Source organism: Diospyros lotus, chromosome 8, assembly GCF_014633365.1.
Source record: "Diospyros lotus cultivar Yz01 chromosome 8, ASM1463336v1, whole genome shotgun sequence".
Taxonomy (NCBI): Eukaryota; Viridiplantae; Streptophyta; class Magnoliopsida; order Ericales; family Ebenaceae; genus Diospyros; species Diospyros lotus.
The window spans coordinates 20,450,448-20,522,536 of NC_068345.1; the positions used below are offsets into that span (position 1 = coordinate 20,450,448).

Sequence of the window (72,089 nt, forward strand, 5' to 3'; positions counted from 1 at the left end):
ATAACACTTCAAGCATACACAATATCAAACTTCATACATATCATCGCATACATCAGGCTTCCCATAGCTAAAGCACAAGGTTCCTTGTCCATACACTACAAAAAAATTGATTTTTCGCGGAGATTTTTTTGTGGTGGTTTATAAAACTGTCGCAAAATATGGTGTTTTACGACCGCTACCAAATACGTTTTTTGCAACGATTTCTTTAACATTTAACAGCGGTTTTAAAAATCGCCGCAAAATTCATTAAAAACTTAATTTTATGGCGATTTTTAAAAAGTCGCCACTAAATCGAGAAAATAAATAAATAATTAAAAAATAAAATTGAATTTTGAGCTAATTTTTGAAAATTGTGGCTAAATTCAAATAAAATTAAATAATTAAATAAAATTTAATTAATATTTGCGGTGATTTTTCAAAACCATCGCAAATATTTAAAAACCGTCGCTAAATTTTAAAAATTATTAAATAAAAATTAAATTAATATTTGTGGCGATTTTTAAAAATTATCGTAAAATATAATTTTTTAATCAATTTAGCGACAATTTTTAGAAATCGCCACAAATTCAAAAATAATTAAATAATTACAAATAAAAATTCATGAAAAAATTTAATTTTAAAAAAAATAAAAAAACAAGCAGCAAAATTTTAATAATTTTAAAATGAAATTTTAAAAAATTATATAATATCTTCATTTTATTTTTTACTTAATTAATTTTTTTAATTTAATCTAATTAATTTATTTAAAATTTATTCCATTATCCTTTTAAAAAATAATCCATTAATTTATGTTTTTCAATTTATTTTTAATTTATATTAAAAAAATAAAATATAATTCTGGAGAGTGAGATTGGTTTAATATATAATTTATATGAGCGAATAATTAATAAGGAGGCTTCACATATCAGCTTGTCTCACGTGCACACACCCGTACACGCGGGTACGGGAGGTTGCGAGTTCGAATCTAGGGAAATGAGAGGCTGAAAAATTAAATTTCTAGCATGGCCACGTGGCGCACGAGTGGGCTAGGCGTAGGCGTTTGGGCTCGAGCCTGCGAGCTGCTGGGCGCTTGGGCTTTCTTATGCATTGGTGCGTCAAATAGCGACGCTTGGGCTTTCTTATTCCAATAGTTGTTGAAAATCACCGCTAAATGCTTCGCGATGCCTGATATAGCGTCAGTTTTCAAAATCGCTGCTAAATTACGTTAACCACCGCAAAATACGAAAAAATCGTCGCAAAATGCAAAAAAGACCGCCGCTAAATGCTGATTTTTTTGTAGTGATACGATTTGTTTCTTCAGGTGTCTTAAAGAGATTCCCTTAAAACGATGAATTACATGTTTGATAGGCCAAAAAACCTTTTGTGGAATTCTTCATATTAAATTTCTTTAGTATATTTTCTATGTATTGGTTCTTGGAAAGACTAATTAATCTTTTCATTCTATCTCTATAGATGCGAATCCCGATGATATAGGTCACTTCTCTCATATCTTTCATAGAGAATTTTATGGACAACCAAACTTTTGTAGACATCATCATGCCCACATCATTAAGATAATGAGAATATCATCCACATACAAGATGAGGAATGTTATTGCACTCCCATTGACTTTCTTGTATATGCAAGGTTCATATGGATTTCTCATGAAACAAAAATCTTTAATCTCATGATCAAACTGAATGTTCCAACTTCTAGAATCTTGCTTAACATCCATTCAGAAATGTGGTTTTAACATCCATTCGGGAATGCAATTTTAACATCCATTTGTCAAATCTTGTAATCATAATGGGTGAAAATGGCTATCATAATCTTGATGGACTTGAGTAATACAATTGGGGAAAACTCATAGCCAACATCTTGCCTTTTATGAAAACCTTTTGCAACCTACCTTGCTTTAAAGGTTGTACCTGTCCATCAGATCCAATCTTTCTCTTGAAGATGCATCTACACCCTATTGGTATTATACCTTCAAGTTGATCTACCAAGCTCCTGACTTGGTTAGAATACATGGATCCTATTTTTGATTTCATAACCTTATTCCACTTCTTGGAATCGATATCTGATATTGCTTCCTCATAACAAGTAGGATCAATCGCATGATCACTCTCTCTATACAGAAATAATAACTGGATCTTTTCCACAATAAATCCATATCATTATGGAGGGTGAGGTACTCACTATAAAAAACAAAAAATCAATTTTAAAGACAGAAAAAATTTCGTCTCTAACCATGTAAAATTTTGTCTCAAAAGGTTTAGAGATGGAATTAGAGATTAAATTTTTTTCATCTCTAAAAGGCCCATCGCTAACCAATTAGAGATGGAATTTTTGTTTTGTCTCTAATTAGGAACGAAATTTGTTTCGTTTAAAAAAAAAAATGTCTCTAATTCGGTTGTGTAATTGGTCTCATAATAGATCAAATTTTACATTTAAAGATGGACTTTTTTTTCTCTAAAATTAGAGCAAAATTTTGTTCAACTCTAAATCGGATTAGACACAAATTTTCATCCCTAAGCTAATGTATGGACTAAAGAAAATATAGAGACAAAATTAATCATCTATGGAGGAAAAAAGTTAATTTCTATTTTTGCCATTGGTCACTAACCACCATCCATGATAGATTCTAAAAATCAAAATCAATTATCAGAATTCCTTGGTCTGGTGATAAACATATCCAAAAACCAAAACGATCCAACAGTCAGATCTCAATAGATCTAAAAATTATTTTTTTGGAAAAAGGCTACCTATTTTCGGAAGGGCATTGCTGCCTACCGTCCATGGTAGATTTTGATGATCAGAACCAATCATTGGAATGGTCTTGGTTTGGTGACCAACAAGACCAAAAACCAGAATGATACAACAGTTGGATCTAAATAGATCTAAAAATTAGTTTGTTGAAAAAATGCTACCCATTTCTGGAAGGGCATCGTTGGCCTTCCATGGTAGATTTCAAAGATCGAAACAAACATCAGAATGACCTTGGTTTAGGGTTATGTGTAAAAACCAAAATGATCCAACGGTTGGATCTCAATAGATCTAAAAATTAAGTTTTCGAAAAAAAGCTACTCATTTTTGGAAAGGCATTGCTGACTGCCATCCATGGTAGATTTTGACGATTGGAATCAATTATCAAAATGGCCTTTCTTTGATGATCAACATACCCAAAAACCAAAATGATCCAACAGTCGGATCTCAATAGATCTATAAATTATTTTTTTGAAAAAATGCTACCTGTTTCTAGAAGAGCATTGTCAACCTTTGTCCATGTTGGATTCCAATGATTAGAATCGATCATTGGAATTCCCTTGGTTTGATGGCCAACATACCTAAAAACCAAAATGATCTAACGGTTAGATCTCACTAGATTTAAAAATTAAAATCGAAAAACTTTAAGTTCTTATCTTAAATCGAAGAAACTCCGATCGCCGGGTTCTAGGATAACAGTTAGTGATCGAATGAGAGAGAAAGGACTATTGAGTGAGAGGAAGAGAAGGCAAGCTGACGACCAATGGCTATTGGCTAGTGAAGAAAAGGAAAATGAGGCACATGCGAGAGCGAGAGGAATAGGCGAAGGTGAAAAAGAAAAATGGAGGATGGGAAACAGGCATATATAAAGATGTAGCAACGAAATTTAGAGATAGAAAATTTCATCTCTAATTCTATCTATTCAATTTAGAGAAGGAATTTATGTCTCTAAATTAGAGATGAAAAATTATGTCTCTTATTTATGTCTCTGTTCAAATTAGAGAGAAATTTTCTATATGTAATTCCGTCTTTGATGAAAAAATTGAGACAAATTTTTTTTGGTTTTTGAGAGTAGGAAAAATTTAGAGACGGAACTTTTTTCTCCTTTGAGCCCATTTCTATCTCTAATTTTATCTCTGATGAAAAAAATTAAGATACAATTTTTTTTTTTTTTGGTCTTTGAGAGCATACAAAATTTAGAGATGGAAAAATTCCATCTCTAATTTTGAAAAAACCTTCAGAGACAAATATTTTGTCTCTAATTCCATCTCTGACGAAAACAACTTTTAGAGATGGAATTTTTTCTGTCTTTGATATCAGAGATAGAAAATTCCATCCCTGATTCTGAAAACATTCAGAGATGACATTCTTTTCGTCTCTAAAATATGTCTATGTTATAGAGAAAAATAAATTTCTTCTCTAAATTATGTAGCTAAAAACATTTTTTTTTTGTACTGTCCCTACCATATATGGGGGGACCTTGTGTGATGACATCATCTAAACTGGTTTTACTGGACTCAGGTATCTAATCTAGATAGACTTTTGGTTCAAAGGATTGTTCCTCTAACTCTATTGCTTTCCAACATGACCTTTTTGGATAAACTTTTTTTCTAGAAAAATAGTATTTTTACTGATCAATACTCTTTGATCTTCTAGAAAATAGAAATAATACTCCAAACTATCTTTATGATATCCAACAAATCATCATTTATCAGATTTAGGTTCCAACCTTTTTATTTCAACCTTTTGATAAATGTAGGATAACCCCAAATCTTAACATGCTTTAGACTCAGTTGTCTCCCAACCCATATCTTATATGGTGTTATTTTAATAACTTTAGTTAGCACCCAGTTTAAAAGATATGTGTGATAGCATGGAAGACATAACTCCACAACAAAAAAGGCAAGTTCGTGTAACTAATCACATATCGCACCATGTCCAACAAAGTATGATTCCTACATTCAACTACTCCATTAAGTTGTGGTGTATTAGGCAGAATGAGTTGTGATATTGCCCCATAAGATCTGAGATAAAGAACAAACTCAGTACTCAAGTATTTATCTCCCTAATTTGATTGTAGGATTTTAATACTTTTTCTTAATTATTTTTTTTATTTCAATCTTAAACTCTTTACACTTTTCAAAAGCTTTAGGCTTATCTAGTTTCTATCAAATTTGATTTCACATCCAATTGATTTTTGTGGAAAAATATATGCTCGATTTGATAAAAATTATGCAATGTTACTTGATCAAACTAGTTGACTTTGAGTCAAATTTGGGAAGCTACAACCTTAATAAAAACAAATGAGTTTTTGATAAGTTGTAGCCCATTGAGCAAGTCTTTATAATAGTGTATGGGTGGCATGAAAAGGTGGAGATTTGGTCAGTTAAATACCTAAGATATAGAAGTGTGTCACAACATGAGTAAAATTGTGAACAACCAACTTTATATAATTTTTTGAAAGGTCAATAGATGTGCTTTGAAAAAGGAGGTGTGTAAACACCACCGCCCGGATATCTCAACCACCCGGACTACCCGAGCTGGAGCGCTTACGGAAGGAGAAAGAATGAAACACAAGACAAGAACTACCCTAGCATGCATACACAAGAATTAAAACAGTAAAAGCTAAGCTATACACATGCATGCACTATGGGTACTCCGGTAACACAGCGGTTACAAGATAAATAAATACATTCAAACTCCTGTGTCGACATACATGAGACACGAGGAATGACCTGGCATAGTAAAAAAGAATAGAGAAGATCCCTCTCATACATCAAAGTTAATGGGGACTAACGGAATTGCCTATACACCATACCGACTCTGCCACTAGATGCTATCTCCCTTGCCCTTGACCCATGCTGCCACTACCTGGAATGATGGAAAGCGAAGTGAGTCGAGAAACTCAGCAAGCATAAAGAAAGAGAGGCTACAGGCTAAACATATCCGGTAAACTCTCGCCAGAACACCAACCCCCATGCACACACAAGTCATGAAATGCCCAACACAGTATAAAAGCATAAATAAAAGAACGTATCAGTCCTTGGGGCCCAAGTCGCATACCAACTTATCCCTGCCCTGAAAGGCAACATATATCTCTAACAAACCTGTACGCGCCGTTCCGGGTCGGTGCTCCCGACACCTGAATGCTTATGTCGATCCTCCCGACACCCAAGCTGTAGAATAGCCGAGCCATAAGCTCCCTCGGAATAGTCCTCTCGTCTGAGACCTGTGAACTATCGGTAACCATTCAATGCACATAAAAATGCAATGGCGTAGTGAGCATCAACGTTATACACTGGCGCTCATACATCCAGGCATCGGGTCATGCTCCGCCTATATAGTAAACCACACGTAATGCATATGCCCGTGCCAGATGCAATCTAACCACGCTAGAATGTTCGTGTCCAAGCATACTTAATAAATGAATACCCCAACATGCATCTCGAACACATGTGCATATCAAACCATGAACGGCAACACAACATATCAAATTATGCAGTAAAACACATAATGGCAGAGCTAGTCAGTAATATCCGGCACCGGTCAACGATCAGTGACTAGGAGTGTCCGCCCGACAGTCCACTTCAGGGTCGTACAATAGTCTATTCCAACGTCACCAAACAACCGACCCCTGCCCCATTGCTCAATAGTTCTAGCCGACCCACACCCGAGAAATCCATAAAATAACCCGCACATCTAGGAACCTAATCCCCAAGTTGGGTTCAACATCATTCCGAAAGAAATGGGGTGGTACACAATACCCCGTAGGCACACAACAATTAAAACCCCAACGAATCTCATATTTAATTTAAATTAATTAGCTAATAAAATCCCTGATTCGTATAATTAATACGCGAAATCAAAACGGATTAAGGAAAGGCGTGGGGTTCAAAAAATGGAAGGAGTTCACAAAGGTAGAAGAGAGCTTGCCTCAATTTAGCAGATTACAACATTTTTACGCTTGTACGGCACTAAATTAATACACGTTGTAAATTAACATAAACTCCCAAAATTAACAAAATCAGTCCCAAAATTAAATTCCAACTGTATAGAATGATTAATACATATTTCTCTACTCACCTGGCTAATTAAATCTCGATTAAACCGCATTGAATCTTCAGTTTCTTCTCCAATTTTTTGCTTCTGTGCACTGCTCTTTCTTCCCCGAATTTCCTTGTTGTTTGCTGCTCAAAATGAGCCTCGAAATTCGCCCTTTCTTTCTTCTCCCAAAAGAAAGAGGCCACCAGCAACTGTCGCATGGCAGCGCTGGCACACCCCACCTTCTTGCCCAAAACGACGTCATTTTAGGCAAGGAATGGCTAGAAAATTCCAGCCAAAATCCTCCCTCGAGCGCGACCGCTCGTGCCACTCGCTGCCTTCAACCATAATATGCTTCAATTTAATTTTAAGGTGACTACCAGCCACTTTCCAGATTTTGCACCAGTACCCCTGAACTTTCGAGAATTGACATTTGCACCCCACATCCAATTTTCCTATTATTCCACTATCACTTCAAATTTTTTTCGAAATTCACTCAAATTAATTTATTTTAATCTTTTCCTATTTTCGTAAATACCCCCAAGATTTTTAATAATTAATTGCCTCTTTCCCAAATTCCAAATAATTTAATATTTTTCTTAAACTCACAAATAATCGATAGTCACCATAAATACAATAATTATTAATTACCAATCGCTCCCAATTTAAATTAATAATTATCAACTACTCCCAACTAAATTCATAATTATTAACTACCCCCGATCAAATTAATAATCATTAATTATTCCCAAATTATCGAGATATTACAGTCTCCCCCCCATTTAATAAAATTTCGTCGTCGAAATTCTCATTGGTTAGCTCAAGCCAATCAGTGAGACACTCATATTCCAAGGAATTAGATTTATTAAACTCGCATATAACTCTATTCCAACAAAATGAATTCATAATTCCCATGACAACATCTCACACTTTCCAAAACAGTCCATATTGTAATGACCCGTTAGTGGGTCCAGGTGCTATATTTTGCAATGAGGCATCTATGATATGAGAATGATAAGTTTTGGTGATTGTCATGTGTGATTGTAGGTTATTTCCAAGAAAATATGGAAAAAGTCAAATGTTTGACTTTGGTGAAGTGGGACCCGCTATATTCTGAGGTATGTGTCGGATTATCTCTTTACGACTTGTGGTGCTTAGTCAATGTCTAATTTACCCTTTCATATTAAGGAGTTAGCTTATTAAATGAAAAAGGGCATTTTGGTAAATGAATAAAGAGTGTAATTATATATAGAGAGAAGGGCTTTATTTTGCCCTAAGTAAAGGAAGCAATTGGAGAAGGGAGAAAGAGAGAGCTGAACAGGAGAGAGGGAGAGAAGAGCCAAGGTGAGTAAGTTTTCGTCTTCCATTCTTTCTTGAATTTGAAGCCTCTAAGAGTGATTAATCAAGTTAAGATTGCTTCTCTTCCCCTTTTCTCTCCTTTTTCTTCCATTTTGAGTGTAGGATCAAGTATATTGAAGAGAAAATCATCTCAAGCAAGTCTTGCAAGGAGGAGGAGTTCTAAAGGAAAGCTCTTCTCCTCTTAATCTTCTTCTACACTCTTAAATCTTGGTATTTTGAGAATATGAGTTGAATACCTCCATGATTTGCAAAACCCAAACCTACGTGGATACCTATGTAGAAATGATTGTAAATCTCCCTCAACCCTTAGTTGTTTCACTTGAAGTGTCTTGGAACTTCAAATAGGGTCTCTTCCACCCTATAATCCATGGGGGTTGTGGTGGGATTTGAAGGAGGGTGGTTTATATGGGTGATTTTGGGTATTTGGCATCCTCTTGCATGATGAAAGGCTAATACTTGGTAATGTGACCAAAACCTGCCACGTACTTACGAAGCATAGGAACATGGAAACGATACTACATACGCAATCAAGAATTCAATAGCATTATCCTTTAGTATGATTTTTCCCAACTTATTCTTAGCCAGGTACACAACATTTTCTTGACAATACTTTCTCCCACAATTTGTCGCGTATGCTCGGGGTCCCGTCAATAAATATGGGTAGTCATTTAATTAGGACTATCAAGGAATAAACGTTCTCCACTCAATCCATCTCGAGATCTAAAATGTCACTAGATCTCCCCCTAAAGGAATCGACATACCCAATTGTTGGTTCCTACTATGACTTATTCGGTGACCACCAACCCTTAGTCTTATCCTGCTGCTAATCTTAACTCCAAATAACTAATTGGCCATACCTCCTCTTGATCGCTAAATACTAACCCTGATCTCCTCAAATACTCTATAAGTTAGCTGGAACACGATCTTTAGAATTGGTGTTATTTGCTCTGTAGCCTGCTCGACTGAAAGCACCTTACTGTATCAGTAATTGTTCTAATCCCCAAGGCATCTCATAGGTCTCGCTTTTGGGGAGAAATAACTTAAAGATATGGGTCAAGCATTCTCCTAGTTAGCATAACAGACTATCTCATGTTTCCGTCGATGTACCACTTTACTAGTACCCAGAGGAGTCTTGTCCCCTCAATCGGTCAACAATCGACCCTAGGGCGAGTGGTCCACAATTAGTACCGAGCATACTCATAGCAACCACTATCCTTACAACATAACCCAACAGTTACTTAGACATACTGTAACGACCCATTAGAGGGTTTAGATTTTATTTAGAAATTATTGAATTTCTTAATTAGTTTTGTTTGGAGGATTTTTGCCAATTAATTGTTAATGTGGCAATTTAGAGATTTAATTGAGAAAATAGCATTTAAATAGCATTTAATTATATTTAATTATTGTGAAAATTAAATGCAAGGACATGTTAGTCATTTAAGGATTTGATATTAACATTTAATTAGTAAATAGAATTATTGTGATTAAGGGATAGATGAATCCATCCGTGAGAGGATTGGATTAGAAGACTCCTAGTTATACTATGAGAGTGAGATGGGCTTTAGGGTTTCAAAGTATATATATATATATATAGCTTGATGACTAATAGCTCTTCATGCCATGTGAAGAACAAAAGAGAGAAGAAGAGGCAGAGAGTTAAGAAGCCTTAGCAGTGTCCCGCTTAGTGGATTTCCATCGAAAGAATCGATCAAGAAGATCATAAGGCAAGTATCCTATCTATAATTCCTTTCATTATATATTCAAGTTAGTTCATTCTCAGTTTATTCTAGCACTTCATTGAGTTTCATAGTTATATCAATTCCAGTGTCTATGTATATATATATATACATAGAACAGTGAGTGCATGAAGGAGATCGTGTGATTCTTGATAGTTAATCTTTTAAATATGATCTTCAAATCATATTAACAGTGATCTCAGATTACCAGGGCCCTTTGCTTTGGGTTCCCAGTTTAATCAAATGGTATGTTCATGATTATGTATATATATATGCGTTACAGTGAGTACTAGCCAGTTCATGCATGTTCCTTGCAACGTTTTCATTAGTTATGATCAGTAAATCATCCCTAAAGTTGTTTATCTATCAATTGGGATTGATCTCTTAAGATTTCTTTCGAAATGATGTAGCAATGTTAAGTTTTTTAAATCAAAGTATCGTCTCTGTTATCGTAAGTTTGTTTCTGTTGAGACTCCAGTCATTCAAATGAGTGTTGTGTCATTCGAATAAGTTTTGAGACATCTAAATGAATTCTCAGTGCTATCGTAAGCTTTTCCCTTATAATATTCTAATCATTCGAATGAGTCATGTGTTATCGTATCATTCGTATGTGTTTTTGGTCTGTCATTCGAATGAGCTTCCTTGTCATTCGAATGAGTCCTTGAATATGTGAGTAAGCTGTTGCTTTGTATAGTCTAGCATTCGAATGAGCCTTCTTGTCATTCGAATGACCCATGAGTACCCCATAAATTCATTCGAATGAGGGTACTGTTGCATTCAAATAAGTCGCTTTTTGCCAGTTTAAAAGTTGGAAGTTGTCAAAATTCATTCGAATGAATTTGTGAGTCATTCGAATGAGTCCTTGATCAGATCCGAATAGCCTTTGTTATATATCATCTATGATTCAAATGAGCCTCTGTCATTCGAATGAGTTTCTGCCATTCGAATAAGCTTGCTGTAATCCATTTTTTTCATTCGAATGGGCTGCTGTTTCATCCAAATTGCTTCCTTATGCTTCCTCAATCATCCAAATAGTATCATATGGCATCCGAATGGCTTCCAATAAATTCTTAATGCAAGTCTTAAATTTAATATAAATATTCAATAATTCAAATATTGAATTTTTATGCCAAGATATGATAAAAATCCAATATGCCATGCCTATACTCAAAAATATCAGAATAGTTGTGCCTCAATATGGTTGGTAAAAATCATATACCATGTTTAGTAGTTAATTATAACATGATCAGCATTATTTTGTGAGATTATGTGCATACACATTGGTTTGAGCATGACCTTCTATGGAGCACTACATATTGTGTGCTAGCATGTATGTGAGCATTGCATTATGCGCGCCAGGCGGCTAGTCGACGGGGATCCCACCAATTTTCAGTTGCAGTTTGTGTGTCGCTCGCCTGATGTCGACCAGGGAGCTGGGGGTATATTGCCCACAGTATGTGCTTACAGTTTTTATGTTTGCAGGACACAGATCAGTCAGGTATGTATTACAGTTATGTGGGCCTACGTGCCAAAGTTGCATACCTGGATTTAGTTAGAGTTTATGTGCATTAGATATGGTAAATGCTATCCAGTGATTATTATATCTCTCAGTACAAGTTCAGTAAGTATTTTATCAGCATCGATATTCTTCGATTCAGCTTCAGTTATTCTTTCCAGTTTATTACTTGCTGAACTTTGTAGCTCACCTTGTACTCTTCACCATTCTAGGTCCTAGTGGGGGAGTACCAGATGTAGGGCTTAGCAGCAGTGTCCAGTAGTGTGTGTACATGGAGCCGCTCAAGACTAAAGATGTCTGGGAGTTTATTAGTTGGTGTTTCATTAGTTTAGGTTTATTTTATATTTCAGTTTAGGGATTTTCCCTTAGATGTAGTTTATGGTTTTCAGTTGATGTTGACTCTGAGTTTTATTTCAGTTGATTGAGATATTAATATTGGTATCAGATTTCAGATTATCAGTCGGTTTATTTTATTTTCCCATAGCATCTCTTCTCGGGCAGTTCTAGGAGAGGGGGGTGTTACACATACATCCAACTTCGGTCCTGACCTTACACCTGGGTATCTCCCGCAACAACAATCTTAAAGGGGTTTTCTTATTTCTAATTCACTTTATCACGGATGCTCCATGGCGACCCAAAACGTCTACTACCACATTTGCTTTACCCTATTTATTGTAGAATATCACAGCCTTAGTCCTTCGTCACACCAACTGCGGCGTCACCTGTACTCCACTTCACCTGTGAGAACTAAACACCTATACCCTATCTGGGTAGTGATTCCAAATCTCCAAGAAGTATAACCACTATAAGCTCCAAGTCCACAATTCCGTAATAGTCCTTCAATTAATTCCTAACACAAATCTCTATCTGTGCTCTCTTGGGGTCAAGCTTATCATAAAGACATTTGGTTCAGTGCTCTACTTGTTAAGCTCCATCTAGAACTTAGGACTTCGTGTTGGTGTTCTGATTTACCCATCCAAATTCTATTAAACTTAGGGTTGATGCCCCAGACCTCCAAGGAATGCAAACCCCTTAGAACTTCAATTTGCCTTCACACCCTATCACATTATGTATCTCTCATCTGAATATGTACAGACATTTGAACTGTCAACTATCCACAAGCTACCGCATCACCCAACCTTCAATTTTCTTAATATGCCATGCACACATCTCGGTACCTACGTATCTACCATTTACCATTGGACTCCTATAGCACATTCCCACCATGTGGGACCTTTCTGTACCACTCCTGGAAAAATCCAATCATGGACCTCCAGCTCACATTCTACCATGACCTCATCTCTCATGAAATTAACTCAAGCCTTTTGTAGGGAGTCGGCAACGCTTGGCAAGACCAAGGGAGCTCCAGACCTCTATCTTTGTTGTCGGTCCCGGCCAAACCATAAATACTGTGAAGGCATCGGCCATCCCCAAATGGCATGGCCACGACCTTATAGTGGTCATACAAGTACGGCAAGCAATCATTAGAAAATACCTCAGAGTTAGCCCGACAAATCATCTGCTCGGGAGGAAGGACATTTATGCCTCAAGGCTACCTGATTCAATTGCAGGATTAATCCCTTACTAAGACAACCTCCCTAGTAAATCTTCAAGAAAGTCCAGAGTATCCCTCGCTCATTCACAATCCAGAGAGGAATCCAGCACTACATGCCCCTAACATGAACAACGTGTACCCTAAATGTAGCTTTAAAAGTTCCCTTAATCACTTCCCTTAAACAAGGTACATGTTATCCCTAATCCGCCTCATCAATAGACAATGGTTAGGGACCCAACAAATCCACCAAAAGTCAGGTGTCCGGTCCACTCGGTCTTAGCAAAAACAGTCTGTAACCAAATGTCTATCGCAGGCCAAACCTGTGACTTTACAGGTTCATACTATTCATCACATCAGGTCACTAGGACACTCTTTACTAATAGCAATAACTACTTGATTCCTAAGGATCCCAAGGCTCATAAGTTTACTAAATACATCTCATTACATAATACCTTCAAACATTGTACATGATGTTTTTCACACAATTCCCATCCTTACAAAACTCATAATTTACAACCATACATTTACATTACAGCCCCCTAATAATCATACTAACTAAAACTCCCCTCATCACCCTTGGCAACTGAGGTAGGTTCATCTTCCAGGTAAGCTAAGTCCTCATTGCTAGCTGTGCTGGAGTTGGGTTCAACAGTTCCCTTTGGTGGCTGCGACGGTCCCCTCACGGTGGCTTGGACTGACTGGGTGCCAAAAGTGCTCCAATCTTGGGCACATCCTGTACCAGCCCTTGGTAGGGCTCCCAAATGGCAGCTTGTTGCCTCATAGCCCTAGAAAAAGTATCATAATGGGAACGAAAGCTCCCATCATTCATCATTACTTCAGTCAACCGCCTCTACACGTCATTCATATGCTCATGGGTGAACATGACTTGTCTCTCTGACAATCCCCAAAAGGTCTCATGGATCATCTCTTGAAACAACTCGTCAAGCCGATACATATAACTCACTAGGTATTCCTTTTCGTCTTGCCAGCATCCCCATCCAGAAGCAAACTCCTGTTCCCACCGACACCATAAATAATCCAATATTGGGAGGTCATTCGAATTGGGTAGGGGTACACCGGAATCTGATCCTCCAGGTTCCATTGGGAATACTCACAATCTGCATGTAGTACCAAATATCAGGCAAATATTTTAAGGCTAAACTAACCTCTTACCCAAAAACCTAGGGACAAACACAAGTCCTAAATAAATCCCATTCATACCACCTCACGGTCCTATCTTAACGTGCACTTATCACCCCTGTACGAATATAAATTAGGACACAGTCTCTCGCATGAATCAGCAAAACTCAAGGGATTTATTGATATTCATCTGAAATTAAACAATATAAGTCTACTTGATAAATAATAAATAATGATTATCACCGTATTTGTTATAAATTTGTTTAAGAAGTTTATACATATCATATATTTACTCAAATGGTTTATCACCTACTTAAACATATTCAAATCTGCTAACAAGTGATCTAAGTATATCGTAAAAGGGAAAGAGAATGTGGTTGGATAGAAGATGATGTTTAATTTTGTTTTCCATACCAAACATTTCCTACAAATCTTGTTAATTCTTTTAAGTTGATTGAATCTGATTTGGGTATGTAATAATTTTACTTCTTTTTTTTTTGGCTATTACACGTAGATTTTGTGTGATATCTGTATTTATTGATAAATTTCTAAATTTTCATTTAGATTGCTAGATTAAGGACGATAAAAAGATTTTATAAAAATAAAGTTTATTTATGGGTTGGGCAGATTAAAAAAAAAAAATCGTCAATTTTTCAACAAAAAATGCTCTTGAAGAACGAGGCTTTACGAGTTGGATCAATGTGTTTTAAGCTTAATTATCCCTTTTCATACCGTACATAACAAGAAGTAAATTTATCTTCTTCTTTTTTTTTCAGATGAAGAGAATCCAATGATAATTAAGGCACAAAATAATTAATGGATTCCCTAGAATTAATCTTCTCTCTCTGCCTGTGTATATATGTCAAGTAGGTAGGAAGGTGGCTTGGCCACTCTTGAGGAAGTTTCCGAGTATGAAAGAGACCAACCTCATGTCGTACGTACAGCCTTCAATTTGCCTTCAAAAATAAAAAAAAAAATTAATAATAATGATCCATGGGAAGGGGGGGAGGTATTTGGACGTGTTGGCTGTCTCTTTAGTCTTTACCACATGGCCATGGCACCCCGCATGATCTTGCTCTCTCAATAAATATCTTTTTTTTTTTTAATTCATTTTTATCAAAATTAATTTAATCTCTCAATACCTTAAAAATTATTGTTGAGATCAAAGTTTGGAAAAGCAAAAAGAGCCCACAAAATGACATGATGAAAACATCAAACCGGAAACTTAATTAGAAGCATCTTAATTAAGAAGTCTTTCGCTTCTCATTATGTCTTTTAGGTGCGGATTTTATTGTTCGAATTATTAATTATTCAATGTATATCTTAATTTGGATAAAATATCTTTCTGGGTGTCGCCCTGACTTTAAAAAACAAAAACAAGCAAAATTAAGATCTCCACATACATTATATGTCATAATTTTGTACTAAAATTTATGGGGTGAGAAAGATATGTATATATTTTCATTTCTCTGAGGGTGAGGACGGCAAATGATGAAGAGGCAATTGCAACCATGCAACTCAGCTCACCTGACAAGCCGTGGTGGGTCTTGGCATTGAAGGTTTATGGCCATACAAAAACTGCAAACAAAAAGTACAACCACCGCCATCACCGCAATAATAATAATAATAATAATAATAATGCATGCAGTGGTGAACATGGACTAGTATTTAAATACTTAAATTTAATATTTATAATAATATTTTATATATTTGTATTGATACACTATAAAATATAAAATATTAATATGTAATATATTACTATATATAAATGTCAAATTGAAGAATTTAAATAATATGTATATTTGTGTACGTACATGCATTGATGTGGTGTTTGAGATACCAGCAAATTAATGATTGGAGCATAATGATTTGTGCAATTGAGTCAGGGAAGGGAAGGCACTTCCTTTCTGTCTCTTTGACGGAATTAATTAAGGATCGGTGATTATTAAATATATGTACAATAGTAGTTCCCACCAAATGCAGAAAGCCCCACCCACCCACATGCATGTGGGTCTTGTTGTTTAATTTGGAATAATGCCACTTCTAAGTTTGTTTTGGTTCTTTTAAACAGTCCGCTGGAAGATGCATTAAGCAACCCATGACCCAAATGCATTAGAAATTAGTTAATCAAAGCAAAAGTGGATGGAACACCACGCAATATATGCATGGCAAAAACCAGTGTGGATGCATGGCTCCACCATTGGAGACTGGTCTTGTCAACTAGACATGCACAAATTTATGAAGTTCAACTAGGATTGTACACTTTTGATTTACCTTTCTTTTATATAATTTCTAAGGTTGGTTAGATTATAGTAGTTAGGGTTCGAATTTTTTTAGGACAATTCCTATGCAAATATTTATCTAAGTTTACTTGTTGCAATTACTTAAAAGAAAAATTTATGGGTATATTTGTAAATTTATTAGCTCAAATATATACCCCAATATTTTACCAATCAATTCATTTTCTTCTTATGACTAATAATTCAATAATTATAGGGTGAAAGTAGATCAATTGGTAAAGTTAAGAGGTACATTTGAGACGCTAAAATAATAAATCATGAAAAATTGATGGGCCAAATTGAGCTTTTATCTTAATTTTATACAAAAGGTTCCACTAAGAAGATATTAAATGTTTTGTAGTGATATTATTATAGTTATGAAATATTATTTTAATTTTTTATTTTTATTAGTGAAATTAGAATTAATATGTTTAGGTGTGCACTAAAAAAAGCTCTTCTAGTAATTACAACAAATAAAATTACATAAATATTTGTGTATTACAATCTAACCAACCTTAGTGTTGCGCTGTCCTAGTCAATGTCCATTCAAACCAAAATTATTGAGAAAAAGCTTACCACACACACACACACAAAAAAGAAAAAAGAAAAACCTAACCGACTAGGTCTTGAAATGTGGAATTCTTACTCGGATATCCCAACTAAGTTGAAGAACCTGAGCAAAAGCCCCAGGAGAAAAGAGAGACAAAAAAGAAACCACCATGTCCTGCCATGCATACTTAACTAGGATCACCTATACTCATACAAAAAAAAAAATAACAACGAAGGCGTAACATATATCCTAGGCATACATACAAAAGATAATCGATCCATAGGGTTATATGATATATACATATACATATACAAACCATGCCAAGCACTCAAAAGCTAAACAACGATGGCACTACACCTAAAGATACATAACAAACAGGATCTACTAGGGTTGCCCTGTACACCATCTACCGGAATAGGTTAAATAGTGCTAAGCTCGCTGTAATACCCGGTATTACATGGTATTAAAAATAAATAATTTTTGACTATTTTGTTAGGATCTCGGGTAATCCGGGAAGCCCAAGAGTCGGTCTCGGGAAATTAATAAATGAAATTTGTTGAATTGGTGGCTAGGAGTGTCTCGGGACTTGGATGTCCAGGGAAGAGGGCAAGAGATTAATGAGCGTCTCGAGATGAGGTTTATGACGCAGGAAGCAGTTTGATCGGGAATAATTTTTGAAATAAATTTTGTATAAGCCCGAGTAGGTGTCGATACCGAATAGTCGTGGGGGACCTCCTGGAAGCTGAGGGGACCCTAAGGGTGGTTCGGTTTTCTGAGTAAGGCAACCCTTAAGTGTTTTCGGGTCGAATAAAGGTTCCGTACAGGCGCAGAGTTGAAATCAAGATTCCCGAGTAGATGCCGATTATTAATTTTCAAAGAATTAAGAATTTGTGTGGGTTAATGAAAATTAATATACGTCTTGGAGGGCCTAAATGTCATTATTAAAAATTTCTAAGTGAAATTAAGGGTCCTCAAGTGTAATTAATGAGAATTAGAGGGATTAAAGATGTAATATATATATATATATATATATATATGGACTGGTGCGCGAGGAAGCTTCGTGTCTCTGCCTATTTGAAAACCGAGAGAAGAAGAGAGATGGAGAGCAGAGAGAGAGCTCATGAGAAAGGAAGAGTGCTCGCGAGAGAGAGGGAGAGAGAGAGAGCATTGCCGAGAGTGCGAGATCGAGGGAGAAGAGGCCGGATGAGGTGTGGCCAGGGAATCGAACATCACCTTAGGATGCAATGGCCATGGCTGGCCAGCCAGGGAGGCCAAGCCGAGCAGCCAGCAAGCGGGTGGTTCGGGAATAAGCTGAGGCAACTAGTGGGTCGCGCGAGCAGCTGCTGTAGCGGCATCGGCTATGGCAGCAGAGGCGGATGCGGCTAGCGGCAATGGCTGTAGCGGCCGACAGCCATGGATGTAGCAGAGCAGTAGCGAACAAAGGCCGACGATAGAAGCTGGGTCAGCTGAGGGCGACGGAAGTCGGCAGCAGCCAAGGTGCGATGATGGACGGAGGTGCTAGAAGCACCGACAGCAGCTGTGATGGCTGCGTGCTAGTGCGGCTATGTGCGTGAGGCCGAGCTCGTGGTGGTGGCAGCCGTTAATAGCAGCGGTGCGGTGCGGCCAGCGGTGGCTGCGCGGCGTGAAGTTGATGGCGAGGGCGAGTTGGTGGCAAAGGCGGCCGACATGCGCAGCCGAGCTGCTGTGCGCGGGTGCATGAGAAGAAAGAAGAAGCAGCTGAGGAGGAAGAAGCTGCGCGCACGGGAGAGCTGGAGGAGAAGAACAGTGGAGGAGAGAAAATAAAGAAGAAAAAAAAAAGAAAAATAGAAAAGAAAAAAAAAAGAAATACTGGAAAATTGGGAAAAATAGCTGAAAAATCCAGAAAAATTTGGGAAAGTCCTGAAAATTAATTTGGGGCTCGAGGAGTAGACTAGAGGTTCGATATGGGAATCCGAGGGCATTATAGTAGACCAATAGGCGATGCCAATGTGGGTGTTTAGCCGATTTTCTCTTTCAAATTAACTGAGGTGAGTTAATTAATTCTTTTCAAAATATTTCCTTTATGTGAGATATTAAATTGTGTAGAGTAATTAATTGTTGGATTAAACCTTGAGTCGGGGTTTGGAATTTATTGACGACTGGTGTAAGCCGTGATTAGTGTTGTTTGGAGATAGTGTTGATGGGTGATTTTGCGGAGTAAGCAAAAACGGAGGCGTTGGTTAATGCTTGATATGGTGGGGTTTTGTCTGTTTGTCTCTAGGTTCGACCGAGAAGGAAGTGATCCTAGAGGAACTTAACATTCAGGCTGGAGTTCGTGCTGACGCAGAGATGAGGCTTCGAGCCAGGTAAGGGATGACCCCATGTGGAGGTGGCCTTGCAAGTTGGTAAATACGTTTGATAATGTTTTTATGTTACATTGGCATGTAGTAGTTATATCTTGTGTGATGCAAGACCTAGTGGACTTATGGCCATATGAAGGACTAGTGTGGTAGGGGTTGATAGGTTGATGCCTCAAACCTTAGTGGGTTGTGAGGATGAGTGGGCCTAGCCTCATTTGCATGCATTTGTCATACATAATCATGATTATATTCATATTTACATGCATTGCACCCTTACTGAGTCTTTATGACTCATGAGGTTTTACCTCATGTGTAGATGATATAAGTCCAGAAGCAAGCAAGGATGGCGCCGGGAGGCTGTTGTGGTAATTAGCTTGTTGCCTGAGATGTGTTGTTATGTAATCTCCTGTATTCTTTTATATGTATTCATGTGTTTGAATGTAAGTGATATTAAGCACTAGAGGTATCTAGTTGTTGTAATCATAACAGTGTGATAGATGATTGTGAGTCTGCGTGATTTACATGTGGCTTGAGTTGTTGAATCCAAGTTCGGATCGAGTAAAGACCAACGAGGTATGTTCACAAAATCTCCAATACTCAGCGATGTGTTGTTATGCTAGCTTTGTGCCTGGGTCACCTCTGGCTTGCTATGGGGCGAGCTGAAGAGAGGTGATGCTCACTCGAGTTTCGGGTCTCGGTTTGTTGAGTTTTTCTTGTTTGAGTTAAGACCGATTCCTGAGTGAAGAGAAGGGAAGGATGAAGCCTAGTTCCCACCTAGGGCGTTTCCTGTTGAAACATAGTCCAACCCTTCAGTTGTGGTTCGTCGGGTGAGTAATCAAGTTGATTATTTACCGGTGGCGCCCGTAAGTGGGAGCGGGTCGTTACAGTTGGTATCAGAGCATGGCTAGCTATATGAGTGAGGAAGGCTAGCGTGCTTGGGTGTTAATTATGGTCGATTAAGTTATTAATGTGAGTAATTGCCAAAGTTTGGAATAGAGGTTGTCTGGCATGATTTGAATGTAAGTCGGAATGTCTTAACTGCTGAGTTGGGGTCGAGAATAATTAATTTGAAATTTTGAGATTTTAATGTACGATTGGTCCGATAACCTTGAAAGTTGGACACGTGGACCGAGGACCATAAGGGATTGGGTCGAGTTATTGAGGCTTGCAATGGTTTAAATGGTATGTTTGGATATTCCTGTTCTAGGGATGAGAAAATACCCTGGATTGAGATGATATACCTGTGAGAGGTATACGGGTTGAGCAAAGAAGAACCGTAAACCCAAGTGTGGTGTCGGTGTCAGGAAAACCTGAATATTGAAATTTGGGTGCATGGTATGTTCTAAGGATGAGGACTCCTTGAGATTGAAGTGTTGAGGCTCGTGTGGGGACACGAAATCGAAGCATGACTAGTCCGGGAAGGGATTAGTAGAGCGTCCCGATGTCGGGGATTCGTCAAGCATGTTCGAGGGAATAGAGTTGTCCCTTGGAAGGGGTGCGGTAAGGCATGTGTGCTTGAGATAAAATGAGCTAAGGTGGGTGTTAACTCGAGGCTCAAGGAAAAGATTCGACATCAGGCGATATGATCGTATTGTTAAAATAATCTCGGAGGGGATGTGCCTAGGGTATGAGTGGACCCTAGTTGGCTTCTTGATGAGATGAGGTCTATCATTGGGAATGATAGACGTGTGGAAAGTGGACCCAGCGGGTGTTTGCATGAGATGGAAGTCCCAAGTGAGTCGAGCTAGAATCCAGGGGGATCCAGATTTGGGATTATGGAGTTGGGCATGCGTTGATATGCGTGTGGGAGCCATTGGGTTAGAAGTCTTGGTTGAGTAAGGCCAAGAGACCGTTCATGTGATTGATGGATGAGGGACCAATCAAAACTCTCATTATGACACTTGGGGTCAGATGGGAAGCCTAAGGTTGGGAGATGAGAGGTGAATAGACCCTCATTATGATGCCTGGGGTCGTGATGACGCCTAATGTAACGACCCATTCCCGGGTTTATGCCATTATTGATATTTATTTTAGATTGGTGAAGATATATATATATATTGTTTTTATTTATTAAAATGGAAATAGAAAAAGAAAATGGCAAAGTTGTGATATGGTGCAAGAGCAAGGGTAAAATGGGAAGAAAAGAGAAATATATAAGCAATTTTGATTTCAATTCTCTTCATTCTCGTTCTTCTCTTCTTCTTGCCTTCTACAAGTTCCATCTTCTTTGAAATTAAGCTCTAGGAAGAGATTTGGTGGAGGAAATTAGAGGGCTTTTACTTGGAAGCTTGAGGATCTTCTTCTTCTCCACTTAAATCACCCATTGAAGCAAAGGCAAGCTCCTTCTTGTTCTCCATCCTTTCTTTTTTGTTGGATGTAAGTTCTCTCCCTTCTTTTCTTCTAAAAGTAAGTTCTAAACTCTCTTTGCTTTCTTTTGAATCCCTTGGCTTTGATGTTTTTCAAGAAAAGCTTGGTTTTGAAAGCCATGTAGAAATGGTTGTAACTCTCTCAAATCCCTTGTTTTATTTCCTTTGTTTCATTTGGGTCTTGAAATAGAGGTTGTAGTACCCCTTTTGAATGAGGGATTATGGTGGAATTGGAGTTTATTGGAGTATTGGAAGGTTTGGAAGGGGTTTGAAGGGTTTTGGGGGTGTTTTGTTCGTCATTTTTGGGTTTTGGAGGTTCAACAGTCAACTCTGGGGTGTTGGGAGTTGACTTTTCATGAAGGGTTCTCGGCTAGGTCGACTCTGGGCATGTGACAGTCAACTTTGCCTCGAGAGTCGACTCCCAGGTGTCGAAAGTTGATTGCTGCAGTAAGAAGGTTTGTGAATTGATTAGGTGATATCCTATGGTATGAAAAAAAAAGAAATGCTGGAAAATTGAGAAAAATAGACGCAAAATCCAGAAAAATGGGGGAAAGTCTTGAAAATTAATTTGGGGCTCGAGGAGTGGGCTGGAGGTTCGATATGGGAATCCGAGGGCATTATGGCAGACCAATAGGCGATGCCAATGTGGGCGTTTAGCCGATTTTCTCTTCCAAATTAACTGAGGTGAGTTAATTAATTCTTTTCAAAATATTTCCTTTATGTGAGATATTAAATTGTGTAGAGTAATTAATTGTTGGATTAAACCCTGAGTTGGGGTTTGAAATTTATTGACGGCTGGTGTAAGCCGTGGTTAGTGTTGTTTGGAGATAGTGTTGATGGGTGATTTTGCGGAGTAAGCAAAAACTAAGGCGTTGGTTAATGCTTGATATGGTGGGGTTTTGTCTGTTTGTCTCTAGGTTCGACCGGGAAGGCAGTGATCTGATTAGTGATCAATTTTGTAAAAATTTTATTATAATTTCACCCTTATTTTGATCTTAAAATGGTTTAAATTGAATATTATTATGCATTTTGAAATTTTGTGCATGTTTAAAAATATTAATATAAAAATATATAAAATATAAAAAAATTAAATATAATATATATAATAATATAATATATATATAATAATATAAATATGGAAAGCCCAGGCCCAAGCCCAACACATGGAAAGCCCAGGCCCAAGCCCAACACAAGGAAGGCCCAAGCCCAAGCCCAACACAAGGAAGGCCCAAGCCCAAGCCCAAAACAAGGAAGGCCCAAGCCCAACACAAGGAAGGCCCAAGCCCAAAAATATGAAAAGCCCAAGTCCCACAAATTGATGACATCATCGCTTACATCATGGGTTGGAGTGATATCATTGCTTACATCATGAGTTGGAATGACATCATCGCTTACATCATGTGTTAGATATTTTATTTATCTTTGTATTTTTAAATTAGTTATTTTATTTTTCTTTAGATATTTTGTATTATTAAATTATATAATTGAGTGGTCTCTATTGCATCTTTTACCCTATAAATAGAGCACTTAGGGTGCATTTGTAACCATTCAATTTTCCTATAATGAAAGTATAGTTATGTTTTTGAAATTTCTCTCTCAAAATTTTCACTTTAGTTTCAATATGATTTCGTTCTTAGAATTTCTCTCTTAAATCTTCAACCTTTGTTTCCATATAGTTGTATTATGTTATTCATATTATCTTTTTATTATATACGGCCTATATGGTCGGTTGAATATTGTCTTTAAATATTGTCTTTTCATTATATACCGCCTATATGGTCGGTTAAAAAATAGTCTTTCAATTCTTGTCTTTTCATTATATACCGCCTATATGGTCGGTTAAAAAATAGTCTTTCAATTCTTGTCTTTTCATTATAAACCGCCTATATGGTCGGTTAAAAAATAGTCTTTCAATTCTTGTCTTTTCATTATAAACCGCCTATATGGTCGGTTAAAAAATAGTCTTTCAATTCTTGTCTTTTCATTATAAACCGCCTATATGGTCGGTTAAAAAATAGTCTTTCAATTCTTGTCTTTTCATTATAAACCGCCTATATGGTCGGTTAAAAAATAGTCTTTTAAATACTGTCTTTTAATTCCCGTCATTTAAATTCCTGCCAATTTATTTTAAAAATGAAGATGAGTAGCTAAATCCGATCTTGGGTTAAGGCAAGGACAGTGTCCAACGCCAATGATTCCCAAAGAAAGTTGCGCTTCAATTGTGTAATATTAATCTGATTTAATTTGAGCAGTGTGCGTATAGTGTATCTTTGAGTTTGGATTGGAGCATAAGCCTAACTTAGAGTTTCCATGCCACGTATGGAGATTGCTAGACCTGGAAATGTTTTCATACCCAAGCCCAAATGATTAATCTGTACCTATAAATTCTATCTGTGGGATATAATTCAATTTATGATAATTGCTTGACTTAGAATTTCCATGCCATGTATGGAGATTGCTTAAACAAGAATTATCATTATCTTGAACTAAAATTACTCATAGATCTGCAAAACTTAATTCAGATGAATATTATTGATCTTTTCTATTAAGTTGGGAATTAATTGGTTTTGACACTGAAATTGTCTTGACCCAAGCTACTTAAACTCATTGTTAATTTAGTTTTAATCATTTCCTTTAGATTATCTTAATCACCTCTTAAAATCAAATATTCAGTGATTTCTGTTTTCATCCAAAATAATCTCCCTGTGAACCGACTCGGACTCACCGAATTATAAATTTAAAATTGTACTACACGCACACTCGCACACTGGCGAGTATAATCGCCCTATACCTGCTTTAACAAAAGGATTAATGTTTGATAAATTTGGTTGTTGTTTTGATAAATAAATGTGCAGGGTAGCGTAGCAGTCATGATCCTAGAGGAACTTGACATTCAGGCTGGAGTTCGTGCCGACGCAGAGATGAGGCTTCGAGCCAGATAAGGGATGGCCCCATGTGGAGGTGGTCTTGCAAGTTGGTAAATACGTTTGATAATGTTTTTATGTTACATTGGCATGTAGTAGTTATATCTTGTGTGATGCAAGACCTAGTGGACCTATGGCCATATGGAGGACTAGTGTGGTAGGGGCTGATAGGTTGATGCCTCAAACCTTAGTGGGGTGTGAGGATGAGTGGGCCTAGCCTCATTTGCATGCATTTGTCATACATAATCATGATTATATTCATATTTACATTCATTGCACCCTTACTGAGTCTTTATGACTCATGATGTTTTACCTCATGTGTAGATGATACAAGTCCAGAAGCAAGCAGGGATGGCGCCCGGAGGCTGTTGTGGCAATTAGCTTGTTGCCTGAGCTGTGTTGTTATGTAATCTCCTATATTCTTTTATATGTATTCATGTGTTTGAATGTAAGCGATATTGAGCACTAGAGGTATCTAGTTGTTGTAATCATAATAGTGTGATAGATGATTGTGAGTCTGCGTGATTTACATGTGGCTTGAGTCGTTGAATCCAAGTTCGGATCGAGTAAGGACCAACGAGGTATGTTCACATAAATCCCCAATACTCAGCGATGTGTTGTTATGCTAGCTTTGTGCCTGGGTTACCTCTGGCTTGCTATGGGGCGAGCTGAAGAGAGGTGAAGCTCACTCGGGTTTCGGGTCTCGGTCCGCTGAGTTTTTCTTGTTTGAGTTGAGACCGATTCCTGAGTGGAGCGAAGGGAAGGATGAAGCCTAGTTCCCACCTAGGGCGTTTCCTGTTGAAACATAGTCCAACCCTTCAGTTGTGATTCGTCGGGTGAGTAATCAGGTTGATTATTTACTGGTGGCGCCCGTAAGTGGGAGCGGGTCGTTACACTCGCCCCCAATCTTGTTCTTGCCTTTTCCTAGAATAAAGAGAAACAAGAGTGAGTCACAAGACTCAATAAGCATATACAAAAAGAAAGGTTGTCATGAGTAAGTAAGCTAAAGAGTAACCCACACCCCACATGTCCATAACCCCACACAGCATAACCATTCATAACGCAGTTGCACACACCCACACGATGCCAAAACCATGCGATGCACATATATAATGTAGTGGCATAATGAGTATAAACGTGATACATAGACCCCATAAAATCATTCATCAGGCCACACTCGCTCACATAGGAAGTCACACTCAATGCAGTACTCGTGTCCAGTTAACTTAGGTATTAAAACGACCTAGCATGCCTGTGGCCAAGCACACTAATCACATGGAACCCTAGATGCATAATGTTAGATCCTAATGATGGCAAATATATCCTAAGAGGGGGTGAATTGGGATTTGTATAAGTTTTCGATAATTTAAAACTTTGATTGTTAGTAGAATACTAGATTTCGAAATATAGGCTATATGTTTCGAAATAAACCTTTCTGTTAAGTAGGTTTCGAAACCTACTATATATGTTTCGAAATATAGCTCACTATTTTACAAGTTTTGAAATATGAAATGTATGTTTCAAAATCTACTTCACTGTTTTGCTTGATTTGAAATCCTTTATCTTGTATTTCAAAATAATGATCTTTGCAAAAAATGATTTATATATTTAAGAGTATACTAAAGATGTTTGTATATCAAAGATATGTTTTTTATGTATATGTATAAATTTATGCTTATGAAAACTTTGTTTTAGACTTTGATAACAAAGCATATGAAAGCATGTGCAATAGGCAATAATGATAAGCGAAAGCTAAAGAACACTTGCACACAAGATGTATAGTGGTTCGGCACCACGCCTAGTCCACTACCTTTAAGCTTATGCACTTGAAGGATTTTCAATTTCAATCACTTTTACTAGTGATCACCATAACAAGGATTTTACCACAGTTTACCCTAAAGCCTTACAAAGTGAGTTTTTACGGGCTAAACTCAAACCTAGCACCAAGTGAGTTTTAAGGCTAAACTCAAACCTTTGACACAATGAGTTTTAGGCTCAACTCAAACCTTTACACCACAATGAGTTTTAGGTTAAATTCAAACCTTATAATATTAACAAGATAAATAAGTTTATCTTTACAACCCAAAGAATAATAAATGCCTTATCAAATGGTTGTACAAACCTCTTAACTTGAGGTGAGGAGAGCTGGAGAGATGAGACTTGTTGTTTGCACTTGCTTCTCCTTTTTCACATCACAATGCACATCTAGGATCCTATGAATGGATTTTCTTGAGAGCTTGAACGAATGATTTGATCACCACTTGTGCTTGTGTGTGTGTGTGTCTCTAGTGTGTGCTCACTTATTGTGTCTTGTTGTCTCTCTATCAATCTATTCTTGTCTTCAAATACCTGCTATTTATACCAAAAGATAGAAATCTGGCCGTTTTATAATCGTTAGAGACAAGATAGAAAAGTAGGTTTCGAAACACACTTAATAGGTGTCGAAACATCACAGAAATACATTAAGGTTTTGAAACATACAGCCTTTCCAATTGTACTTGCACTTAGAGACAACATTGAGTGGGAGACATAATCTATTCCCACTTTGAAAAAGCATTCACATTCAAATTTGAATTTGAATCTCATAGCATGGAGAATGCATTAAACAAATAATTTTGATAAAAACAAAATTGCAAAACAAATGCATCTCGATTTTCAAATGATTTGCTGACAGAATGTTAGAGGTTTCAAAACATACTATCATAGGTTTTGAAACATACCTCTCTGGAGATGAGGTTTCGAAGCATACCATCATAGGTTTTGAAACATACCTCTCTAGAAATGAGGTTTCAAAACATGATATATAGGTTTCGAAACATAGTTCAAAACCTGAAACAAATGCTAATACATAGATGTTTCAAAATAGCATATGCACTTGAAAACATTGAAAACCTTTTCAAAAGGGGTTTCGAAACATGCATGGAAACATGACATATATTCAAAATGATTTGCTTGAAAGCACAATCCATAGCATGTATACATCACAGTTTATTTATATTTCTTTAGTTTAAGAAAATGTCCATATTTTATTTTATTTATATTTTACCTCCATTTACTTGAATACATAAATATAAATAACGAAGTACCCCCCTATTTGGATTCAATAAAAATATCTAGAAAATCAAAATCCAAAACAATAAGAAAGTATATTTTGGATTTTAGTACAAACTCAAGATTTAGCAATATTATTACCTCCAAAATATATACTTTCTATTTAATGAAAAATTCATTAAAATTCATTTTAGCACTAATGAATGTTAGATATCAAAATATCAGGAGATAGTTTTCTAAAAAGAAAATATTTTCATATATGTCTCCTTATAAGGTGCTAACCTTCCGGACTTAATCAAAATAGGGTTTTCATTTTCACAAAGTGATACTTGATATTGAAATTGATATATGTTGAAAACCACACACTTGACACATGACTTAGGGATTAAACCAATAGATGTTTTTCATCATTAAAACTGGTGTACAAAAGTACGACAACACATAACCCCAAGCCCTTGCATGCACATAAAGTGACAAGTACTAAAAAGCACAGAGACCACAAGCACCACCCATAACTGGGTCCAGCACACACAGAAACCTACCTTCATTCCACAAAGGGTTGGAGAGGGAAACTAACTCTATGCGACCACTAGAACACGAGCCAACCAAGGGCTTCCCAAATCAGCATAACAACCAACCACTCTGATAGAGTCCCAAGCTCAACAGACATGAAAAGGAATGAAGGGTAGGAAGGGAAGGAAGCTTGCATATGTAAGAGGAAAAGGAAAGGGAACTTGCCTGAAGTCGAACCTTAGAAGCTCGACCCAAACCTTCCTTTTTCTTATTCTTCCCTGCCTCGGCCAAACCCTCTGAAGATGTCCCCTCTATTCTACACTCTCTCGATATATATAGGTAAGGAGTAGAGGATAGTGGAGGAAAATACATGGCAAGATCGGAAGAAGGACTTTCACCACCGACTGGAAATGGGTTTGGACGAGAAAGTGGCGTGGGAAGTCAATCACAGATAAGCTTATCTGGATACACTAGGAGATATCCGAATATGGGAAGGCCCATTGGGATATGAGAGCAACGATCCAAATACAAGGGGCAAAAACTTGAGAGGGATATCTGAATACTAAGCTACCTATTCAAATACAAGAGACAAGGGATTCCCACCATATCCGAATGACACACCATATATCCGAAAACTAGGGACAACATTCCATAGGGATATTCGAATATCAAGAGACCTATTCAAATACAAGACACAAGGGGTCATAGGGTATCCGAAGATCTTGCCTTGTATTCGGATATCAAGTTATTCTAAGGGCATATCCGACTATGCTACCACCTATTCAAATACTAAGGCCAAAGCAAGCCCCTCATTCGGATACCTCATGCCTTATTCGAATGCCAAGACTTAAAACCAAGCATGCATTCAAATATCATCCCTTAACCCTTAAATCCAAAACACAAACACCCACATGCTCATGCAAATGAATACCATATCACGCTAATTAAATTTTGACCTCAACGGGTCATTACAAACCCTCCCCCCTTAAAAGAATCCCCTAAATTCGTACCTAATCACTCAAAAAGCTAGGGATAAACTCGTCTCATCTTGTCTTCCAATTCCCATGTGGCTTCTTTTGGTCTATGCTGTTGCCATTACACTTTAACATAGGGGATAGAACAATTCCCGAGCATCTTCTCCTTATGGCCCACAATACATGTAGGCAACTCGGCATATGAGATGTCTTCTTGCACATCAAGGGGGTGATAATCAATAACTTGCCTCGGATCTACCACACACTTACGGAGCACAGAGATGTGGAAAATGTCAAGCACTTGAGCAAGCAAAGGAGGTGATAGAGCGCATATTTTCATATTATTTAGCCCTCATATTTAGTCTTTTTGCACGTTAGTTGTGTCATTTTATTTATCTTGATTTTGTTTTATTTTATTTTATATGAATTGAGCTTCACACTATTTTTTATTATTTTGAACAGATTAGGGCTTCCTGGGTCATGAGAAATTTTGATGGCAAGAAGGGAAACAAGGAGATTGGAGACAAAGAAGCAACCAATGTGCTGACAGATTTGACCTTCTATGCTTCTTTCAAGTTTTTTGCCAAATTAAAATCCTAGAACGTGAATGATGTCTTCAGAGATATTGTAGAGGACTTCTTGGTCTTTCTGGAATGGTATGGTTTGTCCAAATCCAAGTTCGTTTGGGCCTCCAAACATCACTTCAAATTCGGGACCAGAAAGTTGGGTCAAATTAGGAAAGCTGCACAGATGCTGAATCTTTAAAAGGCCATAACTTGGGCGTCCGATATCCAAATCAAGTGATTTAAAATCCAAAATTCATCTAATCTTCCTGATATACAATTTTGATGAAGGGGACGAAGCCCAGAATGCACGTTATACTATTTGAAATTGGCTGTGAAGTTGCGGTAACTTAGGGTTCCCTCCCTAAGCTCTATTTAAGCACATTAAGTGGCTGATTTTCGGGGTGGCCGATTTTGGGAGGATTCTCATGATTTCAACCAAGAAGATGGAAGGCTAATTTGCTTGTGATTCGCTACATTCTCGTACCCCTTGCTCGGTTTGAGTCTCGGTCATATTGTTGAATCCGGTTTGGAACTCGATTTTCATGTTTTAATTGATGATTCTGTTTCTTTCCTTCTCAAAGTTTATGTATGTTTCTTTTATGCGATTGTGTGAATGCATGCATGATCTTTGGATGGTTTTAATTGACGTACTCGATTGAGGCTTTGATTAGAAAGAAACGGTATATTTGTATGAGCGATTGCTCGATTGGATTTAATCTTTTACGATTGTAGAAGAGTTTTTCAAATCAAAAGAAAATCAAACCAAAACAGATTGTTTTCATAAATGAGATGAGGATTACCGTGGTAAGGAGGTAGGGTTTGTAGCGGGTTACGTTTTACTTCATCGTTGTTTCATTCTTGAACGTTTATATTTCAGTTTTCATCACAACCCCCTCGTTTAGTCTTGTTTTGACAGATCCATTTGAGGTTCGTTGGGAGACGACTTTGGGTTGCACCCTTATTGCAAATCTGAATCTATATTTCATCTAATCTATCGTTGTTCGACAGCACCGATCAGGAGGCAAAACAAAACGGTATACCAATGGTCCAATCCTCTCCAGTACCTAAAATGGACCCACATAACCCGAATTGAGCTTACTTGAAACTCCAAAACAATGTATACCCTTCATTGGCATCACTCGAAGGAATACATGATCTCCTACAATAAACGCTAAGTCTTATCGCTACTTATCTGCATAGCTCTTTTGGCGATCTTGGGCAATCTTCATCCACGCTTTAATCAATTTAACCTTATTTGTGGTTTGCTCAACAATGTCTGGCCCTAACACTGACTTGTGTCCAACCTCAACCCAACACAATAGAGATCTGCAAATCATACAGTGCCTCGAATGGTCCCATCTTAATGCTAGATTGGTAGCTATTATTATAAGCAAAGTCTACTAGAGATAGGTGCTTATCCCAACTTCCCTGAAAATCTAGCATGCACACTTAGGGCATATCCTCCAAAACCTGAATAGTCCACTCCGTCTGCCCATCAGTTAGGAGTTGGAATGCTATATTGAAGGTCAACCTTATCCCCATGGAATTCTATAATGCCTCCAAAAAATGAGAAGTAAATAGAGGGTTACGGTCTGATACTATGCTGGCTGGCACCTCGTGCAACCTCACATTCTCATTAATGTATAACTTAGCCAGACGATGCATAGGATACGTCTTCCTGACAGGTAGAAAGTGAGTTAACTTCATCAGTCTATCGACAATCACCTATATGGCGTCATGTCCTTGAAAGTAAAGCAAGATTGCTACGGGGCAAACAACGTAGTTCAAAAATTTTGAACCTTGCCCCGATTTCGATAATTGGATTAACGTCAAAATCAAATCATTCACATACAAAATAAAATAAATCTAACCTTTAGATTTTTGAGTCATTTGTGGATCCAAGTCGTCCAAGCATTCGACTTTTAACTCGTGATATGCGGCACAAGTCCATTGGAGAGGAGAGTGGAATAGGAGTGCTAACTCCCTCACATTTTCGTGGCTTGTGTAACACCCACTCTCCTAGAACTGCCCGAGAAGAGGTGCTACGGGGAAAATAAAATAAACTAACTGATAACTGAATTCTGATACCAATACTGTATATATATCGATTAACTGTAATAAGACTCTGAGTCAACAAAAACTGAAATCATAACTGCATCTAAGGGAAATTCCCTAAACTGGAAAATAAAATAAATCTAAACTGATCAAGCACTAACTAATAAACTAACAACTAATAACTCCCAGCCATCTTTGGTCTTGAGCGGCTCCATGTACACACACTACTGGACACTGCTGCTAGGCCCCACGTCTGGTACTCCCCCACTAGGACCTGGAATGGTGAAGAGTACAAGGTGGGCTACAAAGCTCAGCAAGTAATAAACTGGAAAGAATAACTGAAGCTGAATCGAAGAATATCGATACTGATAAAAATACTTACTGAACTTGTACTGAGAGATATAATAATCACTGGATGGCATTTATAAGATGAAATGCACATAAGTTGTAAACTAAATGCAGGTATGCAACTTTGGCCCATAGGCCCACATAACTGTAACACATACCTGACTGATCTGAGTCCTGCAAACATAAAAACTGTAAGCACATACTTTGGGCAATATGCCCCTAGCTCCCTGGTCGACGTCAGGCGAGCATCTCATAACTGATATATAATTGTACTGATACTAGTGGGATCCCCGCGGACAAGCCGCCTGGCGCGCATAATGCAATGCTCATATAAATGCTAGCACACGATATGTAGTGCTCCACATAAGTCATGCTCAATGCTCATACAATGTGTATGCACATAATCTCACAAAATAATGTTGACCATGTCATAATGAACTGCTAAACATGGTATATGATTTTTACTAGAAATGTTGAGATTCAAATATTCTGAAATTTCTGAGTATAGGCATGGCATATTGGATTTTGTCATATCTTGGCATAAAAATTCAATATCTGAATAATTGAATATTTATATTAAATTTAATACTTGAATCAAGAATTTATTGGAAGCTATTTGGATGCCATTTGATACTATTTGGATGATTGAGAAAGTCTAAGGAAGCAATTTGAATGAAAAACAGCTCATTCGAATGAAAAAAATGGATTTCAGCAAGCTCATTCGAATGGCAGAAAACTCATTCGAATGACAGAGACTCATTCGAATGACAGAAGGCTCATTCGAATGACTGATGATTTTCAAAGGCTATTCGGATCTGATCTGGGACTCATTCGAATGACTCTCAAATTCATTCGAATGAATTTTGGAAAATTTCAACTTTTGAACTGGCAAAATGCGACTCATTCGAATGCAACAGTAACCTTATTCGAATCAATTTGAAGATCATTCGAATGACAAGAAGACTCATTCGAATGACAGACTATACAAAGCAACAACTTACTCATATCTTCAAGGGCTCATTCGAATGACAACAAGGCTCATTCGAATGACAGTCAAAAAACCTCAAAAATTCATACGAATGATATGATAACACATGACTCATTCGAATGACCAAGAATTCATTCGAATGACTGGAATATTATAAGGGAAAAGCTTACGATAACACTGAAACTTATTCGAATGCTTTGAAATTCATTCGAATGATACAAGACTTATTCGAATGACTGGAATCTTATCAACTATAAAACTTACGATAACAGAGATCGTATCTTGAATCAAAACTTAACTTCACTACACCATTCCAAAAGAAATCTTGGGAGAACAATCCCAATTGATATATTAACAACTTGAGGGATGATTTACTGATCGTAACTCATATAAACATTGCAAGGAATATACATGAACTGGCTGGTACTCACTGTACGCATGAAAATACATAAATAAACATGCACTAAACTGATATAACTCACTGTAACGCACATATATGAATATACATGCACTGGAACTGATTCAATTATGGAAATCTGATATCTAACTCAGTCAAGACCTGTAAGAAAGGATTACAGGGGAAGGATACTTGCCTTATGATCTTCTTGATCGCCTTAATAATCTCACGAGAGCCTCCTATGCAAGACTTGAACTCACTGCTCGTGCCTATATATATATATACACTGACGGTAACATAAATCTGAAACTTAAACAAAGAGTCGCTGAAACTGATGATCGAATGCTAAATACGATCCTGTAAGAAAGGTTTACACGGAGAAGAACTTGCCTTTCAAACTCTCTGATCGATCCAATGATCTAACAGAAGCCTCCAACGCAAAGCCTTTAATTCGCTGTTGAAGCTTCTTCTTCCCTCTGTTGTTCTTCACACGGCGAAGACAACATGGCTAATGACCATTATATATATACATATGCTTAAGAGAAACCCTAATGCCATCTCTTTCTCCTAATATAACTAGGAGTCCTTCAATCCGAATCCTCCTCACGGCTGGGATTAATTAATCCCTTAATCAAAATAATTCTATTTACTAATTGAATATTAACATCCAATCCGTAAATGACCAAAACGTCCTTGCATTTAATTTTCACAATAATTAAATATAATTAAATGCTATTTTCTCAATTAAATCTCTAAATTGCCACATTAAATAATTAAATGGCAAATCCTCTTAATTAACCGCTTCAATAATTAATTAACTAATTCTAAATAAATACTAGGCCCTCTAACGGGTCGTTACAATTTCTCCCCTCCTTAAAAGAATTTGGTCCTCCAAATTCGTAACTGGTTACTCGAATAATGAGGGGTAAAGACGTTTCATCTCTTCTTCTAGCTCCCACGTCGCCTCTTCTGCCGAGTGACGCTGCCATTGTACTTTCACAAGAGGAATTGATCGATTCCTCAAAGTCTTCTCTTTACGCTCTAAAATACTGGTAGGCGTCTCTTCATAAGACACATCTTCTCTCACTTCAAGAGTCTGAAAATCGATCACATGTTGAGGATCTGGCACATACTTCCTCAACATGGAAACATGGAACACATTGTGGACATGGGACAACTGAGGTGGCAAAGCTAACTCATATGCCAAGGTCCCTATCCGTCTCAAGATCTCAAAAGGACCAACGTAACGGGGACTAAGCTTTCCTGTTACGCCAAATCTTCGCACACCTTTAATAGGCATGACTCTCAACCAAACATGGTCGCCTACCTCAAACTTGAGGTCTCGCCGTCGCTTGTCTGCATAGCTCTTCTGTCTGTCTTGTGCTGTCTTCATTCTTCCTTTGATCACCCGGATCTTTTCTGTCGTCTGCTCCACGATTTCAGGACCCAATAAAGTCCTATCTCCAATCTCTTCCTAACATATGGGCGATCGACATGGTCGCCCATACAAAGCCTCATATGGTGACATTCCAATACTTGAATGGAAACTGTTGTTGTAAGCAAATTCCACCAAAGGTAAATGCTCATCCCAACTACCTTGAAAATCTAGAATGCAAGCTCTCAACATGTCCTCGAGAGTCCTAATAGTCCTCTCTGACTGGCCATCTGTCTGCGGATGAAATGCCGTGCTGAACTTTAACTGAGATCCCAATGCCTCATGCAAAGCTCCCCAAAAATGAGAAGTAAAACGAGGATCTCGATCTGATACAATGCTGGATGGAACACCGTGTAACTTCACGATCTCCTCAATGTAAATTTTGGCAAATCTGTTTAATGGGTAAGTCTTCTTAATAGGAAGAAAATGGGCTGATTTAGTTAAACGATCAACAATCACCCATATAGCATCGTAGCCTCTAGTAGTCCTGGGTAAACCCATCACGAAGTCCATAGCAATATTATCCCATTTCCACTCCGGAATGGGTAATGGAAGTAATAAACCTGCGGGTTTCTGATGTTCCGCTTTAACTTGTTGGCATACTGAACATTGTGAAATATAATTGGCTACATCTTTCTTCATACCACTCCACCAATACTGTCGCTTAAGGTCGTGGTACATCTTCGTAACACCTGGATGAATAGTGTAACGACTCTTGTGTGCTTCATTCAAAATCTCTTGCTTAAGATTTCCACCATCGGGTATACAAATACGTCCCTGAAATAAGAGTATACCATCACTCCGTAGAGTATATCCCAAAGGAGAAAATTTCTCAATATCTGCTAAGATTTGTGCTAACTTCACATCTTTCGATTGCTGTGTCTTGAGCAATTCAAATAACTCGGGTTGTATTCTCATATAAGCACAACTCACAACTGGTTTATCTTCTGGGGTTGAAATAGATAAGACACTCAACTGTTCTAATAACCTCCATTCTTGAACCATCATCGTAGCTATAGAAGCTCCTCGCCGACTCAAAGCATCGGCTACTACATTAGCCTTTCCTGGGTGATATAGAATCTCACAGTCGAAGTCTTTAAATAACTCGACCCATCGTCTCTGCCTCATGTTCAATTCTTTCTGGGATAGAAGATAATGTAAGCTCTTATGATCTGTATAAATTTCAACTTTCTCACCATATAGATAGTGTCGCCATATCTTCAAAGCAAATACTACCGCTGCCAACTCCAAATCATGAGTAGGGTAGTTCACTTCGTGTTTCTTCAATTGTCTGGATGCATAAGCATTAACTCGACCTTCTTGCATCAATACGCAACCCAAACCTGAATGGGATGCATCGCTGTAAATGGAATATTTCTCTCCACTCCTTGGAATGGCTAAAACTGGTGCAGTAGTTAACTTTCGCTTCAATTCTTGGAAGGCACGTGCACACGCGTCATTCCATTCAAACTTTTCTCCTTTTCTTGTTAGCTTAGTCATAGGGGAAGATAAACGAGCAAACCCTTCAATGAATCGTCTATAATAGCCTGCAAGACCCAGAAAACTACGTATCTCTGTCACTGTCGTAGGTCTCGGCCAATCCATAACTGCTTTGGTCTTGTCTGGATCCACTGTAATACCATCTCCAGACACCACATGACCTAGAAATCCAATTTGAGTGAGCCAGAACTCACACTTGCTGAACTTGGCGTACAGTTGCTCTTCTTTAAGTCTCTGTAATACTAGAGTAAGATGCTCTGTATGCTCCTCCACATTAGATGAGTAGACTAGGATATCGTCGATGAAGACAATAATGAATCGATCTAGGTACTCACGTAGAACTCGATTCATCAAATCCATGAAAACAGCTGGAGCATTCGTCAACCCGAATGGCATCACCACAAACTCGTAGTGTCCATAGCGAGTCCTGAAAGCAGTCTTCTGAATATCATCATCTCTAACTCGCACCTGATGGTATCCCGATCTCAAATCTATCTTCGAGAATACCTTAGCTCCTCGCAATTGATCTAACAAGTCATCCACTCGAGGTAAGGGATATTTATTCTTCACTGTCACCTGGTTCAATTGACGATAGTCAATACATAATCTCAAAGATCCATCTTTCTTCCTCACGAACAATACTGGTGCACCCCACGGGGATGAACTGGGTCGGATAAAGCCCTTCTCTATTAATTCTTCTAATTGGGCCTTCAACTCCTTTAGCTCATTAGGTGCCATCCGATATGGAGCCTTAGAGATAGGCTGCGTACCAGGCAATAATTCGATAGTAAACTCCGATCCTCTCCGAGGGGGTAATCCTGGTAGCTCATCTGGGAAAACTTCTTGGAAATCTCGTACTACTGGTACCTCGGGTAAATTCTTCTTGCTTCCTTCGTCAGTGGTTACAAAGGCTAGATAAGCCTCGCATCCATCACGCATCAGCTTTTCAACTTTCATCACTGAGATCATAGGAATCGTAGACATAGGCTTGACTCCTCTATAAATAAGAATCGGCTGTTGAGGTAGTTCAAAATCAATAATCTTTCGCCGGCAATCGACTCTTGCATAATGTCGTGATAGCCAATCCATGCCAAGGATCAAATCAAAATCCTTAACATCGAGAATTACCAAATCTCCCAATAGCTTCTTATCATGGACCTCGATCTCACAATTTTCAAACATTTCTCTAGCTATCATAATCTTATCTCCCGGCGTAGACACAATCAAGTGGTACGGCAAGGAAATCCGGGAATGGGGAACATAACATACTGTGCGCAGTGCAATAAAAGAATGTGTAGAACCAGTATCAAATAATGCACGCACATCATGACCATATAGGGATAGAATACCTTGGATAGTCCCGTCGCCCTGCTCTGCCTCAGCTGTGGTAAGGGCATAAACTCTACCCTGCACCTGTCTATCTGCGGGCGGTGGATGCTGAGCTACTGGTAGCGCTGGTATTGGTGCTGCTCCTAGCCCTCTAGCTGCTGGTGGCCTCTGATTCGCCTGCTGACCTCTATTTTGGGGCGGTTGAGTACACCGGTTGGCTGTGTGTCCTTTTTGTCCGCACCTGAAACAAGTGACCTCTGGCGCGGGAAGTGCTGCTTGATTCCTCGGGCAATCTTTCTTTCTATGCCCCTCTTGTCCACACTTGAAACAAACGTTCTTCCCAGCTAGGCACGGTCCTCCGTGCTTCCTCCCACATTGACCACATTGTGGGTTATTCTCTACTTTATTTCCTTGTCCGGCTGTCCACTTCCTCTTCTTATTATTATTGGACGAAGCCTGAGATGTACCTGTGCCCTTCTTGGCTGCTTGTGTTGCTCTCCATTCATTACGATCTCGCTCGATAGCATATGCTCGCTGGACCACCGTGGCATAATCCACGCTTAGAGCTCCTCCAAAAGCATGTCGGATATCCGCACGCAATCCTCTCTGAAATTTGGCGGCCTTCTTTGCTTCACTGGACACCAACTCTGGAGCGTATCGTGACAATGCTGTAAACTCCGCCTCGTACTGAGCCACCGTATTAGTACCTTGTACCAACTCCACGAACTCATAAACTTTCTGCTCCTTGACCCACGCTGGGCAATAAGCGTCGTTGAACACTTGTTGAAACTCAACCCATGTGGGTTCTTGATCACCAAACCTCTGGCGGGCAGTCTCCCACCATCTCTCGGCATCGCCTCTGAACATGAACGTGCTAAGTCGAACTCGTCGGTCGTCCGCACAACCAATAGATCGGAGATGCTTCTCTATTGACAGCATCCAATTCTCCGCTGTTGCTGCATCTGTACCTCCATGAAATGCTGGTGGTCGGAACGCCATGAAGTCCTTCAATAATTGACTCCCAGTGTCTGCCGCTACAACTGGAGTTGTTGGGGCGACTAGCGGTTCACCTCCACTGCCTCCTGCTTCTTGGTGTACTTGCGGTTGCCTCACCTGATTCGTCACTAGGGTATCAACTACCCTCATCAAACCCGCCAACATGCCTCGCATCTCGGCCATACCCTGTCGTAAGTCACTACCAGAATGCCCTGGTGAGCCTGGTGTGGGAACTGGAACCTCGCCTGGCGTAGAAGTAGCCTGGCTGCGAGTACGGGGTCGTCCTCTTTGATTACTCATCTTCCTGTATCACCACTTAGGGTTAGAATACTATAAATTGGGTTAACGTATCTAACTGACGGACACAAGTCCTAACTCTACCCAACATCCTATGTGTGTACTGGAGACTCCTCAAAACACTGCTCTGATACCAATACTGTAACACCCACTCTCCTAGAACTGCCCGAGAAGAGGTGCTACGGGGAAAATAAAATAAACTAACTGATAACTGAATTCTGATACCAATACTGTATATATATCGATTAACTGTAATAAGACTCTGAGTCAACAAAAACTGAAATCATAACTGCATCTAAGGGAAATTCCCTAAACTGGAAAATAAAATAAATCTAAACTGATCAAGCACTAACTAATAAACTAACAACTAATAACTCCCAGCCATCTTTGGTCTTGAGCGGCTCCATGTACACACACTACTGGACACTGCTGCTAGGCCCCACGTCTGGTACTCCCCCACTAGGACCTGGAATGGTGAAGAGTACAAGGTGGGCTACAAAGCTCAGCAAGTAATAAACTGGAAAGAATAACTGAAGCTGAATCGAAGAATATCGATACTGATAAAAATACTTACTGAACTTGTACTGAGAGATATAATAATCACTGGATGGCATTTATAAGATGAAATGCACATAAGTTGTAAACTAAATGCAGGTATGCAACTTTGGCCCATAGGCCCACATAACTGTAACACATACCTGACTGATCTGAGTCCTGCAAACATAAAAACTGTAAGCACATACTTTGGGCAATATGCCCCTAGCTCCCTGGTCGACGTCAGGCGAGCATCTCATAACTGATATATAATTGTACTGATACTAGTGGGATCCCCGCGGACAAGCCGCCTGGCGCGCATAATGCAATGCTCATATAAATGCTAGCACACGATATGTAGTGCTCCACATAAGTCATGCTCAATGCTCATACAATGTGTATGCACATAATCTCACAAAATAATGTTGACCATGTCATAATGAACTGCTAAACATGGTATATGATTTTTACTAGAAATGTTGAGATTCAAATATTCTGAAATTTCTGAGTATAGGCATGGCATATTGGATTTTGTCATATCTTGGCATAAAAATTCAATATCTGAATAATTGAATATTTATATTAAATTTAATACTTGAATCAAGAATTTATTGGAAGCTATTTGGATGCCATTTGATACTATTTGGATGATTGAGAAAGTCTAAGGAAGCAATTTGAATGAAAAACAGCTCATTCGAATGAAAAAAATGGATTTCAGCAAGCTCATTCGAATGGCAGAAAACTCATTCGAATGACAGAGACTCATTCGAATGACAGAAGGCTCATTCGAATGACTGATGATTTTCAAAGGCTATTCGGATCTGATCTGGGACTCATTCGAATGACTCTCAAATTCATTCGAATGAATTTTGGAAAATTTCAACTTTTGAACTGGCAAAATGCGACTCATTCGAATGCAACAGTAACCTTATTCGAATCAATTTGAAGATCATTCGAATGACAAGAAGACTCATTCGAATGACAGACTATACAAAGCAACAACTTACTCATATCTTCAAGGGCTCATTCGAATGACAACAAGGCTCATTCGAATGACAGTCAAAAAACCTCAAAAATTCATACGAATGATATGATAACACATGACTCATTCGAATGACCAAGAATTCATTCGAATGACTGGAATATTATAAGGGAAAAGCTTACGATAACACTGAAACTTATTCGAATGCTTTGAAATTCATTCGAATGATACAAGACTTATTCGAATGACTGGAATCTTATCAACTATAAAACTTACGATAACAGAGATCGTATCTTGAATCAAAACTTAACTTCACTACACCATTCCAAAAGAAATCTTGGGAGAACAATCCCAATTGATATATTAACAACTTGAGGGATGATTTACTGATCGTAACTCATATAAACATTGCAAGGAATATACATGAACTGGCTGGTACTCACTGTACGCATGAAAATACATAAATAAACATGCACTAAACTGATATAACTCACTGTAACGCACATATATGAATATACATGCACTGGAACTGATTCAATTATGGAAATCTGATATCCAACTCAGTCAAGACCTGTAAGAAAGGATTACAGGGGAAGGATACTTGCCTTATGATCTTCTTGATCGCCTTAATAATCTCACGAGAGCCTCCTATGCAAGACTTGAACTCACTGCTCGTGCCTATATATATATATACACTGACGGTAACATAAATCTGAAACTTAAACAAAGAGTCGCTGAAACTGATGATCGAATGCTAAATACGATCCTGTAAGAAAGGTTTACACGGAGAAGAACTTGCCTTTCAAACTCTCTGATCGATCCAATGATCTAACAGAAGCCTCCAACGCAAAGCCTTTAATTCGCTGTTGAAGCTTCTTCTTCCCTCTGTTGTTCTTCACACGGCGAAGACAACATGGCTAATGACCATTATATATATACATATGCTTAAGAGAAACCCTAATGCCATCTCTTTCTCCTAATATAACTAGGAGTCCTTCAATCCGAATCCTCCTCACGGCTGGGATTAATTAATCCCTTAATCAAAATAATTCTATTTACTAATTGAATATTAACATCCAATCCGTAAATGACCAAAACGTCCTTGCATTTAATTTTCACAATAATTAAATATAATTAAATGCTATTTTCTCAATTAAATCTCTAAATTGCCACATTAAATAATTAAATGGCAAATCCTCTTAATTAATCGCTTCAATAATTAATTAACTAATTCTAAATAAATACTAGGCCCTCTAACGGGTCGTTACAGCTTGTGTATGAACGGAAGGAAACGGGAGAGAGTGGACGACAGTTTTTCAACTCTTGAAAAACCACAAAACAATTTATTCTTTTTAGGCAACCCATAAAGGGATATTTATAGAGAAGCAAGGCCTCATAGGGTTTCCAAAACCCTAGTTGTTGTAGCCCAAAAACTATGACAATAGAAATTTGTAAAGTAAGAAAGTTGGAGCCGAGGCAGAGCGAGGTGCACAACTGGCAGGAGCCTGCTGTGGAGATATGCATCGGGTAGCTTTGGTCCTCGATTTACTGATCGGGGTCGTAGGTAGACCTCTAAGGGCATCCTTGGGAGCTCCTAGAAGTGGCCTCCTATGCATTGTTGTTAAAATCCCGATTTTATGCATACGATTTTACGATTTTACGATTCGAAGACCCCCAAATGATTCAAATCCCATGTAAAATCCAATTTGGGATAAAATCCTATAAAATCTCGATTTTACATGTACGATTTTACGATTTTACGTTTCAGAGATCCCCAAACGATTTTACGATTCAAAGACCTCCATTGATTTAAGTTGTAATTTAGAGAATGCTTCCAATGTCTCAATGTCACATAGCATCTGACATTGGAACTTATGCAATGAATTGTTATATTTTGCCTCTAAATTGGAACTTGATTTAACATTGATTGCATAAGTTCCAATGTCACATAGCATCTAACATTAATTGCATGAGTTCCAATTTACTTGATTTAAATTATAATTTTTACTTGATTTAACATTGATTGCATAAGTAAATCAAGACAAACAAGTAATTAATTAATGGACCACCCAACTCCAAATCGGGATATTACTTTATTTAATCAATGTTAAATCAAGAAAAAATTACAATCTAAATCTAATGGAAGACGTTGGAAGTATCCTCTAAAGAATTTTAAGCTATATTTTACCTCTAAATTACCTATATTTTGCCTTTAAATTGCCTATACCAACCTGCTAGTTTTTGAGCTATATTTTGGAAATATCATCTTTTGAATTATAATAAGGAATAATTAGGTTATTAAATGATATTAATTCATTTTCTACAAAATTGTGTTATTATAAACATATATTTACAAAAATTAAAGGGTATTTTTAATTATCTCTAAAATCTTACGATTTTACGATTCGATTTTACGATACGATTTTATGGACCCTTTGTCGATCCCACTTAAAATCCCGATTTTAACAACCTTGCTCCTATGTGCTCGGGACATATCTGTACTCACAGTAACAAGTTTGAAGGCAGGAAGGGATTCCTCACCCGTGTATTCCCTCCGATGATTAAGTTATATGGGTATGGAAAAAGTGCAATAGATAAGTAAAGCATGCTGACATTGAACAAAAAAAAATCGTACCTTCCCGGTGAGAGAGGGACAGTATCTGTAGTATTACAGGGTGCCAGGGATAGACAAACACATTAGTAGCATTCAGACGGGCTTAAGAGGAATCCCCTTTGGAAGGCCAATCAACCTAGGGGGCCCTCCGAGAGAAGGTGAGCCTCACAGTGAGCTGCCAAAGTAGGGTCTCGGCCCCTAGGGGACCTACCCGGGCACAACTCCAGGCTTAGTGGGAGAAGTCTCAGGGTGGTACTTAACCACTGCTCCCTTAAATGACACATCATACTCCACAGACACAAACATATTGTATTAGATCCTATAAGCTTATCACGTATGAAGATAATATAAGCATTAAACATTATGCACAGGGTGATATATATTAAGAGATATGGGGGTCTGAGGGTGCATCATAATAGCATGGGACGTTGTGGCACCATATCACAAACCATAAACTCCTTTACTTGGTTGCTACCCCTTAAGCCTTACCATCATACATATATATACATAATATATATATCATGAACCATTGATCCATGCCCTTGGCCAAAATAGTATGCCTCACGCACACACACATATATATATATATATATTTATACACATCGGGAAAGGGAAACAGAGAGAGACGGAGAGAGAGATCTCTCTCAGGAAGGCTTCTTTTTGAGAGGTAGGCTCAAGTCCTTTCCGAGAGGGACCTCTCGGAAAGGGGTCTCTTAGAGAGACCTATCCGAGAGGAGAGGACAAAAAGCTCTTGGCAAGAGGAAAGACCTCCCCAAAGTAGCTTACCGAGTGACTGGTTCGAGGTGGCGGCCAAAGTTGGCTGAGAGCTCACGGAATGACATGACGGAGTCACTATTGGCCGAAGGCTTGCTGTGGAGCTTTGTCGAGAGGTTGCTTGCTGAGGGCTCCATAGTAGGAGCTTACTACGTCGAGAGGCCCCATGCTAGGTGCTTGCTGCAGTGAGTGGCTTTCCGGAAGGCTGCCACGAGAGAGTGAGCTATAATACCCAGTATTACATGGTATTTGAAAAATAAATAAATTTGGATTATTTTGTTAGGACCTCGGGTGGTTCGGGAAGCCCAATGGTCAATCTCGAGAAATTAATTAATAAAATTGTCGAATTGACGGCAGGGAGTGCCTTGGGACTTGGATGTCTACGGAAGAGGGCATGAGATTGGTGAGCGTCTCGAGATGAGGTTAATGAGGCTGGAAGTAGTCTGATCGGGAATAATTTCAGAATAAATTTCGTATAAGCCCGAATGGGTGCCAGTACTGAATAGTTGCAAGGGACCTCTGAGAAGCTAAGGAGACTCTAGGGGTGGTCCGATTTTGTGAGTAAGGCAACCCTAAGGCATTTTCGGGTGGAATGAAGGTCCCGTGCAGGTGCAGGGACGAAATCGACGTTTTTGAGTAAAAGTTGATTATTAATTTTGGAAAATTGATATTTTGAGTGCCTTAAGAGTAATTAAATAAAGTCTTGGAGGGTTCAAGTGTATTTTATAAATTCCTAAGTAGAATTATGAGAAAATAGAGGGATTAAATGTGCAATTATGTGTTATATATATAAATATATAGGCACACGAGCTTGGAGAGCAAGCCTTCTACAGTGCCTTTAATTTGAATCTAATTTTTCTCTGATGGAGGCATTGGGCTAAGAGCGAGAATAGAGAAGAGAGAGAGAGATAGAGAGTGTGAGGGAGAGCTTGAAGGCTAACCGGCCATGGCAGCAGCCGCCATGGCCGACGAAGATGAGTAGCAACGGTGGAGCTTCAATGGCTTGCAATGGAGCTGGTCGAGGTGTCGATGGCATGCGGCGATGCGTGGAGGTGGCCAGCGGGGTCATGGCTAGCAGCGGCAAGAGGCCGTTTGGCCGGCAATGATGGCTGAGGGAGCTTCGAAAGCTGGCAATGGTGGCCTCGACAGTTACAGCGTGCGTGTAGGGAAGCCAGCCGCGGTGGAGGCGACGCAGGCAGGTGGTGGCACAACCGAGTGATGGCTGCGGCCGAGTGACGGTTGCTGGCGAGGCCTGGCAGCGGGCGTACGATAGCATGCGCAGTGGGGGGCCGTTGGTGCAGGGCGCGCGCAGGGGAGAGGCGCAGAGATGAAGATGATTAAGGGAGGGAAAAAGAAGGAAAAAACTAAAAAATGAAAAGAAAATAAAATAAAAGAAAATTTGGAAATAAAGGAGAAAAATTTTGAAAAATTCCAGAAAAATTGAGGAAAAGTCTGAAAATTATTTCGAGACTCGAGAAGCATGCTAGAGGCTTGAAATCGGAGAATTGGGCACATGATGGTAGTCAAGAAGGTAATGTCGGTGTAGGCGTCTGACCGATTCTCTCCCCCAGATTAGCTGAGGTTTGACCGGGGAGGCGGTGATCCTAGAAGAGCTTGGAGTTCGGGCTGGCGTTTTCTCCGAGGCAGAGATGAGGCTTTGAGCCAGATGATGCAAGACCAAATGCAAGCAGAGATGGTGCCGAGAGACTGTTGTGGCAACTAGCATCGTGGCCCGAGATGTGTGGATGTGTATTCTCCTATATTTTCTTATATGTATTCATGTGTTTGAATGTAAGCGTTATTGAGCACTAGAGGTATCTAGTTGTTGTAATCTAATAGTGTGATAGATGATTGTGAGTCTGCGTGTTATATATGTGGCTTTAGTTGTTGAAGCTAAGTTCGGACTGAGTAAAGATCAGCGAGGTATGTTCTCATAAATCCCGAATACTCAGCGAAGTGTTTGATATGCTAGCTTTGTGCCTAGGTCACCTTTAGCTTGCTATGAGGTGAGTTGAAGAGAGGTGAAGCTCACTCAGGTTTCGGGTCTCGATCCGCTGTGTTTTCTTGTTTGAGTTGGGACCGATTCCTGAGTGGAGCGAAGGGAAGGACGAAGCCTAGTTCCCACCTAGGGTGTTTACTGTTGAAACATAGTCCAACCCTTCAGTTGTGGTTCGTCAAGTGAGTAATCCGGTCGATTATTTATCGGTGGCACCCGATAGTGGGAGTGGGTCGTTACATGATGTAATACCCGGTATTACATGGTATTGGAAAATAAATAAATTTTGATTATTTTGTCAGGACCTCGGGTGGTCCAGGAAGGCCAAAAATAAATTTCGAGCAATTAATTAATAAAATTGCCGAATTGACGACTGGGAGTGCCTCGGGACTTGGATGTCCAGGGAAGAGGGCAAGAGATTGGTAAGTGTCTCGAGATGAGATTAATGACGCTGGAAGCGGTCCGACCGGGAATAATTTTCGGAATAAATTTTGTATAAGTCCGAGTGGGTGCCAATATCGAATAGTCGGAGGGGACCTCCTGGAAGCTGAGGGGACCCTAGGGGTGGTTCGGTTTTCTGAGTAAGGCAACCCTTAAGTGTTTTCGGGTCGAATAAAAGTCCCGTGCAGGCGCAGGGACGAGGTCGGTATTCCCAAGTAGCGATCGGCTATTAATTTTTGATAAATCGAGATGTGGTGTGGCTTGATGATAATTTAATTAAGCCTTGGAGGGTCAAAGTGTTATTATTAAAAGTCTCGAGCGTAATTAAAATTTCTTAAGTGGGATTAATGATAAAATAGGGGGATTAAAAGCTTTATATATGTAATTATATATATATATATAGGCGTGGGTATATATATATATATATAGGCAGAGTCGCGGGCTGCTGCCATTTCAAAATTTGAAATCAAATAGGAGAGAAAGAGTGAGGGCCGAGAGCTTTCGTGCGATTGCAAGCGAGAGAGATCGAGAGAAAGCTTGCGAGAGAGAGAGTGAGAGCGCGAGAGGGAGGTAGCTGCGCTCGGCCATGGAAGAAGCAGCCTTGAGCTGCTGTTGCAATGACCAAAAGAAGCAAGGCCAATCGGCCATGGGGTCGCGAAGAAGCAGCAGCAACCACCGCGGTGATGAGCGGCGATGTGCTTGCTGAAGAAGGCCGAAAGCAGCAAAGGCAATGGCGGCCATGGCTGGTTGCAACGATGCTGAAAGCATCGGCCATGGTAGAGACGGTTGCTGCGGCCAGAGGCAGCGGCGCTTGCAGCGAGCTTAGCCAGCTATGGAGGTTGCTCGGAGCAGCAGCGGCGTGGGGAGCGACCAGCTGTGGTCGCGATCAGCTGTGAGGCATCGGCAGCCATGGCGGCTGCGGTAGCAGCGGGCGGAGCCGGGAGCAACAGCCACGGTCGTTGGCGCTCGTGATGGTGGAGACCGGTGGAGGCAATGCTGGAAGGTGGCTCACGGCCGTGCGCAGCAGCTGGAACGGACCTGTTTGCACGCGAGGAAGAAGCAGCCACGGGGAGGAGGAAGATGAACAGTGCGCGTGCAGGGGGAGGTGCGGGAAGAAGAGAAAGAAAATAAGGAGAAAAGAAAAAAAATAAAAGAAAAAGAAATAATGGAAAAATCTGAAATTTGGGGAAAAATAGGAGAAAAATCCTAGAAAATTTCAGAAAGGTTCTGGAAATTATTTCGAGACTCGTGGAGCATAATGAAAGCTCGAGAATGGGATTTTGAGTGCAAGGGCAGCTCGAGAGGCAATGCCGGTGTGAGCGGTTGGCCGATTTTTGTTTCCAAATTGTCCAAGGTAAATTAATATTTCTTCCCAAATTATTTACATTAAGCGAGTTAATGTAGAATAATTAATTTTTGGATTAAACCCTGTGTTGGGGTTATTTGAAATCTTGTTGATGAATGATTTTGGCAATGTGCGGCGTAGTTGAGGGCATTGGTTGAATGCCGGATGTTAATGGAGTTGGGGTTTTGTGTGTTTTGTCTCTAGGTTCGACTGGGAAGGCAATGATCCTAGAGGAATTTGCGGTTCAGGCTGGAGTTCGTGCCGAGGCAGAGAAGAGGCTTCGAGCCAGGTAAGGGATGGCCCCATGTGGAGGTGGCCTTGCAAGTTGGTAAATGTGTTTGATAATGTTTTTATGTTGCATTGGCATGTAGTGGTTATATCTTGTGTGATGCAAGCTCTAGTGGACCTATGGCCATAAGGAGGACTAGTGGTGGGGGCTGATAGGTTGATGCCTCAAACCTTAGTGGGTTGTGAGGATGTGTGAGCTTAGCCTCATTTGCATGCATTTGGCATACATAAACATAATTATATTCATATTTACATACATTGCACCCTTTCTGAGTCTTTATGACTCATGAGGTTTTACCTCATGTGTAGATATTGCAAGTCCAGAGGCAAGCAGGGATGGCACCGGGAGGCTGTTGTGGCAATTAAATTTGTTGCCTGAGATGTGTTGTTGTGTATTCCCTTGTAAATTTTTATGCGTATTCATGTAATTGAGTGTATGTGTTATTGAGCGTAGATGTATCTAATTGTGTAATCATCATAGTGTGATAGATGATTGTGAGATTGCTTGTTGAATGTGGCATAGTTGGTAAAGCCAAGTTTCGGACCGAGTCAAGATCAGCAAGGTATGTTCTCATAAATCCCCAATACTCAGCGAAGTGTTTGTATGCTAGCTTTGTGCCTGGGTCACCTCTGGCTTGCTATGGGGCGAGTTGAAGAGAGGTGAAGCTCACTCAGGTTTCGAGTCTTGGTCCGCTGGATTTTTCTTATTTAAGTTGGGACTGATTCCTGAGTGGAGCGAAGGGAAGGACGAAGCCTAGTTCCCACCTAGGGCGTTTCCTGTTGAAACATAGTCCAACCCTTCAGTTGTGGTTGTCGGGTGAGTAATCTAGTCGATTATTTACCGGTGGCGCCCGTAAGTGGGAGCGGGTCGTTACACATGAGCCCTCTTTGAGAGGCCTTAAGCCTCTCAGAGAGAAGATTGCAAAGAAAGGAAGAAACCTGAGATTGTAGAGAGAGAGGGAGAGAGCGAATGCGCACGAGAGGGAGGAAAAAGATGAACAATCCTCCTTCCTTCCCTTGACTAGCATTTTGACCCCCTTTATATAGGGTTCCCCAACATTGCTTAATTATAGCTTTGCCCCCTCAAATTTTATATTATTCACTTTCTCTCCGATTTAAATAGTTTCTTCATCATTCGACCACAATTTTTTTCTAGGGATTGAAACTCGGGCTTGGGAACACCATGAGAATTTACTTGTATTAAGCCAAATGACCAAAATACCCCTAGGTGGATGCTCAGGAATTCTATGGCACAACACTAGTAGATATGGGTCGACCCATTTATCCTAGTCTAACTAGTAATTAATTAAGTAGTTTAAATCCAATTATAAGTTTAAATAAAATATTTGGTCCAAATATAATTTAACCCAAATATAATATTTAATTTAATATTTGACCCAAATCTAATTTAGCCCAAATATAAAATTTAATTTAATATTGGGCCCAAATACTTTATTTAGCTCAAATATTAACTTAAGCCCAAATATATTTTATTTCTTATTTGCCACTTTAATAAATATAAAATTATTAAATTAGAAACCCCTTTATAATTTAATCAATTGCCATTTATAATTTAATCGACATCATTATTTTTATTTTTTCTTTTTCCTTGTGAACTTATGACAGCATAACTTCTTGCTGAAGTGTCTCACTTAACCGTACGTTTGCTCTCTTGATTTAAGTCAGGGACTGTACTTATTGCGTATGACTCATTAGACTTCCGAATATGTTAGCAATGTGTCGGTACGAACACATAAGACAAGATTGGCCTCTAGCAAGGCATCATGCCTACCCAATTATTTAAAATGATTCATAATCTATAAGCAACCTTTCACAAGCATGGTTACCGTGTAATTCTATCCTCTCGTCAATGTATCTTATGTGATCTCAAGTCTGGCGATGTGTTGCTTGATTATGATCACATGAGTTTTCTTCTGTTCTTCGGATATCCTCACTTAATAGAAAATGAATCAATAACTCCTTATTAATCTCTTTCACTATAGCCATGGATTTACAGTGAATTTTCACCAAAGGCGCCTTAGATACATCATTCTCTATCAAGGGATAAACGAGTGTCATCTTGATTATACACCCATCTCCATAAGCCTCATGATATGCCCAACGATCACCCATGTGAAGCCTTTGTCTAGGCCCATCAAAATGATATCAAAGCATACCGATCTTCTTATGAGATGATCATGAAAACCTTAGGTCCAAGAATTAGTTACACCAATCTCATATGAGAATTCCATCAACATATAACCAAAATGGATTCTCATGGTGAGTCAGGTCAAGTGACACGTTATCGAACATTGGTCACTTATGGGTGTGAGACCTCCATTGCTATCACATAGAAAAAATATAGTACATACAAGTCTTATCGCAATTGTCAATGTCTATTCTTGACATTGCTACGACTTGGGACATTTAATGATGTCTAGAAACTGTGATGCATCATCTCACATCTTTATAGATTAATCACAGTATACATCATATGGACTTCTATCTAGTTTCATCTGATCATTACAGTAATAACAGGAAACTAATAGAATGACTTCTTGTGAAATTGAATAACTCCTTATTCAATAATAAATATGATTGGAATTATCAGTGTATAACATGTCCAATCTGATTGGGTCTAGAGCACTTGCACTAACAGTCAGTGCGGGGTAAACCTAAAACAAAGTCCATAGCAACCCGGTCCCATTTTCACTCAAGAATAGATAAAGGTCAAAGAAAACCTACAGGTCTCTGATATTCCGCCTTTACTTACTGACACACTAAATAATCTGACACAAATTTTACAATATGCCTCTTCATGCCACCCCACTAGTACTGGCAACGCAAATACTGATATATCTTCCCTGCCCCTGGGTGTATGGTGTAACGAGATCGATGCGCCTATAATAGTATCTCCTGTCTGATCTCCTTATCACATGGCACACAAATCCTACCACAGAACAACGACAAGCCATCATCCATCAGGCTATACCCCAAAGGTCTAAACCTACCCATATCCGTCCTAATCTAAGCTAACCCTTGATGAGATCAATGGAGCTATAAAAGATGCGAAAGATCCTCTAAGCCTACAAGGAGGTCCAATCACTCAAGCAAAGACAAAGAAAATGAGAGACACTCAATGGGATAATTGAAGACATTCGAGCCAAACAAGGCTTTACTGATGCATCTACTAATTGGAAGACAACAAGTGGAAGTCAAGCCTATGTCCATTTAATCAACATGCTAACCCATTAGAAGATGACATGTGGTAGCCAAGCTCATGCCCGTGTGTAGCTGGCCAAATATAGTTGTCTAATTTGTAATTTTAATTTGTTAAATTGTATTTATAGACATGGAGAGAGAGGGGGGCAGCCATTAAGTTAGTGGGGTGTGTGTGTGATTGGTAGTTATTGAGCATTTGGGTAGTGGGTAGTTATTGAGCATTTAGGTAGTGGGTAGTTATTAGGTTTATGGGTAGTTATTTCAGATTGGTAGTTATTTCATATTTGTTTTTCTATTTAAAGGGAATTGTAAACACTTCAAAAGGTTGGTTAATTTTGTGCTTATTGAAAGGAAAACTTTCCCGCTTGGTTTTTCCAAGAACTCAAGACTTATCAAGATTATTCCAATCTTGTGGCATCCAATTTCCAAGGCTTATATGACGATCCCACCCTTGGACACCCCGGTTGAGGTACCAAGGGAAAGGTGTCAAAAAGAAAAGGTACTTGTTGGGGTTATGGGGGAACACATACACACAAGACTAGAAAAGATAACAAGATTTTATAAATAACAAGGTAACATTCCGCCATGTACAATGGGTCATACATCTGAAATAGCACAACAAAGGACAAAAGTAAGGCCCACAAAACTATATATCTACATCCCAAGCACATGCCAAAAACCCCAGAGATCTTTTGGTCATGGATGGCTCTGTACACAAGTAGACGCTGGACCCCGCCTGCCTAGGCTCCCCGTCAGCCACAGTCTTGCCCTTGCCTAGAATGATGCAAAAACAAATGAGCTACAAAGCCTAGCAAGTAACGTAAAATAAAAGGCAAGATGAGTGAGGAGAACCATCCAAAAAGGACCATGAACATCCCACCTATGCATGAGATGAGGAGGGAACATGTGCATGTAAGTGTCGGCCATCATAGCATACACATAGGCAAGATGCATGCTTCTACATTACTATCGCAACATATATAACAAGTATAACAAGGAAATATGGGTCCCACACGAGTCCGGCCTTATGGCCCACTCGAGCTTACACGAGTTTGACACTCAAGCCACCCGAGCTTACACGAGTTCGACACTCAAGGCACTCGAGCTTGATGGTGTAGCACTGTAGGGGGCATTTACACACAGATAACATGCTTTATGCTCACTACCATGCTCAATAGGTTAAACAATGTACACATGATACATGCATAGTATCTCTTCACCTTAGATGTGTAAAGCTAGCTCACTCATTTAATCATGGACAAAATCTATGTAGGGGTGTGCATTCGGTTATAACTGAACTGAACCGAATTGCATGTAATAACCGAACCGAACCGACCGATTAATTCTAACTAACTGAACTAACCGAAATCTAAACTAAGTTAACCGATAACCGATTGGGAAAAATCAGTAAAAGAATAAACCGATTTGCTGAAATGAAATACAAGAACATCCATTGAATTGATACAGAAAAATGTAAAACCATTTAGAGATTGAGAGAAATACAAATCAATTTGTGCAAAATAATGAAATACAAACGAAAAATGCAGCAAAGGAAGAAATATAAGAAACTAACCTCACTGAGTCAAAAAAAATTGAAAAATTAAAACCCTAACCTAACGTCAATACTAACCTTTGTCTGATGATCGGTCATCATTGATACTTGGTATAGGTCGATCGTTCAAGCACAAGGAAGGGAAGAAACAAGGAGACGAAGCCTCGTGCGATCAGTGAAGGGAAAGGTGTTGAGCCAAGTTGCTCCAATCAACCTATTGTGTATTTTGATGTTTAACAAAACATAATTTTAGTAAAACTATTTTTAGTATGTTTAAAACCCCTAATGGATTTTTGATACTTGTTAAGTATTATAGTATTTTTTGTATCAAAATGAACTAAGAAATGCTATTTGATTCTAAGTAGAATATTAGCACTCTATAAGGGAACATATAAGAAAATGTTTTCTTTTTGGAAAACTAACTCCCGGTATTTTCATAGCTAGTATTCATTATTGTGAAAATGATTTTTTGTGACACCCGTAACTTAAAGACATGCTTAATAATAATATCCATATGAAATTCAAAGTTTAGCGCAGACGAAAACTTAAGAAACCAAACTTTAATAAACTTAAGTAAAGTTTTGGCCATAATAAGATTCAGAATATCTTTTGTGTAAATAAAAAGTTTGGTACTGAAAACATGGCTTCAATAATATAAAGAAAGACATAGCAAATATAATAGCATCCATACTGAGAAATTCGAATTTAAAATGAGACTTGGCTCTTTTCATAAGCTTAAATAAGCTTTAAGAACATATGGTGTAGCAATCCTGTACATATATCATAAGAGTGTAATAACGAAAATATTACAAAACATCATTTTGACTATTAAAAGTTATCCTCAAATATCCACCACACTCCACGTCCACGCTCCGATCTCCTCATTCATAATCACCTGGGGGGAAAATATGGGATGAGATTCTTGCGAGTCTCAGTAAGTACAAGAGAACTATCATATGTATTTAAACAAGTCATGACATAACATAACATATCATAAGGAGACACGAGAGGTTCTACCAACTACGGGGGCATGAACCCTCGTGCGTAGCGCTACCGAGCTCCGGTCCCGAAATTTGCGTGAACATAACATAACATAACATGAGGGACCACATAACATAATTCATGGGCATGCTTAAACAACATAAATAGTTCATAATGTACTTACCTCAACTTGGTTGGACAAGATTTGAATGTTTAAGGCTTCACACCTTACTGGGTTTGTATTTCTGTAGACAAAACGCGTATTTTCGTGAACTAAAACTCATGTAATATTATATTGGATTGTAGGTAATCAAATAAGGGGTTCATATGTGAAATATAATGGAAAAAGGGGACTCCACGCGCCCTCACGCGCCCCAAGAAGAGGTGGCGCCTATTTTCGCGTCTTGGGGGCAGGTTTGACACCCTTTAGTATTTTTGCCATATCTTTCTCATTTTAACTCCGAGTCGACTTCCGTTTGAACCTACGGACTCCTATTTCAGTCCTCTACATGATGATGGAAAGAAATAAGACTTACCTCTCTGATTTGTGGACTGTTACAGCTGATACTTGCAGCTGTCCGTTTTCCGTCAAGCCTTTGCCTCTTCTTCGTTTTCTCTCTTATTTTCCAACGACTTCCTCTCCTTCTTTTTACAGAACTTCCTCCTCAAAATCAAGACCTTATTTCTCTCTAAAATTAATATCAACGTAACTTGGATTCGGCTCACACAATTTTGAGATGGCTTGGGAAGTTAGATTTCAAGCCTATTTATAGAATTATCCATCAAATCATAGCATGCCATGTGTCACCTTAATTATTTAGGGTTCATCATTTCTTCCATGTGTTACCACTCAAATGGTGACATGTGTCCCAAACTTGGAGGTTAAGTAAAGGTTTGGAGAAGACTTAGACTTATCCATGTGCTTCCATTCAAGTAATGCCATGTGTCCTATAATCATTACAATATTTGAATTTTCCAATCTTCTCAAGCAAGCTTCTATTCTCTTCCAATCCAAGACTCCAAATCTTACCTTCACGTGGCTTATAGGATAGGAACCCTTCATGGCCCTTATCTCTTCCTTTCCAAGCCAATTTATTTCTTCCAAGCTGAGCCATTCTAAGGCTTCTAGTATAAGCCAATCTCTTTCTTCCAAGGTAAGCTATTATAAGGCTTCTAGTGTAAGCCAATCTCTTTCTTCCAAGGTAAGCCATTCTAAGGCTTCTCGGGTAAAGTTAATTATTACAACTTCCAAGATAAGCCACCTTAAGACTTGGAGAAGACTTTAGAAAATACTTGGAAAAGACTTAGCAAAGACTTAGAGAAGACTTTAGAAAATACTTGGAAAAGACTTACCAAAGACTTGGAAAAGACTTAACAAAGACTTGGGGAAGACTTACTTTGGAGAAGAATTATCGAAGACTTTAGAGAAGACTTAGCGAAGACTTTGATTTAAATAAGGTTTGTACCCGAAATGATCCAAAGCTATATTGGAGTTTTATTTGAAATCCATAATCATGAATTTCACAATCCCTTGAAAATGCCTCATTTCATCATAATCTGAACTTAAATATCCCCGGTATATATCACAATTGAAAGTTCTTGGATATTACAAAAATCTCGAGTGTTACATTTTTAGTGAATTTTTCAAGTAATGGAAAGTATGTATTTTGGAAGTGCTAAAATCGTTAAAATCGGAATTTGTTCTAAAACCCAAAATCTACTTTCTTATCTATTTGGATTTTGATTTTTTAGATATTTTTATTGAATCCAAATGGCGGGTACTTTGTTATTTACATTTATGTATTAAAGTAAATAGAAGGTAAAATATAAATAAAAGAAAATGTGGACATTTACTTAAACTAAAGAAATGTAAATATCTTGTAATGAATTTATGCTATGTATTGTATTATCAAAACAAATCTTATCTTTCTGAAATCTAGACTGAGAGTCGACTCCCGGTGAGGGACAGTCAACTGTAAGTCAATGGCAGTCGACTGTGGATGTGCATAAGTCGATATAGCCGAGCATTGTTTATGCAGAGTAGAGGTAGCCGAGAGTGGGTTTTGGCCAGTCGACTATCGAGTTGACTGTAGGCCAATGAGAGTCGACTATCTGTGAGAAAGTCAACTGTGGGTTGAGCGAGAGTCGACTGTCGGCAACGAGAGTCGACTGTGGGTGTCGCGGAGTCGACTGTCAGTTTGAGCAGTCGACTGCCAGACTCCAACGGTCGGATTTTTGGAGCCGTTGCAGGTCGTTTTGGGAGCCTCAATATAAATATCAAAGGGAGAAATCTTGAAAAGGCTAATGCTCTACCATTTCCTATCTTCCTAAAGCACACCCAAGCTCTCAAGCACTCAATCAAAGCAATCCAAGGCCCAAGTAGCTACAAAGATCTATCCATTGGAGCCTCAAGGCAAAGAAGAAGTTTTCTTCTTATTATTAACTTGTATAATTTCATTTTGCCTTGTATATTATTCTTGTATTGATATCCATTGTAGTCCAAGTGTGTTGGACATAGGATTGATTTATTTGTATTAGATTGTGGATTGTGAGTGGCATCCTAGAGCCCAAGTAATCTAGGTGTATTATTGTGTTGTATTAGTTTCCGGGGTGAGCTAAAAGGAAACCTCGGGGTGTACAAGTTTCCTAGGTGATCTTGTGTGGAAACCTAGTCGTGGTTTTAGTGGAACCTCAAGTATCGGTTTGACCTTGAGAGAGTGGAGTAGGTGTTGGATACACCGAACCACTATATATCTTGTGTTTATATTGTGGTTGTTTGTGTATTTATATTGCTATCATTTCCAAACAACATACATATTTATAACAAGTATATTTTGTGTATAAGAAAATCTCAAGAGTTTTAAAAGGAAAGAATCAATTCAATAAGTTTTTAATCACTCAATTCACCCCCCCTCTTGAGTGGCCATTGTGTGTGTCAAGGGACTAACAAAAGGCGTCGGTCTGGGTCTGATGAAGGGGACGACGATCGGCGAAGGGAAAGGCGGGGGACGGTCGACTGCTGACAGAAAAGGGAAAGGCGTCGAAGGTGGAGGCAACACTGATGGCGATGAACTCGAAGGATCTCTCTCTGCATCTCGTTTCCATCTCGGTCCAGCCTTTCAGTTCCGGGTGAGTGAGAGTCTCTGACTCTCTGCCTCCGATGCCGCGACGTCGACGTCGGCATCAGAGGGGGTGATGGTGCCGCTGTGCCAGAGCGTCGGAGACGATGGAAGGGAGAGAGCAGAGCGAGGAAGGATCGATTCGATCCTTCCGCCTTTAGGTTTAGGGTCTTCTTTCCTCTGCCTCTACGTGACTTCAGTTTGACTTGGGTGGGGATATTTTCACTTTGCTTTGTAAACCCAAAACTGTGTCATTTCTGTAAGTTTAAGTTCGGTTCGGTTATTTCGGTTATTTCAAGCAAAAAACAGAACCGAACATTGAAAACCAAATTTTCTAAAAAAATTAACTGAACCGAAATTTTGAAAAAGAATAATCGAATCGAATCGACCGAACTCGCCGGTTCGGTTCGGTTACTTCGGTTTAACCGAAGTTGTGCTCACCCCTAAATGCATGGGATGTGTTTACAAACAAGGAAAACTGAGCCAAGAGAAAGAGAAGGGAAAACAAAGCTTGCAAGAGGGTTTTAAGCCAAAATAGGGGCTGTCGGTCGACAGATGCCTCAATCTATAGACATATTGCCCATTTATGTGGCAATCTGTCGACAGATAGAACCCCAAAACCCCCGACTCCTCTGCCTTCCTCACACGAAACCTGGGCAAGATGGCTCAAACTCTTGCCCAATCTCCAATCCAATAACACACATCATTCCCAAGCAAAGTTTGGGGAGAACAAATCCCCTTGGAAACATTAAAGGAGAGAATAAACCAAGAAAAACAAGTATGTTACAAGCATGTAGGATCTTACTCCAAAAACAGAGGGTTTGGTTGAAATCCCCTTTTACAACTGAAATTCCAAGTTAAAAACCATGAGAAGGGATTGGAACTTACCTTAGGTTGCTCGTCTAACACTTCCTAGCCTTTCTTGACCCTTAACTCCTTTCATAACCTGCCAAACATGGAAATTTCTAGCTTATCTTAGCTACAAAACAGGGAAAAATAGAGTTCTAGGCCAAAGAAGAGCTAGGAATTGAATTCCTTACCTTTAATCCCCTCCGTGAGGTCCTTAATTGTTGTTAGAAGAAGAGAATGGAAGAGAGAATAATCCCTAGTGGCTAGAAAGTGTCTCCCGAAGCTCTCCACGCCTCACGTCTCTCTCCCTCTCCCAACTTCTCCCTATTTATACTCTCTAATACTTTGTTTTAATTTAACCAATAAATTTCCAGCCCACTTTAATTATGCATTTCCCTTCATTTTTATTTCATTTCCCATGAATTAAAGACTACTTACCCCTTATTTCATCCTTAGCCCTTGGTTTGACTTGCTCACCTCTTATTGACTTTGAAAATTCAACTCTTCCACTTTGACTTCTTATTCCTCTTTAGCCTTTTCCTTCTTATACCTACCAAATTAAACCCAAGTTAATACCATTTAACATAAGAGGAAATTCCCCAAAATAATAGTATAACCGTCCCATAATAACGGGGTGTTACAAGTTCTCCCCTCTTATTAGAATTTGGTCCCCCAAATTCGTACCTGGTCATTCAAATAGCTGAGGGTAGGCTTGTCTCATCTTGTCCTCCAACTCCCATGTAGCCTCTTCTAGACTATGGCACAGCCACTGCACTTTTACATAGGGAATACTTCGAGTCCTCAACACTCTTTCTTTACAGTCCAAAATGTAAATAGGAACTTCCTCATAAGATGTATCCGCCCCTACCTCAAGAGTCTGGTAGTCAATGATATGCTTAGGATCGGGCACATATTTACGTATCATGGATCTATGGAACACATTATGCACATGTGATAACTATAGGGGTAACGCTAGGCGGCAGGCTACAAATCTCACTAGCTCTAGTATCTCAAAAGGCCCAATGTATCGGGGACTAAGTTTCCCTGTTATTCCAAACCTCTGCATGCCCTTTAAAGGCATAACTTTCAACATCACATGATCACCGATAACAAACTCCAATTCTCATCGCCGCTTATCCGCGTAACTCTTCTGTCTATCTTGGGCAGCCTTCATACAACCTCGAATCATTTGGATTTTCTCTGTCGTCTGCTCCATTATTTTAGGCCCCATTGCTGCTCTATCTCCTGGTTCCTCCAAACATAAGGGTGATTTGCACGGTTGACTATATAAAGCTTCATATGACAACATTCCAATGATGGAGTGGTAGCTATTATTATAGGCAAACTCTGCCAAAGGTAGATGAGTATCCCAGCTGCCTTGAAAGTGTAACGCCCCACTTTTCCAAATACAAAACAACGAGAAACATAAGAAGACATCACCTACGGGCGTTATGGAAACCCTTACCAACGGAAGCATTGGATCGAACCTGCAAGCTTAATCAAAGCTAAATAAAGGGGTTTCCACTAGATTCCTTTATATGTACAGGAAACACGTAGAACTTTTAATAAACCCCAAAAAAAACACAACTCACTACTTGTAGTTACAACTGCAACACATGCCCAAACTAGCGAATAAACCCTGATCATGGAAGCCTCCCTATATAACATTCAAAGTGCATCAATTGAGATATTACCCATGCTTGTATATCAAAGCTACAACCATCGGTCACTCACACGCTTATTACAAGCTCGAGCATCCTTATTACAATACACTACTCGAATTACATAGGTACAAAATGAAATAAAAACTCAGATCTAGCCAAGCGTCACGTCCTTGCCCACGTTCGAATAGGAGCCTGCAACACCTGATACTTTGACAAAGCTGGGACGTTGAATGTCCCAGGGGTATGAAACACCCAAGTTAGATAATAACATCTAAGTGAGATGGTTTCACGAAAGAAGTAGATCATGTATAAAATGCAAGTATGCAAAGTGAAACCCCCTTTGTGGAAGCCATGCTAGGGTGTTGCAATCACCCCCGCGCATGCCATGCTCACCTCAAACACGCATATGTGACTCCGCGAGTCACTCATGGCGGCCACTAGCTTGCCACAAACAACCACATGCCATGAAATGATGAAACAAGTAAAGTAACATGCTAATCAAAGAGAGCAAGTGAGTATGTCCACATTCAACACAAATGGTTCAAGTAATGATCAATATGAAGCACAAATAATGCAAGAAACCACTCACCTCGATCGTTTCCCCTCAATAACACTGTTTATAGCCCGATTTCGAGCAACAGGGGTTCTTCTGCAGAAATCACATATTTTGGTGAACCAAACCTTAAATATTTCTACTCAGGGTTGTAGGTAATTAAAATAGAAGAACAACGGTGAAAATTCCAGGCCAATCGGAGGTCGGATGAGCCCTCACGGGCCCCCGGAAGGGTGGCCACGCGCTGCCCCTTCTCTATTTTGCAACCCAAAATTAAAACAGCCATATCTTGCTCATTTTAACTCCGATTTGCTCTCCGTTTGAGCCTACGGACTCCCCTTTCAATGTACTACGATCCTACTGAAAGAAAAGTGGCTTACCTTTTAGCTTTCGTTTCCATTTTTGATGATTTCCAATCTGGTCTCCCTACTTAGCTTCTTTACTTTCTTCCTTTGGATTCCTCTTGCTTTTCTCTTCTATTTCCTTCCACGTGGACCACTCTTCTACCCTTTTTTATAGCCTCATCATCTTCAAGTTCATGGTTGCACCTTATCTCTTTTGGGTTGGCATTTTCTTCTTAGTCATTATTGTCATCTTTGAAAAAGACTCTCCTTTGATTCTTTCTTCCCTTGTAAGTCTTTTCTCTCCCAATCCACTCCTTCCATTTTCCCTTACGTGCCTTCCCATCTTATCCTTACTTTTAATGAGCCAATAGCATGCTTCCAACTTCATTTACTTGTGAATTAAGGATAAAGGTAATCATGGTTTAAGACTTTTGTGCACAAATCATCCAATAACACTTTACCACCTCAAGGCTTCTTCAATAAGCCTTCCTTATGTCAATTAGTCTCCCAAGTCAAGTCTTCCAAGTTAATCCATTCCAAGACTTTTGATGTAAAATCATCCAATACTATTCTACCATCTCAAGGCTTCTCAAACAAGTCTTTAATTTATCTACTTTTCTTCCCTAGTAATGATGGCTTATCTTTGAAATTCTTTCACTTGATTCTTCCTTCCTTTAGAAGCCTTTCATTCTTCCAATCTCATGCCTCCAATTGCTCCTAACGTGGCCTCCAAGACAACCCTTCTTATCCATTTGCTTTGGTGAGCCAATAGAATTCTTCCAAGTTTTCCTTACTTTGAATTGAGGGTAAAAGTAATTATTATCATCATAAGCCTTAGGACTTTTAGGGATAATCCTCCAATCCCATTTCACCAACACAAAGCTTCTTAAATAAGCATTTATAATTACAATTACTCCTATTGTTGGAGAAGTTATCCTTTGATATTTGCATTTGAGTCCTTAAAATCATTCCCATTTGCACTTAAATTCAAAACTTCCATTTAAAACACTTTATTGCATCATCCAACCTTTATATTAAATTTTGGGGTATTACAGAAAGTCTATCACACAAGTTCGCAACATATCCTCTAATGTCTGTATGGTCCGTTCTGACTGCCCGTTTGTCTATGAGTGAAATGCCGTGCTAAATCGCAATTGGGTCCCCAATGCATCCTACAAAGCTTTCCAAAAATGAGAAGTGAAGCGTGATTCGCGATGGAACACAATCATCGATGGCACTCTGTGTAACCTTACAATCTCCTTAAGGTACAATTCCGTTAACTGACTCAGGGAATAAGTCTTTTTCACCAAAAGAAAGTGTGTTATCTTCGTGAATCTATCAATGATCACCCATATGGCGTCATATCATTTCACCATCCGAGGCAAGCCAATAACAAAATCCATGGCCACATCATCCCACTTCCACTCTGGAATGGATAAGGACTGTAACGTACCCGTTGGTCTTTGATGTTCTGCTTTCACTTGTTGACACATAAGGCACCGAGAGACAAACTTGGCTACATCTCTCTTCATGTCATCCCACCAAAATTGAGGTCGTAAGGTCTGATACATCTTAGTCACCCTTGGGTGTACAGTGTATCGCGCTCTATGAGCCTTAGTAAGGATTCCCCATCTCAAATCCTCATCATCAGACACACATTCGACCCCTATATAACAATAGCGCATCCTCATGCTGGCTGTATCCCAAAGGAGTGAATCTCTCCATATCCCTTATGATCTTAGCCAATAGTCTATCACCTTCCTGACCTACCCGAATCCGATTAGTTAACTGCGGTTGCACCTTCACATAAGCACAGTATATTAGGAGATTCTCATTTGTAGGGGTCATTGTAATACCTGAGAAATTATAAAGGACTCAAGGGTAATTTATCTTGGGGCAAAACTGAAATTTATGGATAAATTGAGGATATAACGGTAATTTATTACCGTATAGATGGCCGAATCAACTGCCGGGAGTGCCCTGGAGCCAAGATGCCAAAGAAAAATGATGTGGCATTAACGAGCACCCCAAGATAAGATTTATGGTGCCAAAAGAAATCGGATCGGGAACAATTTTTAGTATAGGTAAAATACAGCTGCCAATTACGCTGCAATACTGAATTGTTATAAACGACTTCCGGGAAGTCAACGGAAGCTTGAGAGGGCATTGGTTTTTCATAAGGAACAACCCTTCAGTGGTTTTAGGAAGAAACGAAGAGGTTTAGGGCTAAAATGAAGATTCGGGCCTAAGTGCAGTTTTTCAAAATTGCTAGAGGGAGCCCAAAATGATATTTTTTCAGAATTCTTAGGGGTTAAATGGATGTTTTAGGACTTGAGGGACTTATAGGCAATTATCAAAAGTCGAGGGGCTTGGTGAAATGGGTCAAACTGAGATAGCCCAAACTTTAAGGGTTGACAACGGCCACAGGGTCGACAACGGCCACAGGGACGATCGGATTTCAAGAAAAATCGGCTAAAAATGGTGTCATTTTTAATCATAGCCTGTAAGTGATGATGGTGGTCGGTTGAGGCCACTTGAAGGTCGATCTAGGGTAGGTAAACCCTTCTAAGGCAATGGGCTAGCAGATCTCGGGCATTTGGAGCATCGATTTCGCCTATAAATAGGCATTCAAAATGGCCAAAAGTGGGGAGGAATGGAGCTTCAAATCGGCCTTGAAATCGAACGAATTAGCGTTCCATTTTAAGGGGATTTTGTTGCCCATGACCTGAGGATCATTTCTGGTAAATTTCAGGCATTTTGGTGACCGTTTGATGGCCGTTCGAGGCTTCGCTGGAGTTGGTGGCGAGTGATCTGGCTAAGGCTTTGGCCGGCTAATCAGAAGGCTTCCCGTGGTTCTTTCAGGTTGAAACTTGGCCATTATGATCGACTTGAAGAGAGGGTTCGAATGGCATCAGTTTCAAGATTTTTCAACATCGCAGTCGTCGAAGAAAATGACCAGCGCGTGCCGGTCACGCGTGAGTCTCCACGCGCCACCACTCGCCCTAGGCGGGTGGGGCCTCTGAAAAATTATGAAAAAAATTCCTAAAATTCTAGAAAAATATTTTACAGGGGTTCGTGCAAAAAGATTTGGATTTAGGATTTTTGATATCTCGATTTTAGCATCAAAGAACCTCGTTTTGTGTGAAAACGCTACATCCGGGTAAGTCCAGTATTTTTCCTTTGAAGTTCATAGCCTATAATGAATTGTCGTGGAATTAGATTTGAGAAAAATAGTCTCAAGATATTTATTAGAATTTTCAGAAAGGAAAAATGAAAGAAAATAAAGAGAAAATGAAATAAATGGAATATTGAGGATATTTAGTGATTAAATATTATTTTATTATTGAGGTGATCGAGATGATGTGATTGGTGTAACTTTTGAGAGTTGGCACGAGAATCGAGGTGGGGCACGCATATCGAGGCGATGCACGCTTTTCGAGTTAGGGCACGATATTATTGTTACATTAATATTTGTGCATGGGAATGGGATGTCACCCCCAGAGTGTAGCCGTAATTCCCCAAGGGCGTTGAGGGAATAACGTTAGGCTTATCTTGCATAGGTTCGGGATTTGCCTAGGATTCCTAGCCAGGCTTGCGGGCCAGGGAAGTTACACTAAGGGCAATTGTTGTTCATGTTATTGCATCATGCATTCGTATATATGTTTTGGACCCTCACTAGAAGTTTCATCTTCTAATGGGTTTTGCCCCTGGAACATTCAACGTTCCAGTTTAGACTTGCAGCTCAGGCAAGGAGCAGGTTGAGATATGATGGCATGTGATGGCATGGCCGATGGATTCAGCAAGCTGTCTCGGAGATATTTTAGCTAATGCTTTATTGATGAATAGCCTTGTTAGAACATTACGGAATCTCCATGTATTTATGTATTTCAATATTGAGGATATGATGTTAACTATAGTACGAATTCTTATGTTATAAATAAAGTAAATTGATTATGTACCATATCAGGTTTCGATTATCGCTTCCGCATTTTTAATGATTTGCTGGGGTTTTTGTTTGGTATTCAATACTTAAGTTTAAATTATGTACCGAGAAAGAAAGAAAAAAATAATTTATGTATATTTTGAGCCCCAGCATAGTGACACGCTCGGTAAGAGAAAAGCGGGGTGTTACAGTCATAGTCAGCTCACTCATATGTTCCGAGAGTTCCCATTCATATACCATCATTACCGTTGTAAATGCCCCACGACGGCTCAAAGCATCCGCCATCACATTAGCCTTATCCGGGTGGTATAAGATCTCACAATCATAATCCTTAAGCAACTCTATCCAACGTCGTTGCCTCATATTTAATTCTTTTAGAGAAAACAAATACTTAAAGACTTTTATGGTAAGTGTAGATCTCCATTTTCTCCCCATAAAGATAATGCCTCCATATCTTCAATGCAAATACCAATGCCGTTAACTCCAGGTCATGGGTAGGATAATTCATCTCATGCTTCTTTAATTGCCTAGAGGCATAGGCATTCACGCATCCCTCCTGCATCAAGACACAACCCAAACCTGAGTGAAAGGCATCACTATATACAGTAAACCTTATTCCGCTCTTAGGGATAGTCAAGATTGGTGGGGTAGTTAGTTGTTGCTTTAACTCTTGAAAACATTTTTCACAAGCTTCATTCCAGTCAAATTTCTCCCTTTTCCTGGTTAGCTTAGTCATAGGTAAGGCCAAACAGGAAAATCCTTTAAAAAATCTCTGGTAGTAGCCAACAAGCCCAAGGAAACTTTGAATCTCAGTCACAGTCTTAGGCCTCGGCCACTCAACTACCGCCCTCGTCTTCTCCGAATCCACAATAATGCCTTCCCCAGAAATTATGTGTCCTAGAAATCCAACCTGTGTCCACCAAAAATCACATTTATTGAGCTACGCATACAGTTGCTTGTCCCATAGCCTCTGCAATACCAGTCTAAGATGGCCCTCATGTTCCTCATTACCAGGAGAATATACCAGAATATTGTTAATGAACACAATCACAAAGTAATCTAAGTATTCTTGAAACACTCGATGCATGAGATCCATAAAGATAGTTGGGGCATTAGTCAACCCAAATGGCATCACAACAAATTCAAAGTGTCCATACCGGGTAAGAAAAGCAGTCTTCAAAATATCTTCATCTCTTACTCGAATCTGATGATAGCCCGACCTCAAGTCAATCTTCGAGAAGACCGACACTCCTTGTAACTGGTCCAGTAAATCATCCACACGAGGGAGAGGAAACTTATTCTTTAAAGTTACGTGATTCAGTTGCCGATAATCGATGCATAACCGTAGTGACCTATCCTTCTTCCTCACGAATAAGATCGGTGCACCCTAGGGTGAAATGCTAGCCCTTATCTATTAACTCTTGTAACTGCATCTTCAATTCTTTCAACTCATTCGGAGCCATTCTATAAGGAGCTTTAGATATAGATTGAGTTCCAGGTATCAAATCGATCGAGAAGTCAATCTGTCGCCAGGGAGGTAAGCCTGGCAAGTCCTCTGGAAAGACATAAGTAAACTCACACACTATTGGTATCTCTATAATCCACACCTTATGATCCTCACTTGTCACCACAAAATCCAAGTATGCTTTGCAGCCATGTTGTACCAACTTTTCCGCCTTCATAATTGAAATCATAGGAGTGGAACTAACGGGCTTGATCCCCCGATACATAATAGTAGGCTGTTGAGGTAATTCAAAATAGATAATCTTCTGTTGGCAGTTGACCTTGGCCTAGTGTCAAAAGAGCCAATCCATACCCAGAATAAGATCAAAATCTCTAATATCCAACACTATCAAATCTCCCAGGCATACCCTGTCATCCACCATGATCTCACAGTTCCTAAGGACTTTGCTACCCACTAAAACCAAACCTCCCGGAGTATCCACCGCTAGGTGATATGGTAAAGAAGGAAGTCTTAGGAATGGTAACATGACACACCACAAATGGGGCAATGAATGAATGGGTGGATCCTGTATCAAATAGCACATGCACATCCATACCACACAGAGAAAGAATACCTTGCATTGTCTCATTACCCTTCTCAGCATCTGCTGCAATGAGGGCAAATACTCGACTTGGCACCGAAGGTCTGTCAGAAACTAGTGGAGGTTGCACCGGTGGTAATGTTATATGTGGAGCTGCTCCTCTTAGTGCAGGTGGTCTCTAATTAGGTCTAGGTCCCTGCCCACCAAATTGTTATCCCCCAAACTGAGGCTGGGATACTCATGGGCAGTTATCTGCACGATACCCTTTCTGGCCGCATCGAAAACAAGTCACATTTGCATCCCTGGACACATTCACTGACCCTTGGTGCTGTGGGCAATCCTTACGCTGATGTCCTTGCTGTCCACACACATAGCATACACCACCCCCAAATTGGTAAACTCCTCCATGCCTCTTCCCATAAATACTACATGACGGTGGTCCTATCACACCCTTTACTGACTGTGCATCCCACCTTCTCTTCTTGTTCCTGCTGGGCCCCTGTGATGACCCTACTCCCTTCTGTGCTTCTTGTCTTCCCTTAGCTTCATTTAAGTCCCTTCCTATCACATAATCTCGCTGTACAATAGTGGAGAAGTCCAAAATCCTCGCTCCCGCCAAGGCGTGATGAATCTCAGCTCGAAGACTTCTCTGGAACTTTGCCGCCTTCTTTACCTCTGTAGAGATCAAGTTAGGAGCAAACCAGGCTAAAGAAGTAAACTCGGACTCATACTAGGCCACAGTGCTACTACCCTGCTCTAACTCAATGAAATCATACATCTTCTGTTCACATACCCAATCAAGAATAAAGTGCCTGTTGAAAGTCGCCTGAAACTCCGCCCACTTTAGCTCTCGATTCCCGAACCGACGTCGCACCATCTCCCACCAACTCTTGGCATCACCACACATGAGAAAGGTAGCTAGCTGTACCTTTTATTGGTTGATACAATCCACAGACCGGAGATGTTTCTCTATCGATAACATCTAGGTCTCTGCAGCCGCCACGTCCACGCCCCCATAAAACTCTGGTGGTTTGAGTGTCATAAAATTCTTGAGTAGCTGGCTCCCAGTATTGCCGCTCGCTTCTGGTAGTACAAGTCCTAGGGTTCAGCAACAGGGGACTTCACCTCAACTTCCTGTCGTGCTTGATCTGGTTGTGCCTGATTAGCCACAAGCGTCTCCATCGTCCTCATTATCCCTGCCAGATTCCCTCCAACCTCTGCCATCTCCTGGTACCAATCAGCACCGGGCTCCTCAGGGATGTCAAGAGTGGACTCAACTCGGCCACGCCTTGGTTCACGGGTCAGCAGACGCCTTCTACGAATGCTATGTTCCCTACATAACCAACATTCCAAAAGGTAAATTTAATTCCACAATTATCTCTTATTTAACCATAGGACTCTTCCCTCCTATCTATACCCGACACACCTACGTGTACAGAGCCTTATCCCACGACCTCTGCTCTGATACCAAACTTATGATGACCCCACCCTCGAACACCCCGACCGAGGCACCAAGGGAAAGGTGTAAAAAAGAAGCGGTACCTACTGGGGTTATGAAGGAACACATACACACAAGACTAGAAAAGATAACAAGATTTTATAAATATGAAGGTAACATTCTACCATGTACAATCATACATCTGAAATAGCACAGCAAAGGACAAAAGTAAGGCCCACAAAACTATATATCTATAGCCCAAGCACACGCTAAAAACCCTAAAGATCTTTTGGTTATGGACGGCTCTATACACAACTAGACGCCAGACCTCGCCTAGCTAGGCTCCCCGTTAGCCATAGTCTTACCCTTACCTGGAATGATGCAAAAACAAATAAGCTACAAAGCCCAGCAAGTAAAGTAAAATAAAACGCAAGATGAGTGAGGAGAACCATCCAAAAAGGACCATGAACATTCCACCCATGCATGAGATGAGGAGGGAACATGTACATGCAAGTGTCGGCCATCATAGCATACACATAGGCAAGATGCATGCTTCTACATTACCATCACAACACATATAACAAGTATAACAAGGAAATATGGGTCCCACACGAGTTTGGCCTTACGACCCACTCGAGCTTACACGAGTCCAACACTCAAGCCACCCGAGCTTGACGATGTAGCACCGTAGGGGACATTTACACACACATAACATGATTTATGCTCACTACCATGCTTAATAGGTTAAACAATGTACACATGATGCATGCATAGTTATCTATGCTTAAAAAAGGAAGTTTTTATGCAAAATAGGGAGATGTGAGGAGTGCTTTATATGCTTGGAATCTTATGTTTGTACTCTTGTACAAAGAGGCTTTCTTAATTACTAATGAATTTGACCTTTGTTTTCCTAGTGTTGTTAAATCTCTTTTGTAGGAGTTTAATGATGTCTTTCCCAATGACATTCCAAGTGGTTTGCCACCTTTGAGGGGAATAAAGCATCAATTCCTAACCGGCCAGCTTATAGGAGCAATCTCGAGGAAACTAAAGAGCTCCAAAGGCAGGTTGAGGAACTTTTGGCAAAGGGATTTGTAAGAGAGAGCATGAGTCCATGTGCGGTTCTAGTCTTACTTGTGCCTAAAAAGGATGGGACATAGAAGATGTGTGTGGATTGCCAGGCCATCAACCAAATCATTTTAAAGTATCGCTATCCCATTCCTAGATTAGATGACATGTTAAATGAATTGCATGGTTCATGTATCTTTTCTAAAATTGATTTAAAAAGTGGATATCACCATATTAGAATGAGGGAAGGAGATGAATGGAAAATTGATTTTAAAACAAAATATGGTTTATATGAGTGGTTAGTGATGCCCTTAGGGTTAACTAATGTCCCTAGTACATTCATGAGGTTGATGAACCATATCTTGCGTCCTTTTATATAGGCAGGTTTGTAGTGGTTTACTTTGATGACATCCTAATCTATAGAAAGACCTTAGATGAGCATCTAGAGCATTTGCATAATGTTCTAAGTGTTTTGCGAAAAGAGAAGTTATTTGCTAACCTCAAGAAGTGTTCCTTTTACACAAATCATATTGTGTTCTTAGGATATGTTGTAAGTGATAAAGGGTTTGAGGTAGATGGGGAGAAAGTTAAAACAATCTAAGAATGGCCTACACCTAAATCTATCACCGAAGTGCGAAGTTTCCACAGCCTAGCTAGTTTCTATAAGAAAATTTGTTAGGGATTTTAGCCCTTTGGGCGCACCCTTAACTAAAATTATTAAAAAGAGTGTGGGTTTTAAATGGGGAAGTGAGCAAGAAAGAGCTTTTAATTTGATCAAAGAGAAGTTAAGTTCTACACCAATACTTACCTTACTCGATTTTTCTAAAACCTTTAAGATTGAGTGTGATGCTTCAGGTATTGGTATTGGAGCTGTCATAATGTAGGAGCAGCACCCTATTGCATTTTTCAGTGAGAAGATGAATTAAGTATCCCTTAACTACCCTATATATGATAAGGAGTTGTATGCCTTGGTTTGGGCTTTGGAGATATGGCAGCTCTATTTATGGCTGAAGGAGTTTGTTATACACATTGATCATGAATCCTTGAAGTACTTGAAAGGACAAGGGAAGATGAACAAATGGCATGCAAAATGGTTAGAATTCATTGAGACCTTTCCTTATGTGATCAAACATAAACAAGGAAAAGAAAATGTGGTTGTAGATGCATTATCTCGTAGGTATGCCCTTATTTCAACTTTGAATGCTAAACTGCTAGGATTTGAATTTATTAAAGATTTGTATCCTAGTGATCCAGATTTTGCTAATGTCTATGGGGCTTGTGAGAAAATGGCTTTTGGGAAATTTTATAAGCATGAGGGGTATTTATTTAGAGAGAATAGAATGTGTGTGCCTATAAGTTCTTTGAGGGAATTACTTGTGCGGGAGGCTCATGGGGGTGGCATAATGGGACATTTTGGAGTGAGAAAAACGTTAGATGTATTAATTGAGCATTTCTTTTGGCCACATATGAAACGGGATGTTGAGAGGGTTTGTGGAAAGTGTAACACTTGTAAGCAAGCCAAATCAAGAGTTTTACCCCATGGTCTATATACTCCTTTACCTATTCCAAGCGAACCTTGGGTTTACCTTTCTATGGATTTTGATTGGGTTTGCCTAGGTCTAAGAGGGGAAAAGATTATGTTTTTGTTGTTGTTGATAGGTTCTTGAAGATGGCACATTTCATTCCATGCCATAAATCAAATGATGCCAACAACATTGCAGATTTGTTCTTTAAAGAGATTGTTCGCTTGCATGGTATGCCAAAGAGTATAGTCTCGGACTGGGAGGCTAAATTCTTAAGCTACTTTTGGAAGATGTTGTGGGGTAAGTTGGGAACAAAACTTTAATTTTCTACTACTTGCCACCCGCAAATGGATGGATAAACTGAAGTAGTGAACTGCACTTTGTCTACTCTATTGTGCGCCATCATTCAAAAGAATTTGAAGAATGCTTACCTTATGTGGAATTTGCATATAACTGCAGTGTCAATTCTCCCACTAACCATTCTCCATTTGAGGTAGTTGATGGTTTTAATCCACTAACTCCATTGGATTTATTACCTTTACCACTTGTTGAGTGTGTCAATTTAGATGGAAAGAGAAAAATAGAAATGGTGAAACAAATGCACGAGAAAGTTTGGCAGCACATTCAAAGATGAATCGAGCAATATGCCACTCAAGCCAACAAAGGTTGAAAGAAACTAGTTTTTGAACCAGGCGATTGGGTTTGGGTACATATGTGCAAGGAGAGATTTCAAGATCTAAGGCGTTCTAAGTTGCATCCTAGGGGTGATGGACCGTTCGAAGTGATTGCTAGGATCAATGACAATGCCTACAAGTTGGACCTACCTGGTGAGTATAATATTAGTGCTACCTTTAATGTTTCTGATTTAACTCCTTTTGATGTAGGTGATGATTCGTGAACGAATCCTCCTGAGGAGAGGGGGACTAATGAGATCAATGGAGCTATAAAAGATGCGGAAGATCCTTTAAGCCTACAAGGAGGTCCAATCACTCGAGCAACAACAAAGAAAATAAGAGAGACACTCAATGGGCTAATTGAAGACATTTGAAACAAACAAGGCTTTACTGATGCATCTACTAATTGGAAGACAACAAGTGCAAGTCAAGCCTATGTTCATTTATTAGCATGCTAACCCATTAGAAGATGACATGTGGTAGCCAAGCTCATGCCCGTGTGTAGCTTGCCAAAAATAGTTGTCTAATTTGTAATTTTAATTTGTTAAATTGTATTTATAGACATGGAGAGAAAGGGGGCTAGCCATTAAGTCAGTGGGGTGTGTGTGTGGCTAGTAGCATTTGGGTAGTGGGTAGTTATTGGGTTTATGGGTAGTTGTAATGCCCCACTTTTCCAAATACACGATGATATCAAATATAAGTTAACATCACCTATGGGAGTTATGGAAACCCTTACCAACGGAAGCATTTGATCGAACCTGCAAGCTTAATCAAAACTAAATAAAGGGGTTTCCACTATATTTCCTTTATATGTACAAGAAATGCATACAAGTTGAAATAAATGCAAAAGATGCAACTCACTACTTGAAGTTACAACTGCAACACACGCCCAAACTAGCGAATAAACCCTTATCATGGAAGCCTTACATAAGCCTTGTTTATACAATTGCGATACACAAGTCTCAAATAAATCCAAAGGCTATATAAGATCCATAGCACATGTATAACATGGAGTTAAACTAAAAATCAGCCTCCTCGTAGCCTTTTCTCTTGCTTGTCTCCGGGGTACCTGGCATGCTAATATACCTGGGACATTGAATGTCCCAGGGGCATCAACCCAAGTTAGATATTGGCATCTAAG

General features: G+C 39.3%; 1 protein-coding gene and 1 long non-coding RNA gene across 2 annotated transcripts; one reads left to right on the forward strand and one right to left on the reverse strand.

Moving 5' to 3' along the window:
* Window positions 1-18,010: 18,010 nt before the first annotated feature.
* On the forward strand, window positions 18,011-22,202 carry LOC127808248 (uncharacterized). The gene is made up of 3 exons (XR_008024895.1): window positions 18,011-18,951; window positions 19,185-19,308; window positions 19,580-22,202. It is a non-coding gene; the product is annotated as an uncharacterized LOC127808248 (long non-coding RNA).
* A 44,284-nt stretch (window positions 22,203-66,486) lies between these two features.
* On the reverse strand, window positions 66,487-67,125 carry LOC127808565 (cold shock domain-containing protein 3-like). The gene is made up of 2 exons (XM_052347134.1): window positions 66,999-67,125; window positions 66,487-66,923 (listed from the first exon to the last, which is right to left on the reverse strand). Exons 1-2 carry the CDS (start codon window positions 67,123-67,125, stop codon window positions 66,487-66,489), a joined length of 564 nt encoding a protein of 187 aa, XP_052203094.1.
* Window positions 67,126-72,089: the final 4,964 nt, after the last annotated feature.

Coding starts and splice junctions, on each gene's coding strand:
- LOC127808565 (XM_052347134.1), bottom strand. CDS start 67,125: ATGGTGCGACGTCGGTTCGGGAATCGAGAGCTAAAGTGGGCGGAGTTT. Junction 66,924..66,998: donor TTTCATTGAGTTAGAGCAGG/GTAGTAGCACTG, acceptor TGATCTCTACAG/AGGTAAAGAAGGCGGCAAAG.